This window comes from Aristolochia californica, unplaced genomic scaffold (genome assembly GCF_029961685.1).
Source record: "Aristolochia californica isolate CCGP_79_NKW_82.1479 unplaced genomic scaffold, dmAriCali1.0.hap1 SCAF_4, whole genome shotgun sequence".
In the NCBI taxonomy this organism is placed as follows: domain Eukaryota; kingdom Viridiplantae; phylum Streptophyta; class Magnoliopsida; order Piperales; family Aristolochiaceae; genus Aristolochia; species Aristolochia californica.
The window spans coordinates 32,616,272-32,688,360 of NW_027182103.1; the positions used below are offsets into that span (position 1 = coordinate 32,616,272).

Below are 72,089 nucleotides of genomic sequence, written 5' to 3' on the forward strand. Positions count from 1 at the left end.
GGCTCCGATTGTGAGAGAGATGGGCTATACTACCTGGAGATCCATCGGCGAAATAGTATTCAGGCATTACATACCACAGATTCTCCTCGACTGTATCACTTGTGGCTAGGTCACCCATCTACAATAAACTGACTCAAGTCTTTCCAGACTTTCCATGTAGCTTTTCTTTCCAGTGCAGGTTGTATCAACTAGGTAAGCATTACAGAAGTTTGTTTCGAGTCTTGTCTCTTGAAACCAACCATCTATTTGAGATTGTACACTCAGATATCTGGGGTCTGTCCTGTGACTAGTCAGTTTGGTCATAAGTATTTTATTTTCTTTATCGATGATTTTAGTAAGTGTACTTAGATTGACCTTCTTAAGGAGAAACCCAAGGCTTGATGTATATACACTTTTTTTTCAATGAAATAAAAAATCAATTTGCTACTTCATTTCATAACTTACACACCGATAATGCCCTCAAGTTCATGAGTGATAAATTCCAAGTCTTATGTCAAGAATAGGGAAGTATTCATTAGACATCGTGTGTCTTTACAATTCCCAATGAGGCTTTTCAGGCTCTTCATAAATTTCTTCTCCCTTCTCCTTTCTCTCAATTTTTTCCTTTTTCTTCACCCAATTCTTGATTCTTACATGTCATTAAATTTATATAGGGTTGAGGAAGTCTCCATCATGTCAATTATGATGGACAAAAAAAACACTAAACAGAAACTACAGACAAAGGGTCATATATTATGACCAGTTAATGATGAAACAATCCGTCACACATGTACGACATCATAGTGTGTTCAGTCCTATGGATCTAATACAACACGCCCCATTAAGAGCTTAGCCTATGTAATAAAAATGATATTGCACAAGCTTTAGCCTTTCTTTTGTGTATAAACTAAGAAAGGAAATAAGAGTATAAAATTGGTTTGGAGATATTTGCTTTGCAACTTTACCTACGTGGTAATGAAACGAAATGATGTTGTGCCCTTTCAAACTTATTCGTCAAAATACCGGATTTCAACCTTGGGCAACCTGACCACAGTGACACCACATCAACCTATTCTTTAAAACCCAAAAATCCCTCCTTTCCTCTTTCCTCTTTCCTCTTCGTCTTCTCGAGTTTGCCAGCATCTTTTTCTTTTAGTCTTTTGTCACCCTCTACCCCTTGGTCTTCGATTTCTACAGCTCCAGTTTCTCTAGCTTGTCACCCGTTAAGAATTCATGAATTGAAGAAGCCTACCAGGAGAACAGCTTAAATGATATTTCAACCGATTGGTTTCAAACATCTTTTGATCCTTGAGTTTTTGGACATCATTAACAAGATGATTGCAACCATTTCAATTGGCTTGTACTTTCTTGTTAAACATAACCTTCAAAGAATGATTTTTCGATGATCTATACTTCTCCGTCTAGGAGGTTTTTTATAATACATTACAAGTCGATTTTAGGATCAATTTAGATCCTAAAATCAAGGGATAAAATCAAGAATATAATCACGGGAGGAAACAATCACGCTATACAGTTTCCTCCGATCACACTATACAGCTATACAGTTCAACACTCCCCCTCAAGTTGGTGCATAGATATCAATCAAGCCCAACTTGTCAATTATACCATAAAATATTTTCCCTGATACTGCCTTCGTGAGCATATCAACCATCTGACTCACAGATTGAATAAAGGGGAATTGTATAATCTTTGCATCGAGGTTCTCTTCGATGAAATGATGATCAACTTCAACATGTTTGGTGCGATCATGTTGAACCGGATTTTGTGCAATTGCGATAGCTGCCTTGTTATCACAGTGAAGATTCATAGGCTTGTCGTATTCAATCCCTAAGTCCCTCAGTATATTCCGTATCCATAACAACTCGCATACACCGTGAGCCATACCTCGAAATTTAGCTTCAGCACTTGATCTTGATACTACCTTCTGTTTTTTGCTTTTCCAAGTGACAAGATTTCCTTCCACAAAAGTAAAGTAACCCGACGTGGATCTTCTGGTTGTCTGATCACCTTCCCAATTAGAATTTGTGTATCCTTCAATAGTAGACATATCATGTTTTGAAAATAACAACCCTTTTCCTGGAGCACTCTTTAAATATCTCAAGATCCGATAGATGGCTTCCATATGTTCTTCACTTGGTGAATGCATGAATTGAATCACAACGCTCACTGCATATGCTACATCGGGCCTTGTGTGTGATAGGTAGATTAATCTTCCAACTAATCGCTGATAACGCCCTTTGTCTGCTGGTGTTTGATCTGGGAGATTTTCGGGCTTATGATTCATTTCCATGGGCATCTCTATCGGTTTACAATCAAGCATTCCGGTTTCAGCTAGAAGATCCAAAACATACTTTCGCTGTGAAAGGAAGACTCCATGTTTCGATCTTGCAACTTCAATTCCCAAAAAATATTTAAGTTGTCTGAGATCCTTCATTTCGAATTTAGTCGCTAAATACTCCTGTAAACCTTGCATTTCACATTGGTCATCTCCTGTCACGACCATATCATCAACATATACAATTAAAGTTGTTACTTTTCCTTCTTTATGTTTGATAAACAAAATATGATCTGAGTTACTTTGCTTATAGCCAAACTCCTTCATTGTAGCCGAGAATCTCCCAAACCATCCTCTATGTGACTGTTTAAGCCCATATAACGACTTCTTCAATTTACAAACTTCACCTTTACACAAAGAACCACTTTTAACTCCGGGTGGTATCTCCATGTAGACTTCTTCTTCTAAATCTCCATTGAGGAAGGCATTTTTCACGTCAAACTGTTTCAGAGGCCAGCCTCGATTTGCCGCTATAGATATAAGAATACGAATTGTGTTGATCTTAGCTACTGGTGCAAAAGTATCTTGATAGTCTATCCCATACATTTGCGTATATCCCTTTGCAACTAGCCGAGCTATATATCTGTCAATACTTCCATCCGGTTTGAGTTTCAATGTGAACACCCATCGACATCCAATTGTCTTTACTCCATTAGGTTGGGGAACAAGTTCCCCAAGTGGCATTCTTTTGTAGAGCCTCCATTTCTTCATTCATTGCCTTTTTCCATTTTGGATCAGCTAATGCATCCTGCACATTATTTGGAATAGAAACCCTGGACAATTGATCAACAGTAAATGCATATGATTTAGTCAACCTATGGGAGGACACATAATTGTTGATTGAGTATTTGGTTTTGGCTTCAAGATCAGGTTCATATTGTTTTTTTGGAACTCCCCTATTCAATCTTTGTGGATATCTAAAAGTTATATTTTCTGTAGGAACACATGTTTCAATAGGTTCATCAAACACATGAGTCGTATTTACCTGAGGAGGAATATTCTTGGTTGATTCTTTAGTTGATGGTGCAGACGAAGGTAACTCTAAGGATTCTTCAGGAGCAATTAATGATTCACTTTCGGATTCATAGTTGGGAGCAGTCTTGTTGCACATCATGACAACCTGGTTGGTTAAAAAATTCATTCACCACTTCTAACTCAATAAACTCAACCCCTCCGCTATTCTCTTCACTTGAATTCTCCCCCTGAAGAGAATTCTGAGAGACTCCCCCTGAGTAATAAGGTTTTAATTCATGGAAAGAGGCATCTAGAGTGACATGGAGCTTTCGGATGTGTGGATCATAGCACCGATATCCTTTTTGAAAATCAGAATAGCCAACAAAAACACATCGTTTGGCACACGGATCAAGTTTATTTCGCAAGACTATTGGGATATGAACATATACAGTACACCCAAAAACCCGGGGTTCAAGATTCGGAAGATGGGGAATGAAAATTAGGGAGTGTAATTTTTGTTGAGGAGTTTGAAAGTCGATAACTCAAGAAGGTGTTCGATTGATAAGGTAGCCAGCAGATTTGACAGTTTCGCCCCAATAAAATCGAGGCATGTTCATACCAAAGAGAGAGACACGCACTACTTCCAAAAGTTGTCTATTCTTCCTCTTTGCCAATCCATTTTGTTGGGGAGTATAGGTGCATGAGGTTTGATGACAAATTCCATGAATATTCAGAAAATTACTAAGAGAAGCATCGACAAACTCAGTACCATTGTCAGATTGCAAAACACGAACCTACTTCTGGTACTGCATGTGTACCATTTGGTGAAATTTCTGAAAAGCTAGACACACATCACTCTTTTTTATAAGCAGGGATACCCAAGTCATTCTAGTGTATTCATCAATAAAGGTCACAAAATACCAAGCTCGAGAAATAGAGGGAACCTTTGCAGGACCCCAAACATCAGAATGAATAACCGCAAAAGGGTCAGAACTCTTATTCAAACTCGGTAAATAAGAGATACGGTGGCTCTTAGCCAGCTCACAAGTGTCACAATGAAAATCCAAATTATTCAAACCTGAAAAGAGTTGTGGTCGCAATTTCATAAGATAACCAAAGGAAAGAAGACCGAGTCATCGATGCTATAACCATATAGTTGTTCGAGCACTGTCTTCACTACTAGCTTGATTTGCCTGACTGATTTTTGATCCCCCATTCTCTGTTAACTCCAAATAGTAGAGTTTACCCCGTCTAACACCATAACCAAGAATCTTCCAGGTTAGAATATACTGAAAGACACAATTGGAGGGCCAAAAAGTTATATTACAAGCAAGACTTGAAGTAATTTGGCTAACAGACAATAGATTATATTCAAGAGATGGAACAACAAGGATAGTATCTAATGTAAGATTATTCGACAAGATAATTGATCTTTCCCCAGTAATAAGAGAGGTACTACCATTGGCGGTGGAAATAACAGATTGAGTAGAAGGTAGGACAGATTTTAACTGACTGGAATCCATCGTCATATGATCAGATGCACCTATATTAATAATCCAAGTTCTATTCTTAGAATATGCAGAGAATACATAAGCTTTACCGATAATACCTGGATGGGCAATATTCGCCGTAGGCAACAGTTTGTCCCCGACAATCTTTTCTTGAGGTCTTTTTGAGAAGTTCCACCACTCTGGATAACCAATAATCTCGTAACAACGCTGTTGCGAATGGCCTTTTTCCCCGCAGTGAGTACATACCCGACTGTTAGCTTTGCTAGAAATTAGACGATAGCTCCCCATTGTCTGTCTCTGGGTTTATTCAAATGCTGAATCCGGTCCGGGAAATAATCCGGTTTGGTTCGGTTTGGTCCGAGTTTGGTCCAGCTCGGGTGTGTTTCAGGTCCGGTTCGGGTGCACTTCAACATGTTCGGTCCGGTCCGGTTCGGGTCCGATTCGAGATCCACTGGGTTAACCCATTATCGGTTGGGTTGACCCACAGATGAATAAAGGAACAATCTTCCTAAGTTAAAAAAAAAATTAAACGAGCACCTTCGTCTTCTCCGTCAATGTTGGTGGTTCGGCGGCAAATTCGGGGGGATGATTCGGTGGCGGTTCGTCGGATTTCGGGAGTCCCGCCGGTTTTCGGGTTGTGGTGTTCGGCAGCGGGGCCGGTGGTGTGGTCGTCGGTGACGGTATTTCGGCATTGCCCTCGTCTTCTGCTACTGCCTGAAATTTTTTTGCGACAGCAGAGGAGACAGTCGTGTGTCTCCTTATTCGCTGGCTAACGGTGCGATCATCGGCGACGGAAGTTCCGCCGGAGTGGGTGGTGGACACGAGGACGAGGATACGGCGACGACAGAGCATCTTTGGTAATGCGGTCGTTGGCGGAATGTTCGGGCTGATGATGCGGTTGTCGGAGTCGTCAGTGTCATCGTCGGTGACGTTCGGAAGCCGGTTTTAAACCAGTTCTTTGTGCGCTTCGGCTACGGGGCAGAGCTTCTACTATGTTCTTCAGGTACAACATCTTCGGCGACGAGGCAGCTTCTTCGTTCACGGCAACGGCAGAAAAAAATTCTCCTGCTCTAATACCATGTTAAACATAACCTTCAAAGAATGATTTTTCGATGATCTATACTTCTCCGTCTAGGAGGCTGTTTATAATACATTACAAGTCGATTTTAGGATCAATTTAGATCCTAAAATCAAGAGATAAAATCAAGAATACAATCACGGGATCGGAGGAAAAAATCACGCTATACAGTTTCCTCCGATCACGCTATATAGCTATACAGTTCAATATTTCTGTCTTTTACATTTTGTGTAGAACCAAGCCGAATAACCAATGAGCGTAGCTCCATGTACACATGACCCATTACAGGAGGGCAATCTACTGACCTCGCCTCTGTTCCGATTCCACAAACAATGGGGTAAACATTGAGATAACAAGGGACGTTGTTACAATTTGTGTAGAACCAAGCCAAATAACCAATGAGTGTAGCTCCATGTACACATGACCCACCACAAGAGGGCAATCTACTGACCTCGCCTCTGGTCCGATTCCACAAACAATGGGGTAAACATTGAGACAACAAGGGACGCATTAAACATTGAGATAAGGTGGATCCCAAGAGTCCGCCACAGGAGAGAACTTCCAAGGTTCCAAATCTAAGATACCTCACAGGCATATCACACCTCAAAATTTTCTCCGGCAAACAACAGACCGGGCGAGAAACCACAATCCGGTAGGCTCGCCATAGTCGGGTCGCTCTCTGAGGCCTCGCCGAAGCCTCGTCCCATCTCTGAGACCTCCTGTCTCACATTGTTCAAGAACAAGTGTCGTGGGGACGACGGTGGTTCAAATTAATTCCGTTGCCTAACTTTGGGCGGAATTAATTTCCAACGACCCGACCCGACCTGATCGAACCAGACCGACCCAAACTGAGTCAACTCTGATGACTCAAATTGGACTCGGACCAATACTCGACTCAAACTAGACTCGTGTCTTCATCCATGGCCGATAAAGACTTCTAGTTTACTAAATATTCGTCTTCTTCTGCCCTTGACGAGTGGACCAATAGAATGACTGAAGCTTGGAGCAAAGCTTCAACCCTGACCCAAACCACTGATATTGCTGCACCGATTGGAATCAAGTTGGATGGCACCAACTATGAACTCTGGTCCTAGGTTGTTGAGATGTATATCTCAAGAAAAGACAAACTGGAGTATTTGAATAGCGATTTCCCTCAACCTCCTCAAACGGATTCTACGTTTCGACGATGGCGCATAGACAATGCTATTGTCAAAGGATAGTTAATTAACTCCATGGATTATTCCCTCATCAACAACTTCATTCGATTTCAAACAACTAAGATGGTCTAGGATGCCATTGCTACAACATACTTTGATGGCAGTGACACTTCTTAGGTGTATGATCTCCGAAGACGTGTGACACACCTCAAAGTGGGTCTCTTGAAACATTCTACAATAATCTCCAGGGCCTCTGACGTGAAATAGACTTCCGCCGACCAAATCCAATGGAGTGCCCAACCGATATACAACAGTATAATACCACGATTCCAGTGTTACGATATGTTAAAATGTATATTAAATATAATTTATATTCATAATTGTTGTATAATTTGGGATATGTATATAGGGTTATTTGATTAGGCTTAATGGGGTGCGGGGGTATTATCTTGGGCCCATGGACAATTTTGCAACAGGAAAACCTAAAGGATAAATACTTAATGAAAGGGGGAAAATCCCCAACGGAAATAATTTTGGATTGATCTTCGTGTGTTTCGTTTCGCCGTGAAACCAGAGAGCTACGCTCTCTCTTGTGGATGTTTGGACTGTTCCATTAGTCCCTTGATCTTGTTTTGTCATGGTATCAAAGCTCTGAAGAGTAACCGTCCGACGTATTTTTTGTCCAACGACCTGCTTTGTCCGACCATTTTTTTTTCTCTTCGCTTTCAGCATTGATTTCGGGCACTGTTGGAAATACTTGCCGGGTGGTTCCATTGCCGAACGAGTTACGGAGGTTCCGTTGCCAGGAAGGGAGTTCTCGCCGGAAGGGGAAACGAACGGCAAAGGGTTCTCGCCGAAAGGGAAAACGAAAGGGGTTGTCGAAAAGTATTCTCCGAGCTCGGAAACGTTGTGGTTCCATCGTCGGAAAAGCTCCATCGGTGGTTTCGTTGCCGGAGAAGCTAAACGGGACGGGGGTTCTCGCCGGGACACTCGCCGGAAGGGGGAACGAAGGTAAGATTTTTTTTCTCCCGCGCGTTCGTTTCGGGTGATTATTTAGCATATGGTCATTTTGCAATTTGAGAATCTTTAGGGGCCGCTTTGCAATTTTTGAAAGTTTGGGGGGCCATTCTGGAATTTCTGAAGGTGAGAGGGTGTTTTTCGAATCTCTAACAGTTTGGGGGTCTAATTCGAATTTCTGCAAGTGTAGGGGTCTATTTGCAATTTCCGAAAAGTGGGGGTATATTTGGAATTTCTTATCTTGTGGGGGTGCATTAGGAATTTTGCTAGACTCAATTTTATCATGTCAGCAGATAAGTCCGATTTCGTTCCTATTCGGTTCACGGGCAAGAACTACGGTACTTGGGAATTTCAGTTCTGGTTATTTGTTCAGGGAAGAGGTTTATGGGGTCATATTGATGGGAGTGATCCGGCACTTGGCGATGCTGACGCATTGTCAAAATGGATCATCATGGATGCTAAAGTCATGACTTGGATACTTGGATCTCTTGAGCCTCACCTAGTCCCAAATCTGAGGCCCTACAAAACTGCCACCGATATGTGGAATTACCTCCACAAGATTTATCGTCAAACCAGCACGGCCCGTCGATTTCAAGTTGAATATGAACTTGCAAATTTCACCCAAGGCAGTCGTTCGATTGAAGAATATTTCTCGGGCTTCCAAAATCTATGGGTTGACTACACTGACATTGTTTACGAGTATGTCCCTGCTGCTGCTCTCTCTGTTGTGCAAGCTGTCCATGACACCAATAAACGGGATCAATTCTTGATGAAGCTTCGTCCCGAGTTTGAGATTGTTCGATCACATCTGATGAATTGTCATCTGGTGCCGTCCCTAGATGCCTGTTTGAGTGAACTTCTCCGGGAGGAGCAGCGCCTTACTACTCAGGCTGGCATGGAACCTCGTTCAGGCTGATCTCTAGGCTCCTATAGCTTATGTAGCACAACGAAAGCCTCAGGGTCGGGACACCAGTTCTGTTCAGTGCTTCCATTGCAAGGCTTATGGTCACTTTGTTTGGGACTGCCCCAAGAAGTCGGTTCTATTCTGTAGCTACTGTAAGAAGTCGGGTCATCACATCACCGTTTGCCCTACACGACCTCCACGGATGAAGCCTACAGCTTATCATGCATCCACCGGTACATCTAGTTATGCCACATTGCCGCCTGCCGTTTCGGTCCCTATCATTCCTGTTCCACCAGCACTTGCCAGTTCCACCACTCTCACTCCTGAAATAGTACAACAGATGATCATTTCTGCCTTTTCTACTTTTGGTATCTCAGGTAAACAGAACCTTTCTACTCAACGATGGTATTTTGATTCAGGTGCCTCTAACTACATGACCAATAATGTGGTATCTCTTTCGAATGTCCGAAAGTATGATGGCAATCTGCACATCAACACTACTGATGGCAGCACTCTGCCTATCAGTGTTGTTGGTGATATCTCTCCATCTTTAGCTGATGTCTTTGTGTCTCCTGACCTGTCGACAAACCTTTTGTCTGTTGGTCAATTGGTTGATAAAAACTGTAATGTTCAGTTTTCTCGCTTTGGCTGTGTTGTGCAGGATCAAGCCTCGGGGAAGGTGATCGCGAAGGGGCCGAAAGTGGGCAGGCTATTTCCACTTAAAGTCTTTCTATCCACTGTTATTCCACGTTCTCCTGTACTTTCTTTTGCTTGTAATGTTGTTGGATCTAGCCCTTTTTGCTTGTAATGTTGTTGGATCTAGCCCTAAGTTGTGGCATAGACGTCTAGGCCACCCAAACTCGGTTGTACTTCATACATTATTTAAATCGGGTTTATTAGGCAATCAAGATTGTACTTCTCGTGACACGTCTTTTGACTGTTCATCATGTAAACTTGGCAAAAGTAAAACTCTATCATTTCCGCATCATGCCTCGCATGCCTCCCACTGCTTTGACCTTATTCATAGTGATGTTTGGGGAATTGCTCCCGTTATCTCGCATGCACACATTAAGTACTTTGTCACCTTTATTGATGACTTTAGTCGATTTACCTGGGTCTACTTCCTACAAGCTAAGTCTGACGTTTTTGTCGTTTTTAAGAAGTTTCTTGCACTCATTGAAACCCAGTTCTCCGCTCACCTTAAAGTACTCCGCTCTGACTCTGGAGGCGAGTACATGTCAACAGAATTCCAAGAATTTCTTCAAAACAAATGCATTATCTCTCAACGTTCTTGTCCCTCGACACCCCAACAAAATGGTGTTGTTGAGCGTAAAAATCGTCACCTTCTTGATATGGTCCGCACCCTTCTCATTGAATCATCCGTTCCTCCTAGGTTTTGGTGTGAAGCTCTTTCTACCTCCGTCCATTTAATTAACTGCTTGCCCTCGCCTGTCTTGCATCATGTCTCTCCCTTTGTTAAATTATTCGATTATTCTCCGTCCTACACAAATCTTCGGACGTTCGGTTGTGTTTGTTTTGTGCATTTACCTGATCATGAACGACATAAACTTACAGCTCAATCTGTTATGTGTGCATTTCTTGGGTATGCCGGTTCTCAAAAGGGCTATGTTTGCTATGATCCTCAGGCGCGTCGAGTCCGTGTTTCTCGGAATGTGGTCTTCTTTGAAAACCAATATTTCTTTCCATCTCAAGTTACACTTCAATCTACCTCTTTGTCTAGTTTGTCGAGCTTTGATGAGCCTCAACCCACTGCTTTGTTGCCCTCTTCTCCTTCTGACCTAGTGCTTGCTCCTGATCCTCCCTCTGCTCCTGCTCCCCTCCATCTTCGCAGATCCACACGTAGTTCTCACCCTCCTGACTAGTATGGTTTTCCCTCCCATGTATCTCTGGTAGCTACTTTGTCTTCTATTTCCATTCCTTCTGGATATAAACAGGCTATAGCCCATGCGTGTTGGCAAAAGGCCATCCAAACTGAACTACAAACGCTAGAGGAGAATCACACCTGGGACATTGTGGCTTGCCCTCCCACTATTCGGCCTCTTGGAAGTAAATGGGTCTTCTCTGTCAAACTGCGTTCTGATGGATCGTTGGATCGGTACAAAGCCCGCCTTGTAGCCTTGGGGAACAGGCAGGAATATGGGATTGATTATGAAGAAACTTTTGCCCCAGTTGCCAAGATGACCACAATCCGTACTATCTTAGCCATTGCAGCCTCTCAATCTTAGCCATTGCATCAGATGGATGTGAAGAATGCCTTTCTCCACGGTGATCTGCAGGAAGATGTCTATATGAAGCTTCCCTCGAGTATGTCTACATCCTCTCCTGATCACGTCTACAAGCTACGACGTCCTTTGTATGGGCTTAAACAAGCCCCCCGGGTTTGGTTTGAGAAATTTCGTAGCACCCTTATCCTCCACCGGTTTACCCAGAGTCAGTATGATTCCTCCCTCTTTTATCATAAGTATGTTGCAGGCATGGTCATTCTCTTGGTTTATGTGGATGACATCATCATTACTGGCATTGACTCTGGACTGATTACCACGCTTCATACGGTGTTGCATGCCACTTTTCATATGAAGGATCTTGGACGCCTCACCTACTTCTTAGGGTTGGAGGTCCATCACACACTCAAAGGTATTTTCTTAAACCAACATAAGTATATTCAAGATCTTATCACACTCGCTAGGTTGGAGGACACATCTTCGGTGGCTACCCCTATGGAGGTCAATGTCAAATATCGGAAAGATGAAGGGATTCTCCTTGATGATTCGACTATCTATCGACGACTAGTCGGGAGTCTCATCTACTTGACTACTACTCGCCTGGACATTTCCTATGTTGTTCATAAGGTCAGTCAGTTTATGGCATCTCCTCGACACCTTCATCTTGCGGCCGTTCAACGCATCATCCGCTATCTGCGCGGCTCCCCTGCTCGTGGTTTATTCTTTCCTACTGGCTCCGCGCTACATCTGGTTGCCTATAGTGATGCTGATTGGGCAGGGTGCCCCGATACCCGTCGATCTACTACAGGCTGGTGTATGTTTTTAGGCGATGCACTGATTTCTTGGAAATGTAAGAAACAAGATCGAGTGTCCAAGTCATCTACCGAGGCCGAGTATCGTGCTATGTCTACTGCGTGTTCGGAAGTTATTTGGCTCTGTGGTCTTCTTGCTGAGCTCCAGTTTCCTCAGCCCTCCTCTACACCGCTTCATGTAGATAATACAAGTGCTATACAGATTGCAGCCAATCCGGTTTTTCATGAGCGTACCAAGCATATTGAGGTTGACTATCACTCCATTCGCGACACTTTGGAGCGCCGGGTAATATCTCTACCGTACATTTCTTCAGATCTTCAAGTGGCCGATGTCTTCACCAAAGCATTGTCTCAATCCCGACATAATTTTTTTGTTCGCAAATTATTGCTGGTTGACTCACCATCATCAATTTGAGGGGGGATGTTACGATATGTTAAAATGTATATTAAATGTAATTTATATTCATAATTGTTGTATAATTTGGGATATGTATATAGGGTTATTTGATTAGGCTTAATGGGATGCGGGGGTATTGTCTTGGGCCCATGGGTCATTTTGTAACAGGAAAACCTAAAGGATAAAAACTTAATGAAAGGGGGGAAATCCCCAACGGAAATAATTTTGGATTGATCTTCGTGTGTTTTGTTTCGCCGTGAAACCAGAGAGCTACGCTCTCTCTTGTGGATGTTTGGACTGTTCCGTCAGTCCCTTGATCTTGTTTTGTCATCTAGAAGAGAGAGTATATATATTCTTGGATGGTCTCGATGATCGCCTAGATCATATCTAGAGTGACGTTCTCCATATACAACCTTTTCCAACGGTAGATCAAGCTTTTGCCCACGTCACAAAGAGGCTATTCGCGATGACGACTGGTTGTTCCGATGATTCTCCAGGAGCAGTTTTGTCATCTGAAAGCATCAAATATGATTCGCACCCTCCGACACACTCTCGGTCTACTCTCTGCATGATAGAAAATCTGGTTCTCCCTCCAAATCACAATGGAACCAGATGCTCTTATTGTGGAAATGCAAAACATATCCGTGAGAACTGTTTCAAGCTACACGGGTATCCTGATTGGTGTCATGAATTACAGGCTAGAAAGTACCGGGATTCAAGTGGGAAGGCTGCAATGGCTGCAACAGAGCCACGTCTTTCACTTATTCCAACCAACAGTTCAAATTCTACTCCAGGTAATGTTCTCCTTGGATCTATTAGAGAAGATGACAGCAGTACTTGGATATTGGATTCGAGAGCAACAAACCATATGACATTTGATGCAAAGGATTTTTCTCAAACCTCTCCTCCCCAACGGACTAGCATTGCCAATGCTAATGGAATTATCTCTCCAGTAACAGGGGCTGGAACAATGATGTTATCACCAGCCCTACCATTATCTAATACACTACTCATGCCTTACCAACAAGTTGAATTGTGTTGTTCTGATTTACCCCACATTTTGTCTTATTCAGGATATTCTCACCAAGGAGATCATTGGGGGGTGGTACTAAGAAGAGGGGACTCTATTACATGGAAGATTTCAGCATAGGTCGTGCTTATCACATGCGGCACCCGAGCGACCTCAAAGTGTAACAGATTTTTTTGTGGCATCGTCGATTAAGCCATCCTTCGTTTGGGTATTTGAAACATATGTTTCCCGGTCTATTTTTGAATTTGTCAATTCTGGATTTTAAATGTGAGACTTGCATTCTCGTTAAAAGTCATTAAGTCAATTATCCGTTAAGTATGAATAAGAGCGATGATCCTTTCGTTTTAATTCACTCTGATGTGTGGGGACCTTCCCCAAAAGATGTTAGGTCTGGTGTCCGTTGGTTTGTCATATTTGTTTATGATTGCACACGAATGACTTGGCTTTACTTGTTAAGACACAAGGATGAGGTTTTTCATACCTTTCAATCCTTTCATAAGATGATCCAAACTCAGTTCTCCGCTAACATTCAAATTCTTTGATCTGATAATGGTAGAGAATATGTGAATCATTAGTTCCGTGATTATTTTCAACATCATGGATTGATTCATGAAACTTCATGCCCCCAAACTTCTCAACAGAATAGTGTTGTAGAGAGAAAAAATCGCCACATTCTTGAAACAGCTCGGGCTCTTTTACTTGGGGTCCAAGTGCCTAGCCATCATTGGCCTGATGCTGTTACTACGGCCGTCCACCTCATTAACCGTATGCCTTCAAAAAATTTTGAGTTTCAGACTCCCCTACAAGTCCTATCAAACTATGTTTCATTACCCTCGGTGCTCATGCTCTTCCCTCAAATTTTTGGCTGCGTTGTCTTCGTTAATCTCTACAAAAACCAGCGCTCGTAGCTTGATCCGTATGTCATTCGGTATCTATTTTTGGGATATGCAGTCCATCAAAAAGGATATCGTTGCTACGATCCAACTACTCAGCGCACATATGTTACTATGGATGTCACATTTCTTCAATCTGAATCTTTCTACTCGTCCGCTACATCCAATTCCTCTCTTCAAGGGGAGACACGAGAAGAAGAGCTAAATTGGATGACATTTGACTAGTTCAAGGACACTGATATAGCGACCGCAATGGAACAAGATCGAGAGAAGATATCCTCAAAATTTGATGATGAAGCAATACCCCTCTTCTCCTCAGTATCCAATGACCCATCTCTTGAGAATATCAATGAGGTAAGTAATCCTATCACACCTCAAAATTCTAACGATATGGTTATTCCTGTTGGCTATGAATTACCTTTTAGACGCAATCGGGGCAAACCACCAAACAAATATTCCCCCGAAGTGAAGGGAAACAAATCAAAATACCCTATCACCGATTATGTGTCTACAAAAGAATTGTTTGAACCCCTCAAGAAGTTTGTAAATGAATTCTTCTCACAACATATCCCCACAAGTGTTGATGAAGCTCTGAAAGACCCTCGGTGGGTTCAAGCCATGAAAGAAGAAATGAAGGCATTAGTGAAAAATGAGACATGGAGTCTTGTTCCTTTACCTGAAGGTAAAAGAATTGTGGGGTATAAATAGGTATTCTCCATCAAATACAGATCCGATGGAGCAATTGAACGGTACAAGGCAAGGCTAATAGCAAAAGGATATACACAAACATATGGCGTGGATTATCAAGAGACATTCTCACCGGTGGCCAAATTGAATACCATTAGAGTTTTGTTCTCTTGTAGCTAATCTTGATTGGCCACTGCACCAATTTGACGTTAAAAATATTTTTCTCCATGGAGATCTTGAAGAATAAATCTACATGGATGTTCCTCCAGGATATATAGTAAATTCTGAAGCAAAGACTGTGCAAACTTCAACGAACTCTATATGGCTTGAAGCAATCTCCTAGATAGTGGTTTGGGAGAATGAGTTTGGCACTAAGAAAATATGGTTTTAAACAAAGTAACTCAGATCATACGTTATTCTTAAAGCATCAACGAGGTAAAGTAACTACTTTAATAGTGTATGTAGACGATATGATCATTACAGGAGATGATCTAGAAGAAATAGCAAAACTTCAAGAGCAATTGGCAACAGAATTTAAGATATAATTTTGGGAGGACTCAAATATTTTCTAGAAATCGAAGTTGTTAGGTCCAAACAAGACATATTCTTTTCCCAACGAAAATATATCCTAGATATATTATCAGAAGTTGGATTGGAGTATAAACCTGTAGATATCCCAATAATTCCAAATCACAAGCTTGGAAAATACTCAGACCAAGTGCCAACAGACAAAGGACGACCAGATGTTGGTTGGGAAACTTATTTATCTCTCCCATACACGACCTGATATCGCCTATGCAGTAAGTGTAGTAAGCCAATTCATGCATTGTCCTCATGAAGATCATATAAATGCAATGAATCAAATTCTTCGATACCTAAAGTCCTCCCCTGATAAATGACTTATATTCTCAAGAAACCATCACCTAAGGGTTGAAGGTTATACAAATACTGACTGGGTAAGAAATATTTCATATAGAAGATCCACCTTAGGCTATTTTACGTTTGTTGGAGGAAACCTAGTTACCTGGAGAAGTAAGAAACAGAAGGTAATAGCATTATCAAGTGCTGAAGCTGAGTTTCGTGGGATGGCTAAGGGTCTTTGTGAACTTCTCTGGCTTCGAAGATTATTAATCGAAATTAACTTTGGCCCAAACTGTGAGATGAACTTAGTTTGCAATAATAAGGCGGCTATTAATATTTCACATAACCCGATTCAACATGTTCAGACTAAACATGTAGAAGTAGATTAGCACTTCATCAAGCAAAACCTTGAGGCAAAGATAATTCCATTTCCATTTGTTAAATCTGAAAACCAGTTGGTAGACATACTTACAAAAATAGTATGCAATAAGAACTTCTACAACTCACTCAACAAGTTGGGCATTCAAGATATATACACAACAACTTGAGGGGGTTTGTTGGTGTGAGTTCCTCCAAAGGAGGACTTCTTCCTCTAGAACGGTCTTCCAAATCCATAAAAACAGAGGAAAAAGTCCTCTTTAAGAATAACTGTAATACTATGTATATAAATAGAGATGTATGTGTATAAAATAAGATAAGAAGGTGAAGAAAGATTTTACGAGGTTAACATATCTAACAAGACATCTCAGGCAAAGACTTAACTCAGAAGTTCACACTGCTTCCCAAGGCTCAGATCCTATATTTCTCAGTTCAGATTAAGTTTGCTTCTCAGATCCTATATTCTGAGCTTTGCTTCCCACAATATTCCAGATCACCACAAATTAGAATCAGGCAAATAAAATACACCAAAATCAAAACTTCTGTTAGATAATATAACTTGAGCCTGTGCATATATAATGTGTCTAGTTTCAGAACTCAAATACTCTAATTCATAGAAAATGACACAAGAAAGGTCAACTCTCAGTTTTCTGCTTCAAAGGCAAATCGGTTCATTATTGATAACTCTCTCCATCTCATAATGAACACGGAGAAACCCTTAGACATACAAGGAAGCAAGCATTCAAGATGAGAGGCACGAGTGTGCCAAAGTCTTCTCCTCACTAAGTTCAGCAGCAGTTGCATCTAGTTTCTTCCTCGAGAATTCATCTATTGAGAGCCCTGCTCCATTGAAACAGCCAAGAAAAACATTTGTTGGTTTTAATATTGTTAATGAACCGATGGTTAGATCCAGATAAAGCAAATTATGCACAACATACTTTTTTTTTCTGTGGTTATGCAAATAATGCATATAAAGCACACTGTCCAGAGAAAATAAGTCATTAGATATAATTCAATTGCTGCCTAAAGTTCCAGATAGCCAGAGAACTTCCTCAGGTTCTGATCAGGATTGCATGAAAACTAGAGAGCACTATTCAGCAAATGACCTTCTTTTGAGTTTGGTGGACCCAATCCAGTCCCCACCAATTACATAAGTCAGTAATAAACCTAAATTTGATTTGATTTTTTATTTTTTTTTGTGCAAGCTCTTAACTGCAAAATATATTCAACTTGTAATTAAAACATATTTTATGACCACATCTAAAGTTAAAACCTCAGTACACCAGTTAAGAGGAGCCCATCTGCCACATTGCTTGGAGCTCAGTGACCATCATAAATAGAAAAGAATTTGTTTTCTTTTAACTGCTGGTGAGGAGGCCAGTGGCTGGTGCACGTGCACCAGCCGTAAAGATGCAGCCATACCTAATTCAGCCACTAAGTTAACCATTTCCAAGATTTTTCTCACCACTTCCACCCATATCATTCAGGAAGTCTCAACTTGTACTATTCTTTTTCTCCTTCTAAATGAATAGATATTCTTATTTTTACAGTGCGATAAAAGATTGCTCAACATCTTAAAACCTGACCAATATATTGGCCCAATAGTCAGTTTATTTTAAATTCGTTCAATGAAGTTAAACTACTGTATCAACAGAAACTACTGGGAAAAACTAAATATACATATTGAACATTATTCTTTTCTAGTCCAAGATTGAAAGCAATTAATCAAGATGACAGGATATTAGCTTTCAGGAGCAACTGACTCGCCAGGTTTTCTTGGGGTTATGAAACATTCCCTATGAAGTTTCCAAAATGTGATTCAATATGGTTCAATTGGATGGTTAAACAGGGCCCACAACGCTGATTTTTCTTTCCAATTTCTTAAAGTATATATTCACAATTCAACTGGAAAATCAGAATAGAGTGAATCTTTTTTACAAGATAACATCCATCAGATTTTATTTTAGGATGTAGATATAATTCAACATCCACAGAAAGGATATAATGCCTTAATTAGCCTACCAGATTTTTCTTTTCTTTTCTTTTTTTCAAGGAATGTACAACCACATTAAATTGATAGATGTAAACTAAGAAGCACCAAGAGAACAATACCTTGCACAATTTTCCATTCTCCATTTGCGCAAGTAACTGGGTAAGAGTAGACAAGCCCAGCAGGTATATTGTATGATCCATCAGAGTAAACACCCATGGAAACCCAAGTGCCCTACAGAGAAAACTAGAGAATGTTAATGCAAGAGCAGATTACAAATGTATGATCTTTCAGTAAATACCCAAGGAAACCCAATTGTCCTACAGAGAGAACTAGAGAACTTTAATACAATGGTGCATTTTAAATCGCTCAGGGAAATGCAAGAGCAGATTCACACGAAACCATATAATAACAGTAACCTCTGGAGTTCCAAGCACCCAGTCTCGTATGTGATCACATGCAGCACTAGCAGCAGATAATGCACTTGACAGCTTTCGGGCTTTGATGATTGCTGCACCACGTTGTTGAACAATGGTGATGAATTCACTAGTCAACCTGTTTAATCAAATTTTTTAATTTAAGTCAGACATGATATTTCAGTAAAATCACAAATATGTATGCATAAATCCATGCATATATATAAATATAGATAAATAGATAGAGAAATAAAATAAGCAGACCTAACTTTTGCTCTTACCAGGCATCATCAGCAACAAGCTCCCTAACAGGCTTCTCTCCAGCTGATGTTTTAACAGTAGCATGGTTGACATCAGGGTATTGAGTGGAAGAATGGTTTCCCCATATGATAACATTCTTAACATCACTAACTTGGACATTCAATTTCTCTGAAATCTGACCTAATGCCCTATTGTGATCCAGCCTTGTCAAGCAAGAAATGTTCTTCTCAGGGATGGATGGAGCAAACTCCTTCAGGATCAAGGCATTGGTGTTTGCGGGGTTAGCAACAACCAGTACCTGAAGAAATGACAAAATGAACAACAGGCTTAGTTTTACGCAGCACAGCAACTGAAAATTGCATCCCAAAATTGAAGAACTACATGGCATGCATTTCAGTAGTAATATTTGAATCTAGGTAACCAAATTGACATCACTAAAATGAATGGAAGATAAATCTCGTAGTACCTTGCAGTTTGGAGCTGCATGCTTTTCTAATGCAGAAGCCTGAGACTTGTAGATTGAGACATTTTTTGACATAACGTCTTTCCTCTCCATTCCCTCTTTTCTGGGGAATCCACCAACCATAACAGCTACACCAACACCAGTGCAAGCCTCAACAACATCAGTTGTGGCAACAACACCTGAAATTTGAGTTCCCACAACAGGTCCATTATTTATTTAAAGATTATAAAAGGTACCTTTAGCACATTGAAAGTAGGGTGCACTCTACTGCTCTTTATTAAACAAATAGAACAACTTTTATTGAGTTGTGCAGGGTATCAGGGAGCTCCCCAACCAACACGAACGCAAAACATATTGGCAAGGTCCAACAAAGAGAAAGCTTAGTTGAATAGGTAATTGACGATATTGCCAGCTGAATGATGTAAGAAGAGTTTCATGTAGCCATTAAGCTGGAAATTTTCGACATTTGTGTTACCATATCTAAAGAAATGGAAGTAAGTACCCTTCAAAAGCGGAAATGCAGCATCAACCAATTCCATCTTCACCCCATTTAGAGCCTCAGCAGCTGGCGGAATGTCAAGCATGTGCAGAATTACTGGCTGGTCAGGTCCCAACATTACTCCCCTAGCAATCATTGGAACAAGAGCATAACCAATTTGGCCTGCAAATAGAAAAGTTTTCATGTTGAACAATAGAGAAGAAATTAGAGAGAAAAATACCTCAATATTTCCACTCACTGGTGACCTTATAAATCTCAACAATAAAATTGATGTCATGTAGATTGTGTAAAACTAAACAATAGAGAAGAAAACTCCTCTTCGACATGATCCAACACATTCATATCACTCAAAAGACCTTTAGCTCCAGTACATTAGATCCATACAAAAAGAAAACAGAATCAAACTCTTAAAGACTGTTTTAATCCTCTTGTGAGAACAATGGAACAAACAAATGTGATAAAACCAAAGCTACATACAAAAAGAAAACAGAGTGAAACCCTAAAGACTGTTTTAATTCTCTGGACAGCAAATGAGAGAATAATGGAACAAATGAATGTGACAACCCAAAGTACAAGACAAAAAAATAATAATAATAATTACAATAATACTTTACATAAATCTAATCACATAGTCAAGCTTCATCACTAGAAACAATCTAACAGTTCAGGTCTGTCTGTTCTATACATACTATTAATCAAACAGTTTGCCTTTAGCTCCTTGCCATACAAGCAAAATGGATGATCTGGAATTTGAATTATCACTCTATCATATGCAGCTGTAGCTAACGGAATGACACGAAAACATACATGATGGACTGTACACATGAGACCAGAATGAAGCTGGTGTGAAAGAAGATGACCAGCAATCTGACTCTACTTTTAAAGAAAGAAAAACCTTCTTTTCTGATAAAAAATTTAGCATCAGAAAAATAGTAATAAATAAAAAATAAAAATAGACAAGGGACAAACGCAACAGACAGCACACAATGTGCAGGTAAGCAGATTTGAAAGATGGATACTAAATTAATAATGCCTTGAGGCACTTGAAATCTAACACCTCAGAAGAAAAAGACACTTGATAATTTTATCTGTGGCATCCAACGAAAAAAAAGAAAACTAAAAGTAGAAAAAAACAAAATAACGCCAATAAACCAGGAACTTTATAGTGGCAATTCCTTGCACATTTACTTAAAACAGAAAAAGAGAAAAAACGAAAGCAACACCCATGGAAAATGAACTAAAATTCGCAACCCAATCAAGCATAAAACAGATGTAATGCAGTAGTACGAAAATAACTTAATTAATTAATTAATTAACCGGTATGACTAGAGCAATATTAAATCTTCTAACATTCTGGGTCAGATTGAAATCTCAACCCTGTATCAAGTGTGCAACATCGGACGATGGATCTAAGCTAACTGTATAGATAGAGAGAGCCATCAACTCCTTCTTGTACTTATGAGAAACAGCAGATCTATTTAATATCCCCTCATGCTTTATTCATTGTTGAAGAATTTAACTACTGGGGCAAATTCCTTCAAGAAAAAATGACAGAAAACTTCCAGACCAAATACCATTAAAACCAGTGCAAGTACGTCAGTCTACATAGTTATATTGGATACTACATCGGCGTTCGGATTAAAAGTTTAAGTGATCCAAAGAGAGACAAAAACTGAAAAGTATCTACTGTAAACATATCGAGTAGTAAACTTAGCAGATCAGCCCAACTCCAAAGGTCAATATGATTTAGATCTGGATAACAACAGTTCAGACATTCACAAGTCATCATAAAGTAAAATCATGTTAGCAAACCACTCAATCACATTGAAGGACAGACTGTAAGCTATAGTAATGGATCACGACATAGCTCCACAAAAAGTAACAACATTAACAGCTTCTATTTTCCCAGGTAGTAAAGAGCAAAAACTGTAACTGCATCCGTCAGCAAAAAACCACCAAATCCTTCACCAGTCGTCGCAAATAACAATCAAAACTACCTCATTACAAAAGCTCCACTCAAACGCACCAAAATCAGATCTCGAATATACAAAAGCAGTCATACATAACAAAATTAGCCAACCGAAAATAATAAAGATCTCTTTTTCTCTACTATCCATCTGAGAAACCATTCTGTTAATCGGATCAAAGACAAGTAAGACCAGTAAAAGGAGCATCCTCACAGACCTGCAGCTCCGGTGACGAGGACTCTAACAGGATCTTTTGCCATTGTTTGAAAAAAAGGGACAGCGAAAGACAATCGTCGACTCACAGAGGAAAACCAAGGTGGATGAAACAGACGACAAGCCGATGTAAACGAAGGGCATATAAAGAGCGCCGAGAACTCTTTCCTGGTGAAATTCTAAGTTACGCCGAAGTGCGTATTACCCAATACACATGTTATGCGTTGATACTTCGACATCCACCAGAAAAAAAAAATCAACTGAAAATAGATAAATCCATCATTTTTCGTCGAGTGTGCCTCTCCCATAAATGAACGGCCGCCTCGTCGTGGTTCGTGGTTCGTGTCCCGTGACCTTTAACGACAGTTCAGTGTTGCATGGGACATGCCTCCATAATCCCAAAATATATCGAACATTTGACAAATAAAATGATCTGGCAGAGGAAATATTAATGGACAATTTTCTTAGATTTGGTAAAATTAAATCCGGGTCAATTAGGTCAATTAGTTTGATTGATGACTAACTCAAAATAATGTTAACATGATGTAATTTTACTAAAAAACTTCAAAATTTTGAGAGAGAAGTGACCCCTATCAATAGAAAGGCGAATGACTTGTGATCCTGGTCAATCTTTCATTTACATTATTAAATGGAACATAAATGGTATGAGATATTCCATATGATTAACCAATTGTCCGATTATATATAAGAGTAATTCAATAAAGAAATTGTGAATGTATGTTTGAGATTAACATGACTCAAATGACTTTTTTTTAATGATAGTGTAATATTCTTTTAAAACTGTATTGTACATTAAAATTATATTTTTCTTAGGCTATTGTGTATAAGACAATTTTATTTTTATACTTTTTATGATTTTATAAATTTGAAGTCATTTTTATTATGTATTTAATTACCCGGTTTCTCATTGCATTATTTGATAATTAGCTAAACAAATACTATATGGAATAGTTTATTCTTTATATTGATAAATAATGTATACCGATATACCATTTATAAATTGAACAATATATGCAATAGCTAATCCGTTTACATGTTGTTTACACCCTTAGATAAGATAACTCTCCAAAACTTTGTAAATGATCTATCTATATAAATAGTAACATGAAAAGAAAAGTCTTTTAAGTATTTTTAGTCCATATTTTACCAAGTTTCACAAAAAGATAAAATGTTCCTTTTCCAAACTCAAGGACTCAATTCTTGATTGCCAATGCTCCAACCACCACTCTTACACACATTTACACTTTGACATTGTTCTGGAACCCACATTTGAAGAATTGAGAAACCATTTTCCAATGAGTTAAGTATGTTTTAAGTTATTACTTTAAAATCTTTATTTGTCGACTGTTGAATTTTGTGAGAGTTAATCTTGTAAGTCTTGTTTGCTATTGCTGAAAATCCCTATGTCAATTTAGATAAGTGTACCTAATTATTATTGACCGTTTGTCCCTATATTGGCCAGTGTTGTTGAACAACATCCCTTTGCCAGTAGGGGTGTGTGATTGTGTATAACGATTCTATTCAAGTAAAATTTTACCTTAAAGTATATAAATATAAAATTGATTTAGATAATAAGTATACATTATGGTTGATAATAAAGTATATAAATATAAAATTGATTTAGATAATAAGTATACATTATGGTTGATAAAAAGCAAAAGCGGTCTATATCCAATAACTTCAAGTCTAAAATGTATATATAAAAAAAAAACAACATTAAGATATTGTGGATTATGAAAGAAACATATGTAATTTCATTATTTTTTAAGGGTGAGATCATGTAAGTTTATTTTGATTGTAATTTTTAAAAGAAAATATGTAATTTCGTAATTTTTGGGGTGTGATCAAGAGTGTACTTGTTGGCCCAAGGGGCTTCTCAAGGAGGAGGGGGGTTGTGAATTAAGATATTCAAATTAAGAACTACTTGTGTGTGTGATTAAATAGATATTATAAAAGTAATTTAAAGCAAGCAATAACGTGCACACATCTCAAGGACAAATAGAGTTTTTGATATCGATGTTCCCCTAGTGCTAGTCACTGCCTCAATAACTCGTGGTAGGGAAAATTTCATTATTATACTCTAATAGTTGAAAAATTACGAAAGAGATTCCAACTCACTTTGGCCACATGTAGTTCAATACATGATTTTACTCAAGCCAATTTCCCCAATGGATTGTAGTTAGATTCTAGCTCTAGCTAAGTCTTTCTATCTACATTAACAGGTTCTATATGAAACTTTCACAATTTCATTAAAAAGAAAAAGAAAAATTACACCCTTACTTGGAGATATGTTTCTCCTTAAAATATTCAAGTTGCCTCCTCCTTTGTATCATGTTGTGATGTCCCTTACTGGCAAGGTTCTAACTGATCGATCAATCTGGAAGGATGATCGATCATTCCATGAAAATTTTGCTTGGACAACTATGATCGATCACCCCACTTAGATTGATCGATAATGCGTTATCCATGTCCTGAATGATGGATCAATCGATTATGGTTAATCAATCATGTTTTATATTTATGGTCTGCATAGTTCTGGATGATCGATCATTATTAGTAACTGATCGATTATTCCAATGCCAGATTAAAAGTGTAAAATTTATAAAACATGAGAATTTATCTTTAAGTGCTTTCACATGTTTTTAAGTGATGTGTATGATGATTCTAAACATGTCTATATGGAATTTATAATTTAAAGCTCCGATTTCACAAGTACTTAAGAAATAGGAGTTCAGAATACTCTCTTAAAAAAATTGACTGAGTTTAGATATTGTCCATGATGTTTGAACTCAAGTCTTCTTCCTTGTAAGTGTTTCTTCAAGAGATGTTCTTCAATTATAATTAAGTATTCATTTTGGCTTTGATGTTTTAGATCTTGAGATGCTTTTGAAGGTGAAATATTTGAAATATTTTAGATTTGTAAGGTATTAATTCAATTAAGTTTTGTTATTACCAAAAGTAATGTGGGAGTCAACCTATGGTCCATAGTACTGAGTATTTAGGTGAGTTCAATGTATTTAGTAATTACTAGTTAGAGTAATTTCATGATTTTTAAGATATGATCGTTGTTATAAAATCTAACGGCGGCTAGAGCAGAGCTATGCTCCCCTCTCTCCCGTTACATTTTCTTGTGATGTGATAGATCCTCCGTCACGGACGGATGGAAGGGGGGAGGTGCGGCGACCAAAGTGACCCGGTTGCCCAGCTGACTGGGTCACTCGCTTCGCCCGTTTAATCGAGCTAACTTGGCCAGAATTTCCTCTTTTAAGGAACCGATTCTAATTGAACCAAGTACAACCGACTTGTGCGATCCATTGCTTATAATTTTTAGTTTAATCGATATTAGTGTGTTGCAATTAATCCCCTCCGGATGTCCGCGTTTAAACGGAATCTTCTTCTTACTGGGAAAGGAAGTAGGACGCTCTCTCAATTCTAATATAATTCCTAAAAAAGATCCAACTTCTCCCTCCTCGGAAAACCCTAGCAAAGGACTCTCTTCCTCGATTCCGATCGAAGGTCTCTCCTGTTGTCTGAAATTCTCTCTGTGTCGTCGAGTCTCCCTCGATTCCGATCTTCTCTCTCGCCGTTACCGAGCGGCCAAAGTTGCCGGACGATCGTTCTTATCTTCATCAGTTGCAGGTATCTCCTCTCTCTCTCTTGTACGAACACGTTCCCTTATCCCTGGAGCCCAAATTGCTGCAGTCGATGCTTATTACATGCTCGGAGCAGATACTGGTATACTGTATGAATTTCCGTGGCCATGATTCTGTTATCCCCTTTATATGTTCAATGCTTTACAATTTAAGTTGATGCTTACTTTGATTCAGTTATTGTTTCAGGTAGTTTTGTTTGTTTGGTTGTGCTTTTATTTATGAATAGCAAGAGATGCTCTTTTGATCCTTTGACGCTATTAACAGTCCGGTTGATATGTGTGTTTAGCTTTAGGGAAAGAGAACTTCTAAATAGGAATCATTCGAGTCTACTGTACTGTAGACATGGTCTTCTGAATTTGTGTAAGCTGATTTTGATCTGTTTTCCCATTTAGTTTATTTTTACTTTATAAGCAAAAATATAGGATTATTAGTAGCATTTGTAGGTATCTGAATTTATGTTTCTACTGGTTTTGGTTTAGCTTTACTTCTATGAACAGACACTGGTTCCAACTAAAACTATTTGACTTCTCAAGAGTTGGTGGTGAAACCCTTTTTGATGTTTGATCATTGTGGTTGATAAGAGAACCAGCAAATTCCAAGTGGAAAATGTCCTCATTTTAGGTGTTTGAAAACATTCCTGATATGTCTCTCGGTGAAATGTATACTTGTTATAGTTCATGATTGCATGCGGTTAGTTCCATAAGGAAGATTTTAAAATCTAACATATACCACATGTTACATTTAATTTTGCACTGATATGTCAAACCTTTTGGAGAGAAGGCTATTCATAATATAGCCATTCAAAGTATTTTCTGGTGTAGAAGTCTTCATACCACTATCTGTAGTAGTAGGCTCAGTAGCACTCCTTTATATCTTCATTACACTAGAAACGAGAGACGGGATGATCCAATTTTTCCAATGTCTGGAAAGGTTGTTGAGAATGTTTCTTTTCATTCTCTTTGGATGTAACAGAATGTTTCCAATAGGATGGCCATCCACCTTAATTCTAAAGTCTCTTGACTGTCAATGAAGTCTTCTTTTGTGTTGTTAATGGTACTTATGTCTTCTTGGTAGTGCTGGTCTTATTCACTGCCTTAGATCTTCTTTTAATGCTACCCCAAGCAAGCTCCTATTTCCTTTATTAGGAAAGATAAAAGACCAGAAATCTATTAGAATAATGATGCTATCACTGTATACTGGAACTGGCCATTATGTGCAATAACTGTGCCCATGGATAGCCTTTGCTCGGAGGTTTATTCCAGAAATTTTGAGTTTAGCCCAGAGATGTTCAGTCTTTGTCATTATGAGTCATCACTTCATTGTGACGTGCAATGTTGTACAAGGTTTTCCAAACTTTAATTAGCAATAAGTCATAAAGTTTTTAGGATAAGTACCTATTTTTGCATGAACTTTAGTATTCAATTTCTTCATCCTAATCAATATTTTTTACGTTTCAATCAACTGATTTTGTTTTCTCCACTACAAGCTCCATTCCTTACTATGAAATCCGGCCTATTTTTTATTTGTAAGGTGCTCATTGATTTCTGATTGACTTCAGATTAATTTTTTTATCATCTTATTAGCAGCTAGAAGTTAATTTCGTTAAAGTAACAGCTTAATATTATAGTCAGCCAGTGTTAGTTTTTTCTTTAAAACCTCTCTCTCTCTCTCTCTCTCTCTCTCTCTCTTTGCTTTTTACTTGTTGCTGGTGGTTTTCTGCATTAGATATTTTCCAAAAACAGAACCTTTGATAGGGGAGAGGTATCCCTTTTACATGTACCGCATGTAATTTGTATCAGTCCATCAAATCTATTTAACTTGGACTTGTTTTCTTAACAGGCAAATCTCTCACTTGTTGACTTGTATCTTTGGATCGAGGTATACGACAGGCATCTAGAAATGGCGACAGCTTCGAGTAAGTCATTTAGCATTGGTGTTTACTTTACCTTTTCTGGTTTATACTGCTTCTTTCCATGACATAGGTTCTTAAATTTTTTCATTCGGAAACTTTAGTCAAATTAGTTAATGATTTTCAATGTATATGTTATGACAAACGTGATGATGCTCATATTAATGAGCCTAGTGGTGATATGTAGAAATATCTGGATGGATATGTTTCTGTTTGTGTTCACTATTTGTCTCTTTATTTTTTTATTTTTAATGTTTCTGTAAGTTCTATTTTTTGCTTCTTTTCAATTAATCTAATTTTCTTGGCAATGGTTTTATAAGCAATTGTTTTGTCCGCTCTCTTGTGCTGAAATGATGGACAGTTCCTACTTATCGGTTTACTTTCCTTTTTTTCCAAATTTTTTGTGTGACCGTAATTTACTTTTGACATGAAAACAGGCAGTAGCTGCTAAAAAAACAAATTTGATTTGGAAATTATGCTAGAAATTGCAAAATGAACAGATATAAATTTGACTGTTTTTTCTTCTATTATGTTAGTTGTTCTGTATTCCTTGTTGTGCATATTTCCTTTGGTTCACTAACTATGGGTATTGCAGTGGCATTTAAATCACGAGAGGACCATCGCAAACAACTGGAATTGGAAGAAGCACGTAAAGCTGGTCTTGCACCAGCTGAAGTTGACGAAGATGGAAAAGAGATTAATCCTCATATCCCTCAGTATATGTCATCTGCACCTTGGTATCTCAATGCAGAGAGGCCAGTAAGTCATGTTGCTTCTTATGTCTTAATGCATTTGCTTGCAAACTTGAAGGGTTCATATGCTGATAATGGTGTTGTTTTTTCTCTGAAAGAGTTTGAAACATCAAAGGAAATGGAAATCAGATCCAAATTATACAAAGGCATGGTACGATCGTGGTGCAAAAATTTATCAAGCTGATAAATACAGGGAGGGGGCTTGCGAAAAGTAAGTATTTACTGCAAATATGAGATTATTTTGTAGAAATATGGATTATGGACTCAAGTTTGAGAAAGTTAGCTGTATCTTTTTTGAGATTTAGAATAGCATTTAGATCCAATGACGTAGATTTCATTTCTTAGATTTTATTTATTGCCTTGCCTACGTAGGTTTTATTTATTGCCTTGCCTAGACTTATATAAGACACTTCCATGCACATACTTGTGTCTTTCAAGGCTGGAAAGTTTTATAAGTTGTAGCATCCCTTCAGTTATTGATGAACTCTAATAGATGCACTTTCTGTGATCTTCATTTCGCACCATAATGGTTTATAGATAACTGGGATATTCATGTTATTTGGTGCTTTTGCCTAAATAGCTACATGGGGGAGTTTCAAGTGTAGGTCTTGGGTCAGTCTCATTTGGGGATGTGTGTGTGTGCACATAGTTCAATGCCCACGAAAAATCTGAGATATACAGAAACTTTTACAGAGCATGAGGCTGATGGTTCAGGGCAATAAAAAGAAAGAGAATGCTCTCTTTGAGTATCTGTATCAACTTTCTTGTTCCATTTTTTTTTCTTAGGTAGCTCAATATTCCTATACAAGCCAAATTTTTATCTGTTCCAACATTATCTTCATTGTGGTTTCTGCTAATTTCATTGGAAAAGTCTTCTTGAATGCATCACTTCTTGTTTTGTTCTTTCCTGTTCTTGTATCTTATGGAATACATTTATTATCCTTAGTTTTATATTGTAATCTTCTTTTTGTTAACATGTGTCATTTGCCATGAACAGCTGTGGGGCAATGACACATGATGCTAAGTCATGCATCGAGAGGCCACGTAAGCTAGGAGCCAAGTGGACCAGTAAGCACATTGCACCTGATGAAAAGATAGAGATCTTTGAATTGGATTACGATGGGAAACATGATCGCTGGAATGGTTATGATGCAACTACATATGCTCGTGTAATTGAGCGATATGAAGCAAGAGATGAGGCCAGAAGGAAATACCTGAAAGAACAACAACTGGAAAAATTGGAAGAGAAAAACAATAATCAAAACGGGGAAGGTGAAGTTAGTGATGAAGAGGATGAAGTGGATGATGAGGATTCATTGAAGGTAGATGAAGCTAAGGTTGATGAGAGTAAACAAATGGACTTTGCAAAAGTGGAGAAACGTGTGCGCACCACTGGTGGTGGAAGCACTGGAACTGTCAGGTAAATTTCAAGTATTTCACTTTCATGAATCTTTTCTTCTTCTAAATTCCTTTCATCTTGTGTAAAATTGACTTGCTTTAAAAAGTAATATTTGCTTCTCAAATTAGTTGTCGTACTGTGATTGATTGAAACATGTTGTATTTTCCCCCAGAAACTTGCGTATTCGAGAAGACACAGCAAAATATTTGATGAATCTTGATGTCAATTCTGCGCATTATGATCTAAAGACCCGGTCAATGCGTGAAGATCCTCTTCCAGATATGGATCCAAATGAGAAATTCTATGAAGTAAGTTCCTTGCAGAACTTTCAAATTTTTTCTTTTGATAGATGGACTTTTGTTATTCATTTAATGATTTTGCTCCTGTTTCATTTTCCTTCTTTATTATTTATTTTATCTATTTAAAATCAGTTTTAACTGTTTATTGCCTCCATGTCAGTCAGAACTTTTATCTTCAATATTTTTGTCCATTAGATGTGTTGATTTTTTTTTTTATATTGATTCATTACTACTTTTTCTTCAGGGTGATAACCAGTATAGAGTTAGTGGGCAAGCACTGGAATTTAAACATCTCAATAATCATGCTTGGGAAGCATTTGAGAAGGGGCAAGACATTCACATGCAAGCAGCTCCTTCTCAAGCTGAATTACTGTACAAGAATTATACGGTTATCAAGGAAAAATTGAAGTCCAAAATGAAAGATACAATTATGGAGAAGTATGGAAATGCAGCTTCTGATGAACAACTTCCGAGAGAACTGCTCCTGGGACAAACTGAGAAAGAAGTTGAATATGATCGTGCTGGTAGAATCATTAAGGGTCAGGTACTGTCTACAATCACTGATTGTTTTTTCTTTGCTTTCACTGCCTTTACTGCTTTATATGGAATAATAATAATAATAACAATAATAATAATAAGAATAATAGTAATAAAAAAATAAAAAAATAGTAATAACAATAATAATAATAATAATAGTAATAACAATAATAATAATAATAGTAATAACAATAATAATAATAATAGTAATAACAATAATAATATTATTAATAACAATAATAATAAAAATAATAACAATAATAATAATGATATTATTATTATTATTATTTTATTTTTTGTTGTTGAGATGGTTGGCTATTTTTGCATATGTGGTACAACTCACAAGAATAACATGAATATGAATATGTGGATATGTCTCTACAGATACCTCTCACTAATAATTTTTGTATTGAGAGGAAATAGGGTCAAGATTGTGCATGGTGAATGACACTGCAAAAGGGCATGTAAGATTTAAATGGAAGACTGTGCCCTAATGTAGATAAAGAAGTTGATAAAAGCCTATTGGAAAGCACATTTTACTTTCTAGGATGAAAAGTAGGTAAAACACCCGCACTACCCTATCTGCGCTAAGAATGGGAGGTTTTGTATTCCCATTGCTCACATCTTCCTACAGATTATAATGTTCTTTATAATAAATTTATCAAAATTCTTTATTTACTTTAGCATCACTGAACACAGTCAGTCAGTGAGATGTCTTGTCTACATCTCTTCCAGTGTCCTTGCTTGACTTCTCAGAAGTGTAAATTGTATTCTCTTTTGAAGTTTAAGCAAAATTTCTTAGGTCTTGTGTTTTGATAGCCTGTGGAATTTTTGCTTTTTCCTCCCTGATGTATATGCTCCACTTGGAGAGTTTTATATTATTTATTCTTTTTAGTGGACTTATTTTTCACTGTTTAGGAAAAAAAGGAAGAGAAATTGTTTGGCTCATTCAGGAGTCAGGTGGATCCCAAAACTCCCTCTCTCTTTGGAATGGAGAGGAGGGCGAGGGGGTGTATACCCACCTTCTCACTTTACTTTCCTCTATTCCTCTCAATGCAGTAAGAGACATTGTTTGGCTAGGACATGGAGTGACCACCAAGCTCACCTAATCGTTTTTTCTTTGTGTTGATATGTAGTTTTTGTAGTTTTTTGTTAACATTATTGTCTATAATTTTTTATGTACTCTGCCTCCTTTGGGAGCTTCTCTTTAATAAGGTCTCTTTTTTCTCATTGTTATTAAAGAATATGGAAAACTCACTTCTCTAAAAGCAAAACAGATTATTAGACTTGTATAAATTAAGCTTTGTAGCTGTACAGACGTCCTAAAATATCTTGGGTCATTTGTATACTGAAGCTCTATTATTTAGGTTTAAACTTATGTTACATTTGCAGGAGATGTCTCTTCCAAGGAGCAAGTACGAAGAAGATGTTTATATAAACAATCACACAAGTGTTTGGGGGTCATGGTGGAAGGATCACCAATGGGGATACAAATGCTGCAGGCAAATGATCCATAACAGCTACTGTACTGGCTCTGCTGGTGTTGAGGCTGCTGAGGCTGCCACAAATTTGATGAAATCGAATTTAGCTCGCAAAGAAGCCATTGAAGGTAATGCAATGTTATTTGTCAGTTTATTGGATTATTTGCTCAGGAAAAAAAACTGCTAGATTTTTTATTTGGAACTCATTTTGAGTAATTTCTATGCCACATGCTCTTACATGACTAGTATTCAATGGTGCTGTTTAATATTTTTGTTAAAATATTTCATTTAAATGGGCTAAGTGTAATTCAAACTATTTTAAGAAAGATCCTGTTTTTATTTATTTATGTTCTTTAACACAATTCCATTCAGAAACTCCTGCTCCCTTGGAAGAGAAAAGGCCTGTTACTTGGGGAACGGATGTGCCTGAAGACTTGGTTCTGGACAAGAGTTTACTTGCAGAGGCCCTCAAGAAGGTAAACAATTTCTTCTCTGTAATTCCCTCAAGAAGATGCTCTCAATCCTGGCAAAGCATGGTTGCCAATGCCCAACCAATGAGTGGGCAGCAGTTGTACCTGATACTTAAGTAAAAAGCTCAAACTTATCAGTCCTATGATATTGATCTTTTTAGTGGTGGTTGTTTTCTGGGTTGGATTGACTTGACATGTGAATTCCGTATGAATGTACAGGAGGATGAGAGAAAGAGGGAAGAGAAAGATGAAAGAAAGCGGAAGTACAACGTCAAATGGAATGACAAGGTACGGTTTTTTCATGAAAAGTTGCTAAAGTAGTAGTTTCACTGCCTGATCCGCTTGTCTGAAATTTGATGACTGGTTGGTTTCTCATAATGTTTGTCTGTGTAGGTCACTGCTGAGGATGTGGAGGCCTACAGAATGAAGAGAGTCCATCACGATGACCCAATGAAAGAGTTTCTTCACTGAGGATCTTTTTTCTCACAGAACTAAATGGATCCTTTTACTGTACATAACTTGCCTTTGTACATCCGCAACGAAGCATATTATTGTAATAGAAATCAACTGTGAATGTTGTTGATTTCTCTGTATGCTTGATAAGTAATTTTTTTGTAATTAATAGGCGGTATGCTTGAAGAAAATTCAATCTTCACATATAATAAATGGAAAGAAAATCGATTCAAGAAATGAAATAATAATGATATGTTTGCATGTATCCTCAAATATGTTCAGTTTCTTGTTTCAATCACTAAAAAAACCAGAACTTCACACACCGTTACAGTGTAATAGATGCGTCGTGCGGTCAATCCATGATACAATCCAATCCAAACAATAAAATCAGCACAAAAGATTGTGAAACCAATCGAGTAAGAGACTAAGCGCTGCCAACGAGCATCTCCTGGCACTCACCCAAAGATTTTCCTGTTGGCTCAAAAGTTGTCATAAAGTCTATAAATACTTTTTAAGTAAGGTATGTTAAATGATAAGGAGTTAGTTTAATACAGAGAACATTTTTATTATTCTTCTTCTTCAGTTTCTGTTTCTGAAATACCATGCAACAAATACGTGAAAACAGAGCGCAACAGAGCCTTACAGAGATTTTTTATGTTGTAGACTCAATAGCACACCAAGTCACACAACGAAGGAGGCAACAACAACTCACTCAATAGGATTTATTTCTTATATTACTTTGAGTAGGATTTATTTCTTATATTATTTTAAGTAGGAGTTATTTATAATTACTTTATATGTAGGGATATTATGGGGAATTATTGTAACCCTAACCCTAAAACTCCATGACGTGATCTATTTAAGGGAAATGAATGAATGAAATAGGTAAGCTTTGAGATTTTAAAATAACCTAGTCTAAACAGGTTGAGATCACCTCTTGATCTCGAGTTTAGGGTTTACTCCAAAAATTCAACCTATCCTTCACCCTCTATTGCTATCCATCTTCACCCAAATTTATCCCTCATCATCCATACTAAGAAGAGGAACTCCCTGCCCCTTTTCCGAGCCCAAAGAGAAGGTCTTCCCTCCTCATCAGCGTCAACAACAAGTAGGGTTCAATTCCCTCTTGACGAGCAGCAAAAAAGGAAGATTTCTGGTTCTTTCACGTGAAGGATTAGAACAACTCTTCTTGCTGGAAAATCATCACGGAAACAGAGCAAGGATAGCCATCAACGTGAGCCATGGCTGCCCCCTAAGCTAGGCCTTCAAGTCCTAGAATGAGCTGCATCAAATCAGGGTTGAACCCTGATTTTCGTGACAAGAACAGGTATTCCTCCATTATCTCTCCACCTGAATTAATTCCATTCTAGTTATAACTTTAGCACTATAATGAGTTCATAAAAAAAGAGATTGATCACTGGTGGAAGATTACCCCAAAGAAGGGATCTTTAACCCTCCTTATCGAGTCCCCCAACTCAGTACCAGTGCTGGATTCACAAATCCCACACCGTGTTACTCGTTCCATGACCCGGGACCGTAACATTTTATTTCCATCAATGGTTTAAAAAAAACGTAGAAAAAAGGCCCATGAGTAATCTGATGTGGTGTTTGAGGGTCTCCTTTACCTATTTGTAGTAGTTTCTAGGAAAAGAAGACGACGTTACTGCTGATGATGACAAAGGCACGGGAACTGACTCAGACGGATCAAAGCCAGACCGATAGTTCACCTGAGAAGAAGATGAGCCGAGAGAGCAAAAGAAAGGCATACGAGGAGGAAGAGGAGGAGAAGAGCGAGATGAGCTCCGAACTGGGTGAACCAATAGGTCTCAAGTCGAGAAATATTGGTGCTTTGAAGAAGCCGAGGTTGTCTGTGAAGGATGAGGGAAGTGAAGAAGATGATAACTGAACGAGATGACGCAGGTTATTGCTTGGGTGCTTCTGTAGTTGATCCAAGTCATCAAATCGTGCTTGTGTACGATTAACCTACTTTATAAGCGGTTTCCTCTTACATCAATAGAAGATGGAGGAGCTTCAATAGCGCCCACTTTTTTATTTCAACCTAGTCATGTTATGGACACTATAGCATCACGAGTTACCAACAAGCGTAGGAATTAATGAATGTGTTTTTCAATTTCCATGTAATTGTTTCTTGGTTTGGTTTTGTATTTGGTTTGGGTTGGTTTAGCATTTATTGGTTTGAACCATTGACCCAAGAGGTCTTTAGGGTTTTGGATGTCCTCAACCTTATTTAAGGGGACGACTAGGGTAATGAGATTATGAATTGAGTCTACTTTAGCTAGTGTAATTTAGATAAACAGGTCAAGAGCTCCTTCAAGCTCTCTTCCGTTTTCCCCCTATTCTCCTTTCCGAAATTCAATTCCCATCAATCCCTCATTCCATCTCAACGTCAAGCAAGGTAATGGAAGGAAGAGAAGAGAGGAGGGTGACAAGATCCATGGCTCGTGAGGATCCTAACAACGTGGTATCAGACAGGTCCACCCTCGGTGATTCCTCTTCTCCAGAGGACATACGTCAAGTACTTTCAAAACTTCAACAACGATCCACTCTTCAAGGTACTGAAATTTCTCACATCAATAATACCTTACAAACACTGGAATCATCTCTACAAACCATCTTCCGACAACTTGCTGCACTTCAAGCACCAACGCCAACACCAGCAACCAATTTTCAACCACAACCAGTTCCCCACCAACAATTCACGCCACCACCAAATCCACCCCTGCGCCAACCAATGGGTTCAATGGCCACTCAAGCACAAGGACCATCAACGGTTCCCAGGTACTTTAAACTTAACTTTCCTATATATGATGGCTCTAAAGATCCTTTACTGTGGTTCACGAAATGTGAACAAGTCTTCTATCATCAATCAACGGTGGAAATGGACAAGGTTACTTTGGTTGCCTACCACATGCTCGATGAAGCGCTCATGTGGTTTCATCACTACCGAAATGTCCATTCCATTCAAGATTGGCTACACTTTAAACATGCTTGCCAGTTGAGGTTTGGACCTCCAGCTAGCAGCAACCCAGTGGGGGAATTGATCAACTATAAACAGACCAGCACCTTAGAAGTTTACCAAAAAACGTTCCAAGAAAGGTTGGCCCGAGCTAGTGAATTTGTTCCTCCTCACCTACATGTTCAGATTTTTAATGCTGGATTGACAGAGGCAATTAGATTGAAAGTGGAATTACTTGGTTCGACAGATTTGGACTCAGCAATGAATTATGTCAGAGTTGTGGAACACAAACAGAGAGTTCTAAAAGAGTCTTTACAGCGAAAATTATTTTGGAACAACAGAATACAGGGTACTGCATTTGGGTCACGTTTTGGGTCCTCTACCCCTAACCGAGCAGATCAGGCTACCAATGTGCCTCCACAGACTATGCCACGTAAATTTTTGACTAAACAGGAAATGGACGCTCGAAAGGCAAAGGGCCTATGTTTTAATTGTGACGAACAATTCCTGCCAGGCCATACTTGTAAACGCTTATTCAGTATTGAACTGTTGGAAGAAGATTCAGACGAGCTTATTGAAAATGAAATTGTTGAAGAGGTACAGCAAGAACCAGAGCTATCCTTCCATCCCATGCATGGCCTGCATACTTCTAATACCATGCAGGTAAAAGTCAGGTTACATCATCTCATGCTACTTGCTTTAGTTGATTCGGGCAGCACACATAATTTTATCAGTGAACCAGCCGCGCAACAATTGGGATTAGCCATTCAACAACAAAGGGGACTCTCAGTTTCTGTGGCCAATGGGGCCAAAATTGCTAGTGTGGGGTTATGTGCTAACACCCCTTTCACCATTGAAGGGCATTCATTTAAGGCGGATTTACTAGTCATTCCATTGGCTGGATTTGATTTGGTGCTCGGGGTCAAATGGCTCCAGTTATTAGGACCGATATTATGGGACTTTCAGGCTCGGACTATGACATTTTCAGCACCACAAGGCCAGCTTACATTACAAGGCATTGTGGCACAGGTACCTAACGCACTTCTCACTTTGCAGCTTCAACACACTGGTAATGATCAGTTAGCTCCTTTACTTACAGCATTTGCGGATTTATTTAATGAGCCTACGGGTCTACCATCAGTGCGTCATTGCGATCACCGCATTCGTTTAAAGTTGGGAACTGATCCAGTAGTGGTGCGGCCTTATCGTTACCCGCATATCCAGAAAGATGAAATAGAATGACAGTGCATGCATATGCTCGCTCAGGGTGTGATCCAGCCCAGTCGATCTCCTTTCTCCTCACCAGTGTTACTTGTACGTAAAAAAGATAAATCTTGGAGATTTTGTGTCGACTATAGGCAACTCAACTTGCACACAGTTAAGGACAAGTTCCCCATTCCAGTCGTGGACGAGTTGCTGGATGAGCTACAATTTTTACCAAATTAGATTTGAAATCGGGCTATCATCAAATACGAGTTCACCCAGCGGATGTGGAGAAGACTGCCTTCCACACACATCACAGTCATTTCGAGTTCCTCGTCATGCCCTTCGGTCTCTCCAATGCACCCTCCACCTTTCAGGCCCTCATGAATGAGGTCTTTTCATCACTTCTGCGCAACTATGTGTTAGTTTTTTTTTATGACATTCTAGTCTACAACAAAAATTGGGAAGAACATCTCCTCCACCTCCATCAGGTATTTACCATTCTACGCTCTCATCATTTGGTTTTGAATAAATCAAAATGTTCTATGGGTACATCTGAGGTGGCATATTTGGGCCACATCATATCAGCTGTGGGCGTGAAAGTTGACCAGAGCAAGATACAAGCAGTTAAAGATTGGCCGATTCCCACCTCCATCACAGCATTAAAAGGATTTTTGGGCTTAGCGGGATATTATAGAAAATTTATCCAATCTTATGGCCAGATAGCAGCACCACTCAACAACCTGCTAAAAAAATGCCTTCCACTGGTCTTCTTCAGCAGAACAAGCCTTTAACCTGTTAAAGGAGGCCTTAGCCTCAGCGCCAGTCCTACAATTACCAGATTTTGAGGGAGACTTTGTGGTGGAATGTGATGCCTCCGAGGGAGGTATAGGGGCAATGTTACAACAATTGGGACACCCCATTGCTTATTTCAGCCGTCAGTTGGGACAACACCACCATAAGTTAGCTGCATATGAGAGGGAATTGATTGGCGACCTTATCTTTGGGGACGACCGTTTCTCATTCGTACAGATCATTACAGCCTCAAGTATCTTCTTGAACAGTGCCTCACCACATCCCCATAGCAGCATTGGTTAACTAAACTCATGGGCTTCGATTTTACGGTTCATTATAAGCCAGGTAGTTCGAATTTGGGGGTTGTTGCCTTATCACGTCGGGATATTAACGCCACACAAATTTATGCTATCAGTCACCCACGTGCACTGGTATTAGATTCTATTCGTGAGGAAGTACATCAATATCCGGATCTCATGTTATTATATCAGGATATTCAACAGGGGACAACTGCTCCTCATTGGACGATTCAGGATCGCCTCATTCTCTACAAAAACAGGATCTTTTTGCATAATACATCCCCCCTTCTTCACACCATTCTGTCCTCTATCCATGATAGCACACATGAGGGTCGACAGAAAACATATTTCCGAATCAGTCGGGACTTTTACTGGAAGGGCATGAAGAGCACAATTGCTGATTATGTAGCTGCTTGTCAGATTTGTCAAAGAAACAAGGCCGAATCTTTGAGTCCGGCGGGCCTACTGCAACCTCTGCAACTACCATCTCAAATCTGGTCTGATATTTCCATGGACTTCATTGCTGGACTTCCCATTTCATCAGGTAAATCGGTGATATTCGTCGTTGTTGACCGGTTTTCAAAATATGGGCACTTCATTGCTTTGGCACATCCATATACTGCTGCTCAGGTCGCTCAATTATTTATGGACAACATTGTCCGATTACATGGAATTCCCTCATCCATTATCAGTGACAGGGATGCCATTTTTACCAGTATCTTTTGGAAGGAATTATTCAAATTACAGGGCACCCAATTGGCAGTTTCGTTTGCCGATCATCCACAAATGGACTGCCAAACAGAGGTTGTCAATCGCACGATTGAAATGTATCTTCGTTGTTTTGTGGGGGACACACCTAGAAGATGGGTGAAATGGCTTTCATGGGCAGAATTTTGCTATAACACATCTTACCACACAACACTGGGCACTACTCCTTTCAGGGTAGTTTATGGCAGAGATCCACCTCGTCTGTTACCATATGAACCTGGGGCATCCAAAGTCGTCACTTTGGACCAAGCATTAGCTGAAAGAGACGCTATGCTCACTGAGGTACGTACACATCTACAGGAGGCCCAACACTCTATGAAACGCTTTTATGATCAGAAGCACCGGGAGACATCTTATTTCCGTAGAGACTATGTGTGGTTAAAGCTTCAACACTACCGCCAGCTGTCCCTGACTGCATCAAAGCGCCATAAGCTGTCTCCAAAATATTATGGTCCATTTCAGATATTGGACAAAATTGGGCCCGTGGCATACCTCTTGCAGCTACCACCGGAACCTCTCCAAAACACGATTGATGTACTCTGTTTGAAATTTCCCTCTCCTTGATCACCTTAACGATCGATAACCTGATTTCCTTGTCCATCCTCCATGCCTCCCGGTTGCTCTTTTTGGGGATGTATCTGTGCGACCCTCAATGCACACTTAGTTTGTGATTTCACTGGAAAGAAACCGATTGAGTATCAACAACAAAGATTTTAAGAACTCACCTCAATCCGGGGATACCAAAATCTCCAGTCTGCTTGTTTAGGGCAATTTGGAGAGTCTTCAGCTGTGAGAAAATCTCCCTCCCTTCATTGAAGGAGCTCTCAAAACAGGCTTTTGAGATTACATCTGCAGTGTAGGCTCTCAAATATGGATCGACGTTCATGTCTACTACTCCACTAGTCGAATCCAGTCTCTTCTCCCAATTGTCTGTCAAGGTCTCCAGACTCTCCAACATCATGTTTGTCATTCCTTGTTAAAGATGATAGAATTAGTGTTCTAAAGGAACAAAGTTGTAAAAGATCTGGAAACATGAACAAATGGGTAGCAGCCGATGGAGCTACCTTGACCTTATCCATGAAGAACTCCGGAGCAATAATTTTTCGCTGCTTCACCTAGATATCACCACTTGATGCCATGACGCCATTGCCTAACATGACTTCTCTGTTCTTCCTTAGGTAAAAACTCTTCCCCAGATCGATCGTCTTCATGAGGATCAAATCCTTTGCTAGTTCACTATCCACAATGTGTAGTATAGGGACCACGCCGATTGAGAAGGTAAACACATGACCTGAAAGCAGGATAGTCACATTAGTTGAAGTTGCAGAACTGGGTGTAGTAATTATGTTTTCTGAGATGTTCACCATAATCTTCTTCCACTCTTCTAGGTGAGGATGTTAACTACAGAGGTTGGTCCAACTTCTTTTCAGTTTCGGAAGCAATGGGCCAACGTTTTTCATGGAGAATGTGGTGCCGTTTTGGAAGACCACGTTCCCACGTCCATGGAGGTTTAAGACCCACGTCCTCCCATCGGTAGTTACAGAAGCTGATAAGCTTGATGGGAGCTTGGCTTATAAATAGAGGTTTGGTCCCCAATCTTGTTCACTCGTACAAATCTTCAGTTTACACCATCACAGAGAGTGATCAGAGAGCGGAAGAGACAGACGCAGAGAACTTCGGTGAAGTTTACGGAATTTGATCGAATGGATAGAGTAAGATTTTGGGCCTTCCGTTTAATTCTTATTGAATGAATTTCATACTGTTGTTTAGAAATTCATGATAGGCTAACAGTTGGTATCAGAGCAGACCTCTGATCCTTCGTATTGGTTCCATTGGAGCTTTGAGTTTAAGCTCTCTGTTCCAATTATGTGAGCTCTCTATTTTTTTAAAACAAATTATGTGCTCTCTCCATGGGGGAGCGTGGGCTCTCGCATCGGCGATGACCAGCGTCAGAGCACGACGTCGGCGCCTATTCCGCACGGTTTTTCGGCATCAACAACGTATAGCATAGCACCACTGACTGCTCACTCTAAGCTCTCTGTGACCTTCCCACGGTGACAGTTCGTGGCTCTCTGGCGTCGCTGGTGCCGGCGACCTTTTCGCCAGGTTTGTCGACGTTGACGACATTTTGGAACGCCGATGAATGATTTTTCTGCGCACGGCTGGAGGTTGAAGACGACCTCCCACGCAGAAAAATAAAAATTAAAGTTATATGGTTTATTTGTAAATATGTGTTGAGTGAACTCGCCATTCCAAACCGGCAACTGAGTTGCAAGCCGGGGAGACTCGGTGTCAATAAATAAATTAAAAAAAAGGATTTGGGTTGACTCGTTCCAAATCGCTGAGGAGAATCGCTCGAAGAGGACCGCATCGACTCGGTTCTCAAAACTGATTTTTTTGCGTCGGCGGGATTCAAACCCGTGCACAAACACTGAATTTATTTCTTCTAAATTAATATTTTTAAGATCTTTAAGGCCGAAGTAGAGACACAATGTGGTAAGAAAATTAAGATCATGAGAGCAGATAGAGGTGGAGAATACTATGGTAGATTCACAAAGAATAGACAAGCACCTGGGCCATTTGCAAAGTTTCTTCAAGAACATGGGATTGTTGCCCAATATACCATGCCTGATTCTCCAGACTAAAATGGTGTAGTAGAAAAAAGAAACCGAACATTATTAAACACGGTGCGGAGTATGCTTAGTAGCTCCAATCTTCCTAGATCCTTTTGGGCTGAAGCACTTAAGACGGTAGTGTATATATTAAACCGAGTTCTAACCAAGGTTGTTCCTAAAACACCATTTGAATTATGGAAAGGTTGGAAACCGTGTTCGCGACATATGCATGTTTGGGGATGTCCATCTGAAGTGAGAATTTATAATCCACGAGAGAAGAAGCTGGACCCAAGGACCATTAGTGGGTATTTCATTGGATATACTGAAAGGTCCAAAGGTTACAAATTTTATTGTCCATCTCACAACACTAGGATTGTGGAATCAAGAAATGCAAAGTTTCTTGAAAATGACTTGATTAGTGGGAGCAATCCAACTTGGACCATTGTTTCTGAGAAGGATCATTCAGAATTTCAGCCTTCTACCTCAAGTAACATATTGGTTATAGTTTACAACACCCCTCCTGTTCAAACTACTATTGAACAACCACTCATTGAAGTTCCACAAAATGCTGATGGCATTCTAGTGGATTAGGTAGTTTAAGAGTTTCCAAACACTTTTGAACAACTAGTTGAACCACATCCTTCTGAGGAATATGATGGTTCAACATTAAGAAGATCTACTAGACTAATGAGATCAACAATTCCTGATGATTATATTGTGTATCTGCATGAATCTGACATTGGAATCGTAAATGATCCCAAGTATTTTTCAGAAGACATGAGTTACAAAGAATCAGAATTATGGTACAATGCCATGAAGGAAGAGATTAATTCTATGAAGAGTAATGGAGTCTGGGATCTTGTTGAGTTGCCTAGTGGATTTAAAACCATTGGAGGTAAATGAGTCTTTAAAACAAAGAAAAACTCATTAGGCAACATTGAGCAAGGCAACACTCGTTGCTAAGAGATTCACCCAGAAATAAGGAATCGATTACATGGAAAATTTTTCTCCTGTATCTAAGAAAGATTCCTTGCACATTCTTTTGGCATTAGTAGCCCATTTTAACTTAGAGTTGCAACAAATGGATATGAAAATGATATTTCTCAATGGAGAACTAGAGGAGGAAGTTTACAAGAAACAACCTAAAGGATTCCCCTTTAGTGATAGTGAACAATTGGTTTGCAAGCTAAAAAAAATCAATATATGGATTAAAACACGCATCCCGCCAATGGTATTTGAAATTCCATAATGTAATTTTTTCATTCGGTTTTGTAGAAAATATTATGGATCAATGTATATACCAGAAGGTCAGTGGGTGTAAAATTTGTTTTCTTGTTTTATATGTGGATGACATTTTGTTAGCAACCAATGATAAATATTTTCTTCATGAGGTGAAACAATTTTGATATGAAGGATAGGGATGATGCATCTTATGTCATTGGCATTAAGATTCATAGAGATAAATTTCGAGGTATCTTAGGTCTGTCTCAAGAAACCTGTATTAATAAAGTGTTAGAGAGATTTTGGATGAAGGATTGTTCACCAAGTGTTGCTCCCATTGTGAAGGGTGATAGGTTCAATTTGAACCAATGCCCGAAAAACGACTTTGAAAGGGAACAAATGAAAGACATTCCATATGCTTCTACTGTCAGAAGTCTGATGTATGTTCAAGTCTATACAAGACCTGATATTGCATTTGTTGTTGGAATGTTGGGGCAATATCACAGTAATCCTGGGTTAGTCCACTGGAGAGCTGCAAAGAAAGTAATGAGGTATCTTCAAGGAACCACATACTACATGTTGATGTATAGATGGACAGAGAATCTAGAAGTCATTGGTTACTTAGATTCTGACTTTGTTGGTTGTATTGATTCCCGCAAATCAACATGAGGATACATTTTCTTGATGGCCAGTGGAGCATTATCATGGAGGAGTGCCAAACAGACTTTGACTACCACATAGACTATGGAAGTCGAGTTACTTTCCTATTTTGAGGCTACTTCACATGGTGTATGGCTTAAGAGTTTCATTTATGGGCTTAGAATTATGGATTCTATCTCTAGGCCATTGAGAATGTATTATGACAATTCAGTTGCTATTTTTATGGCCAAGAATAACAATAGTAGAAGTCGAAGTAAACACATTGACATAAAGTATTTGGCCATAAGAGAACGTATTCAAGAAAAGAAAGTGGTCATTGAGCACATAAGCACTGAATTAATGGTAGCTGATCCTTTGACTAATGACATGCCTCCGTTTAAATTCAAGGATCATGTTGTGAATATGGGACTTGGTTCCATTATGTAATTTTCATTGCATGAACAATGTTATTTTAGTGAAATTCTTAATTATTGTGATGTTTTTATCATATTTATGTGCACTTTAATTTTGAGAAAATCATCTGTGTTGGACCAAGAATAAACATAGGGTTTATTCTAAAAGTATAAGAAATAAATACTTTGTAATACAACTCGTTATCAGAGGACCTATCACCATGATTCATGTATTTATGACTTAAATTCAGATTATCGATGGGATTCAGATTACTCTAGAAGTGTGGACCAAGTGGGAGAATGTTGACTACAGAGGTTGGTCCAACTTCCTTTCAGTTTCAGAGGCAATGGGCCAACATATTTCATGGAGAACGTGGTGCCATTTCGGAAGACCACGTTCCCATGTCCATAGAGGTTTAATACCCACGTCCTCCCATTGGCAGTTACAGAAGCCGATAAGCTTGATGGGAACTTGACTTATAAATAGAGGTTTGGTCCTCAATTTCATTCACTCGTACAAACCTTCAGTTTACACCATTATAGAGAGTGATCAAAGAGAGGAAGAGCCAGACATAGAAAACTCCGATGAAGTTTATGAAATTTGATCGAATAGATAGAGGTAAGATTTTTGGGCTTCCGTTTAATTCTTATTGAATGAATTTCATATTGTTGTTTAGAAATTCATGACAGGCTAACAGAGGAACACATGTATTTACTGTAGTCATGGGACAACTGACCACCAGGCTCCAGCCGAGGTTGAACAATCTTGGCTTGGATTTTCTTGGTCTCTGGGATGTTTCCTAGGAAGAACGTAGGTTAAGAACTGTAGATCCCCCCTGCTTCTCAAGCTTTCGCCGGATTCTCTAAGGCTTCAACCAGAATTTATCATAGAGAAACAAGAACAGGGTGCAGAGACCCATCAACAGAAACGAAAGCCACATTTTCGGATCAAATTCCATCTTCTTTCTCCTCTCCACACTCTCTACTCTGCTCACTCCAACAGACCACTTTTATGGAAGGAGCACAACGTTCACTCATGATTAAGGATGCAAATCCTTTTTATAACAATTTAGATTAACATTTGGATATTATTAGATTAAGGATTCGTTTATTTATTTTATTTTTATATATTTGATTAAATAAATAAACTTACTTTATTTTAAAATTATTTAATTATTTAAAACAAGTTAAAATATATTTTGATTTAGTTAAATAAAACATTCCTATAAAATTAAATATATAAAATTAATTTTGTATAATAAAATACCCTTTTTTTATTTACATAATTTTTTAATTTTACATTATATTTAATTAATATTTTAAGAGTGAGAATTTAGATATTAAAAAGTAATAGTTTGATTAAGCATTTGGATATTATAAAAGTAGAAAAAAATTTAAGAATTTTATTTTTATACATTTAACTAAAAAATAAATTTAATTAATTTATTAATTATTTATTAATTTAGACAAGTTAAAATTTATCTTATGAAAGTTAAATCTATTAGAGTATTTTATTACTAAAAAATTTATGTACTTTCCACTCTACTTTTCACTATACACTAACACAAAAAAAATTACTTTCCACTATACTTTCTATTGTGCACACTAACACAAAAAAATAATTAACTTTCACTTTCAATTTCACTTTCATTTCACCAGGTATTTTACTTTCACTTTTATTTTCACTAGGTAATTTACTTTAGAAGTGCACTAACACCCCCTTACAAAAATTGACCTCACCCTATCAGAGATTGCATATATGATCGAATAGGATTAATTAATAATTTTTATTAATTTTCTTTGGTTTAGATCATTTTGAAATTTATGTGAATGATTTTTTATATATTATTTTTTCATCTTAATTATAATAAATAAATAAATTTTAAATTTTAATTTTAAAATATTTTTAAATAATAAAAGAGATTGAAGAAGAATATATATGATATAAATGTATAAAAATTTGATATAAAATATTTTATTAGTTCAAATAAATTTCTTTGATTAAAAAAAAGTTATTGAATTGACTGATGTAAATGTAATTAAAGATATTTTAAATATAACTATTTATAAGAGAACAATAAGTATATTTAAAAACCTTTAATAAATTCATAGTTTCAAAAAACATAAATAAAATATATAACACATTCACTTGATGGTCCTACAACTTTTCTTTTCATCATCAATAAAAATTATCACTCTTTTCATGATCAATAAAAATTATCACTAGATGCTCCTACAACTCTTATTTTCATCTTTAATAAAAAATTAGGTAAAGGAGACGATTATTTGCATAGGAATCGAGTACTTTAGTAGAGAAGATGAAGTATAAAAGGTTAAAAGGAGTCAACCCCTTTTAGTTGAAGAAATCTCTTTTCTTCTATTCTTCGTTTCTCCTATTGATGTGGTTGACTTCTTCTAGTATAAATGGTTTTTTTTTTATCATTTTTATTTTTGTACAAACGATGGACTATGGTTGGTCGAATAAAATATGTTGCTTGAGATTTTTTTATGGCTTTTTGAGCAACAAGTCATATTTAATATAAATTATTTAGTTGAAGAAATCTTCCTTTCTTTAGGCATGCATTAACCCATGTAGTATGTACAAACATAAACTATATAATACTAAAAGCAATATTACATTCAGATACTGCATGAATGAATTAGAGCATTGTAGATTTAGAGCAAGTCTCAATCCTTTAGGGTCTGTTTGGAACCCTTAGTAAAAGAAAAATAAAAGAAAATAAAATGAAATGAGAATTTGATCATTATTACTCCAAAAATAATTAGTAAAAACGAGATAATGATCAAAATTTTCTTTTTACTAACTAGTTTTTAGAATAAAATGGTCAAATTCTCATTTTATTTTCCTTTCTTTTATTTTCCATGGGCCTAACAGACCCTTAGACATCTTGCTTTTCCACTATGGGGTTCAATAGAATTTCTCAAGTGGGGTATCAAGTCAGATGAGGTCTTTCAACTTTGATTATGATACTTTACCACTAAAGGAGGTGGTACCTTTGGTAGGTATAATGACTACGAGGAGAGAGAATTTCCAATACCGCTATGAGGTTCAAGAGAATTTCTCAAGTGGAGTATTGAGTCAGATGAGGTCTTTCAACTTTTATTATGATACTTCACCTTTGAAAGGAGGTGGTGTCAAACGCCTAGCCAATACTCCCGAAAAGGCCGACCTGTTAGGGAGCGGAAAGCCAAACTCTAACAAGAGTGGACGAAACCACTCTGGCACTCACCGTTCTCGTTCCCTACTGCTTCCTTCGGGATTCGAACGCAGTCCAATTCTGATACCATGTCAAACGCCTAGCCAATACTCCCAAAAAGGCCGACCTGTTAGGGAGCGGAAAACCAAACTCTAACAAGAGTGGACGAAACCACTCTGGCACCCACCGTTCCCGTTCTCTACCGCTTCCTTCGGGATTCGAACGCGGCCCAATTCTGATACCATGTCAAACGCCTAGCCAATATAACCCAAAAGACCGATCTGTTAGGTGCGGAAAGCACAACTCTAACAAGAGTGGATGGAACCACTCTGACACCCATCGTTCCCGGGTTCATTACCGCTTCCTCCGGGTTTCGAACGCGGAACGTGGTGCCTAACTCTGATACCATGTCAAACGCCTAGCCAATACTTCCGAAAAGGCCGACCTGTTAGGGAGCGGAAAGTCAAACTCTAACAAGAGTGGACGGAACCACTCCGACAGGTGGTACCTTTTTGTAGGTCTAATGAGAGGCAATCCTTTTCTTATAAGGACTATGAGGAGATATGACAATTTGTCATTTTAAGTGTTTGAAATTTTGGAGCAAGCCTCATCCTTTTGGGGTAATGATAATTTAGTAGACAATCACTTGATCATTTCGTTCATATTTCATACTGAAATAAAGTGGAGAATAAACAAGTTACAGGGATGTGGACTTCTACTTAGTGCTCTACAAAATAATCTTTGGGTGGGGTCCTTCATAAACAATTTTTTTTCTATTTGGTACGCATTACATAAAAAAAATATTCAAATGGTTTTTGTAATTGATTATTTTCTTTTCTTTTGTTTTTTAATCAAGCCAATAGTTAACTTATCTCATCCTTAAGTGATTTTTGCTTACTTAGACCAATGGGCTCACTAGTTGTTTCATTTAAAAATTCACAAAAAATAATGGCTTCTTGATAGAAATGATTAAATGATATAGAAGCTCATGGAACCTATCTTAATAATAAATAAATAACGAAAAACCCATACTATGCACGAGGAGAAACGAAGAACAAATAATAGTAAAAAATTAAATTAAATGAAAAGACTATTGTGTCTTAAAAGAATAATAGCAAAAAAAAAAAAACTAAAAAATGGAAAAAAAATAAAAAATGAATTACATAACTCTTGAATAAGCAATACAATGCATTACCCGTATGTCTTAATAGTATCTATCAATTTTTCTTTTTCACAGTCATTTGAATCTTTTGGCTTGAGTCTTCTAGATGACTTTTTTGCCTTTTTCATAGACGTCTATTTGTTACCTTTTGATAAATTTGAGGCCGCTAGTAAAAACAATTTTTTTTAATAAATGATGCATTAAAATTTTTTGAAACCATTGCATATTAAATAAAATAAAAATAATACTTTCAAAAGAAGATAAAAATGGAAAATCAGAAAAAATAATAAAAAATGAATAAAGGGATCAAAGGACATGAATAAACAACATCAAGAATCAATAAATAGAAGAAACAAAAAAAATGAAATGAAAAATAATAAGTAATAACTAAATAAAATCATAAAATAATTTTTCTATATTAAACAGTAAATAAAACTAAAATAGTAAATTAAAGGTAAAATAATAAGTAATTAAAATTTTAATATAATATGTTTTTATTATAAATTACGTAAATGAACTGATAAATAATATATACATAAATAAAAACCATACAAGTAATAATAAGTAGTTATATTATTAAATAAAATCTAATTACAATATTATTCAAGTGTAAATTTTAGTTGGATTTTTAAACACATATAATATTAGTTAAAATATGTAATAAAAAGGGTAAAAATCAGTAATTAATAAATTTCAAATTATAACCAATAAAGAAATAAAATAAAATATTATGTAACTTTTTAAACTCTAAATCTAAATGTAAAGTTGTAACTTAAATAATTGAATGAACATTAAGTAATAAATATTATTAATTATTGTAATTAATATAATCATATTAAGGTAAACAATCGGTAATTAAAAAGATGTTAAGGGTCTGTTTGAACTCATAGAAAAAAAAGAAAAAAAAGAAAAATTTGACCTTTTTCCAAAAATAGTTAGTACAAATAAGATAATGATCAAATTCTCCTTTTCACTATCTATTTGTGGGAATAATAATTATCAAATTTTCATTTTCTTTTATTTTCTTTTCTTTTTCATTGGATTCCAAATGGACCCTAATTAATTAAAAAATAAAAGCAAATAAATGGTTAAAACAGAAGAGTAAAAAGAAAGAACTTAAATAGATTTACTACATTATTTTAAAAATAAGTAATTATTAAAATTAAATATATAACCAATAAATAAAAAATATAAAAATATTGTTAACTTTTTTAAAATATAAATCTTAATGTAAAATTGTAAATTAAATAATTAAATGAACATTAAAAATAAATATTATTAATTATTTTAATATAATCATATTAAGGTAAACAGTCGGTAATTAAAAAGATGTTAAGGGCCTCTTTGGAACTCCTAGAAAAAAAATAAGAATTTGACCATTTTTCCAAAAACAGTTAGTGAAAATGAGATAATTATGAAATTCTCTTTTTCGCTAACTATTTTTGGGAATAATAATTGTCAAATTCATATTTTCGTTTATTGTTTTTCTTTTTCATGGGATTCCAAACATACCCTAAGTAATTAAAAAAAGAGCAAGGAAATGGTTAAAACAGAAAACTAAAACGAAAGAGTGTAAATAGATTTACTTCATTATTAGAGTATAAATTAAAAATAACAAAATTTTCACTTAGATAAATATTAATTAAAATAAGTAGTAGAAATAAAGAAGGTGAAATAATAACTAAAGAATAAATTTAAGTTAAAACCATAATTTTAATAAGTAATAACAAAATTTTAAAAAACATTATAAGGAAAATTAAAAAAAATGAATAAATGAAAATGAAGAATAAGCAATATTAAGAAAATAAAGTCAAAATTGATTTTTTACATATTTTAAACAGTAAATTGTAAACTTAAAATAGTAAAATAATTTTTTTAATTAACATCCGGTCATCTAACATATAAAAGTATAAGAGTTGTAGGACACAATGTCGAAATGACACCCACTACCCAAATCGGTGTAAAAAATATTTTGAGTAAGGCTACATGGGAAATATCCAAATTTGCACATAACAAACAGTTCTTCCTAGTTTGCATGTTCAACATCTTAGAATAAGCAACTCATCAGATACATTTTAAGGTTCATGTATTATCTCCAAGAAATATAATTAAAGGAAATGGAAATAGCCTTCTAATTCAACTTAGCAGCTCACAGTCTCCTCACAAGGAAATTAACTCCATTCCCAGGCTCTAAAAACATCTTGAAAGTGGGTGCATGGACATATCTGGGAGAGAGGGAGAATGCAAACTTAGAAAGCAGAAGAGACAAGACTACCTTCAGCTCTACCATGGCAAAGTTCAACCCCAAGCATGTCCGAATCCCCAAACCGAAAGGCATGTATACATATGGGTGCTCGCAAGCATTCGAAATCCCATCCTTGAACCTCTCTGGTCGGAACTCGTTCGAATCCAGCCCCCAGATTTCTGGGTCTCGGTGCAACTCAGCAATGGAGATCCCAATGGTGAAGCCTTTGGGAACACAGATGCCTCCAAACACCATATCTTGAAAGGCCTCTCTTGCTACAAACGGTGCAGGAGGATACAGTCGCATACTTTCTTGAATCACCATTGTGAGCTGCAAGGCAAGACAGCAACGTAAGATCATAATTAATATTACTGCAGCTTTTTTTACTTAAAAAAAAATTGAGTCTTTGGCTTCTGTAGAACAAAAAGTGATGTGAAGGAAAAGGCAGCTCACAGTCTTCATCCTCTTGATCATGCTGGCATCTGGATGTTGAGCTCCACAGACATCAACAAAGTCTTGCACGAGCTTGCCACTCTGGATTCAAAGCAAGTAGAAGCAAAGTCCATGTAGCAGCAATGGCGGTTGTCTCATGGCCGGCAAAGTAGATGTTCTTGCAATTGTCGACGATGAACCTGTCGGCCATGTGAGCTACCATGTTGTTAGACTTGGCCTCTTCAAGGATGGATTGTAACAAGTCTCGTTCTGATCTGGTAACAACTTCTTCTCTCCTTTCCTTCACCATTTTTAGTATCAAAGAGTTGATCTCCTTCTCTAACCTCCATGTGTTTCTGTTAGTCTTTGTGGGAAGATACCTTCAACACATACAAGCATCACTTGTTACATTTAAAGATATAAGAAAACTCACTTTCAGTATCTAAGAGAAGTTTCACATACCTCAGGCCAGGGACCCCTCTATGTGTTGACATGGTGGTCTGCAATTTTCTGATCTTCTGGAATATGAATTGTCCTTTGAGATAGAAGCTCCCAAAGCAAGCCTTGGCAATAACATCAGCTGAAAGGTTTCTCATGTCCTCATCAATTCTCATGTCTGTAATCCCCTTTTCCTCCATTTCAATCTTGCTCTCCCATGATTTCAAGAGTGGGATGGTTGACTCCACCATTAGATTCACCATGCCCTAACATTATTTAGACGGATCAAATGTTGTTGTCATATTGACATTTTAGGAGTTTCATTTTGCAATTTTTTCTTCTTCTTTTCATGGCCTTTATCAAGCTCTTTCTTGCCCTATGAAAGTATTTTTGTTTCAAGAAGATCAGTAAGCTCTGCATAGATGGATGGGTTAGCCAAGTAGCCATCAAAACCCAAGTGACTAATTTGGTTTGGACTCGTTTTTGAGTTTTCATGGTTTCTAACTCGATGAAGGCACAAGATCCATTTGAGCATGATTCAAGTGGTTAGGTCAGTTTGGATTTAATAACACTAAGTGAAGCTAAACACAATAATTTTATCAGTTAGTAGGATCATCAAGAAAGAGAAAAGAAAAAATGTAAGAAAAAAACTAAATTTCCTCTGGTGCGTCCATGCCAAACCATTGGAAGAAATGATCCCTTGCCCGAACATGGCCCTTCTATCTTTTTGATGATACGATGGCCTTCCCAAATCAAGGGATTTGCAAAGGTTCATCTCCTTCATGACTCCCGGTTGGCTCACATACATTACGGGCATACTTCCCAATGTGTATATAAATGTTGAACCTTCATGTATACCGACTTCATAAAATTAGATAAACCAAGCATTTAATGAACAAGAGTGGTAGGCTTAATCCTCTACTCGACTAACCTCAGCCTAGAACTATTCTAGTACAGGAGAAAAAAGAGTTTTTGAGTGTGCAACATTCGTTAGGATTGTGTCAATTTTACCTGTTTATTTGATTTTATTTTTATTTCAGTCAATTATAAGTGAAAAAGGATTCTGACATACCTTTATGTCATTTACTAATACATACTAGTGATTATTATCCTATCTCTAGAAATTAAGACAAGGCTTTGCCAAGTCAAAAGATCAACAAAATTGAAAGCAAAAGCAAAAAAATCTCTTTACAATGACATCATATAATAGAAATAAAAGCAAAAAACTAAAAAATATCATTGAAACCAAATGAGAATGGGACGTCTTTTTATGTCTTTCATATATCTCTCCCTGTGGTTGTCTGTCTTCAATCTTCTTCCTGTTAGGAAATTCATGTTTCCTATTCTAATTTGGGCAATATATTTATCATTCAATTATATTTTCTATTTTTAATGGAATCGGCTGAAATTAAGTGATCTAATTTTGTTAAGCCCATTAAGGAATATGGGTCATAGATATGAGCCATGACTATGGGCCAATTGACTAGATACCATAGGGAATTATGGGAACCCTATATAAGGAGACACATTATGGTTATGGTCCCCAAATATACTAAACCACACACACTTTCCCTTCTCCCCATCTTGAAGAGAGACGAAGGTCCCATTGAGGAATAAGGAGATTTAGTTGAGGAAGATCACAAAACCAAGAATTCCTTCATTGATTGCTGCAAAATTTCGCAACAGGCGATCGTTTGGAATGGATCCAGGTATTTATCCAAAATCCTAATATTCTAACATGATATAAATTCTAGATTATGGATTTAAGATTACGGTTTTCTAACAAGTGGTATCAGAGCAGTACTGTTAGATTATTAGGATTTCTAGATTAATTATGTGGAGATCGACATTGAGCCCCGTCTCTGTCCAAAATCGGCACTGGCGCTCTCCATAAAAGTTGACTTTCTCCACGGAATTTGCCTGGGCAGTGCGTCGGCCGGCGTCGCCGTCGAAAGACGGAGGCCGACATTCGACGATGGAGGATCGTGCTGCAACATCCGCTGGGAAATGTTGTAGTGACGTTCGATAGCGTGGCTGGAGGTTGAAGATGACCTCCAGTGCGCACATGAAGGAAGAAGCAAAAAGAAAAAAAAAAGAAAAAAAAAAAAGGATGCACGCTGTAGCGTCTGCATCGATGTCCGACGAGAAAGGGGGAGGCGACTGAGGAATCTTGGGCACGCTGCAGTGCCCGTTGGGCAAAACGATGTCTATTGGGCATCGGTTTTTCGACATCGCCGTCGTTTTCTATCATCGGAAGGGATCCGATCGGCAGGCCAGAGCCCGTTGGGCGACAGCAGCAGCGCCCGTAAAAAAAATGGCACCGGGATAGGGTCATGCCAACTAGGCGCGCTACAGCGCCTGTTGGGTGCGCTACAGTGCCCGTTGGGCCACAACAGTGCCGTTGGGTTCACTGCAGTGCCCGTTCCACCCATTAGACACACTGTAGTGCCCGTTCAGTTCAGCGGGCGTGCTGCCATGCCCGTTGAGTGTGCTGCTGCAGTGCCCACTGCAACAGGGCGCGCTGCAACGTCTGTTGGACAAACTACAACGTCAATATAAAAATAATATTAAGTTACATTTTATTTAAATTATGAGTTGACTCGGACCGGTTGCTAAAGATCGAACTGGTTGAGATGAGTCAGTCGGCTTGGCGTTACTCGAATGTTAAGGGTGAAATTGGGCGATTCGGGTCGACTTAGACGGGCTAAGCTTGCTCGCCTGAGAGAGGACCGAGCTGACTCGGTTCTAAAATATCGAATTTTTTTGCCCGCGCGCAAGCTTTTGCGTTTGGCACATACGACCAATATGGCAGCTCGCACTTGTGTGTTACCTTTGGATAAAATTTTTATATATATATATATATATATATATATATTAAATTATAGAACATTCATTGCAGCGCCAAGGAAAGAAAGACCAATGTCGCAGCGCCAGTGGGGCAGTGCTGCAACGTTGGGCAATTGAATAAAAAAAATCATTTGGTTCAATTGGTCTAGTATTTTCAATCAAATTGTTTGAAGCTACATGTTGCCAAAGTAACCTCTGTAGTCTAGAATAATTTGATTAGAAATACATAGATGTTTGTGCGGAGTTATTTATGTAAATTGTGCTCGGCCCAAAGGAAGACACAGTTTGGCCAAATCAACAACGTGCCTGTGATTATAAATGTGTGACAATTATAAAAATTTTTCATGTGAACAATAGTCGGTCCAAAGAAAGGTTGTTGTTTGACAGAATTGATTGTCAGTATTTGATCATTGCACTGAGAGTACCGCTTACAGTTAATTTCTCTGTCCAAAGACGAGAAATTAAGAAATTAATGTTGTACTAGGTATCTTGAGATGGGTCCCTAATTTTGATTGTTGTACATGTCTTATTTTTCTTTATATGACATGCTAGTTAATATGAGTATGCTTGTTTATTTTGTTCTATATACAATTTCTGTTGCTACTGCTACAAATGTTACTACTCAAATAAGCAGTATTCCAATGCTGAGCGGGACAAAATTTAAGGAATGGAAAGATACCGTGGAAATTATCCTCGGTGGTATGGATTTGGATCTTGCACTTTGGGCAGAGCAACCCACTTCTACTCCGGAAAACCTTAATGAGGTTAAAATTGACAAGTGAGAGCGCTCTAACTAAATGTGCTTGATGATCATGAAACGCTCCATTTTGGAGGCGTTTCGGGGCTCTATGATTGAGAGCAAGAGCGCCAAGAAGTTCCTAGCGAAATTTAAACAATATTTTTTCAAGAACGAAAAATCGGAGGCGAGTAGCCTTTTGGCTAAAATCCTTTCAATGAAGTATAAGGGCAAAAGAAACATAAGGGAGTACATCATAGAGATGTCTCATCTCGCATCAAAACTCAAGTCATTTAAGATGGAGTTGTTTGAGGACTTGCTTGTGCACTTGGTTTTGATATCTCTTCCTGCACACTTTGGGCAATTCAAAGTGAGTTATAACTCTCAGAAGGACAAATGGTCCCTAAATGAGATTATATCTCACTGTGTGCAAGAGGAAGAGAGGCAGCAGTGGGATAAGACTGAAAATACTCACTTGGCCTCGACCTCTCAAAACAAGAAAAAGAAGAGAGGTAAGGATGCTACGGAAGGTTATTCTCAGGATAAGAATAAAAGTTGTCAAATACGACTGTGGTGGTGAATACTACGGAAGGTATGATGGATCAAGAGAACAAAGTCCATGACCCTTCACGATTTTCCTCAAAGAGTGTGGAATTGTTCTGCCATACACCATGCTGGGCAAACCCAACATGAATGGTATTGCAGAGCGATGAAACCGAACTCTTAAGGATATGGTAAGGAGTATGATCAGTCATTCCTCTTTGCCAGATCCACTTTAGGGAGAAGCTTTAAAGGCCATAGTGTACATCCCTAACAGGGTATTGAGCAAAGCAGTTGCCAAAACCCCTTATGAGCTTTGGACAGGCAAGAAGCCTAGCATTAGGCACTTGCACATTTGGGGTTGTCCAGCTGAGGCGTGACCTTATAGGCCACATGAAAGAAAACTGGACTCAAGGACGGTTAGCTGTTATTTTGTTGGTTACGCTGAATGCTCTCGAGGCTATAAGTTTTACGATCCCACATCAAGATCCTTCTTTGAAACGGGAAATTCAAGATTCCTTGAGGATATTGAGTTTGGAGGGGAAGAAAACATAAAAAATGTTGTCTTTGAAGAAGAATCTGTTATTTTCAGTGATCAAGTCTCCATACCTATTGTTGTTCAAGACATAATTCAAGCATTAGAGGACAATGTTTAGGCTCCTATTCCTGACATTGTTCTAGATCAAGACAACAATGAGATTATTCCTCTCCCACCACCTTTAGAACAAACTCAACAACCTCAAGAAGTGCCATTAAGGAGATCCACTAGGGAGAGGAGAAATACGATTCCAGATGATTATATCATATTTCTCTAAGAACATGAGGATGTCATCAGATTGACAGAAGATGACCCGATTAACTTCTGTCAAGCCTTGCACAGTTCTAATTCTCTAAAGTGGATTGATACCATAAAGGATTAGATGAAGTCTATGAATGACAATGACGTTTGGGATCTCATCGAGTTGCCTAAAGGTGCAAAGCCTATTGGTTATAAATGGATATTTCAAATGAAGAGGGATTCAAAGGGCAATGTCGAGAGATATAAGTCTCGTCTAGTCGCTAAAGGCTTTACTCAAAGGGAAGGCATAGACATATATAGAGACTTTCTCTCCGGTATCTTTGAAAGACTCTTTTAGAACAATAATGACACTAGTGGCTCATTTAGATCTAGAGCTACATCAGATGGATGTCAAAACTGCGTTTCTCAATGTAGATATTGATGAGACGATTTATATGGAACAACCAGAAAACTTTGTATTGAGGAAATCCATCTATGGTCTCAAACAAACTTCCTGTCGATGGTATCACAAGTTCCATCAAGTCATCACCTCGTACGGTTTTGAGGTGAATGTTGTTGATGACTGTGTATATCATAAGTTCAGTGGGAGTAAATACATTTTTTTGATATTATATGTTGATGATATTCTACTCGCTAGTAGCGATATAGGCTTACTGCAAGAAACCAAGAAATTTTTGACGAAGAAATTCGAGATGAAAGATCTTGGTGATGCATATTTTGTATTAGGTATACAGATACTTAGAGATCGTTCTCAAGGTATCCTGAGGTTGTCACAAAAGAGCCATATCGATAAACTTTTGAGCAGATTTGGCATGAAAAATAGTAAACCAGGAGACACACCCGTCGCTAAAGGAGACAAGTTTAGTCTCAAACAGTGCCCTAATAATGATCTTGAAAGATAAGAGATGCAGAAAATTCCCTATGCATCAATAGTAGGGAGTCTAATGTACGCTCAAGTTTGTACTCGTCCCGACATAACATTTATAGTAGGAATTCTGGGCAGGTATTTGAGTAATCTGGGTATGCAACATTGGAAGGCAACCAAATGTGTGATGCGTTATTTGAGGAGAATAAAAGACTACATGCTCACTTATCGGAGATCAGACAGTTTAGAGATCTTTGGGTTCTCTTACTCTGATTTTGCCGGATGCCAAGATAGCAGACACTCCACATCAAGCTCCATCTTTATGTTGGGTAAAGGAGCTATCTCATGGAAGTTTGCTAAGTAGACTCTCATAGCTTCTTCAACCATGACTGCGGAGTTCATTGCTTTTTTTGAGGCGTCCAACTACGGAATATGGTTGCGAAACTTTGTCACTGGGATGCGAGTGGTAGATAGCATTGACAGGCCATTAAAGATTTACTGCGACAATAACTCGACGGTAATTTATTCCAACAATAACAGGAGCTCAACGAAGTCAAAGTTTATCGACATCAAGTTTCTAGTTGTTAAGGAGAGAGTTCAAACTAAGCAGATTTCTATAGAACATATAGGGACAAATTCTATGCTAGCAGATCCATTAACCAAGGGTTTAACGCCTAAGGTCTTTCATGAGCACACTGCTCATATGGGCGTTATTTTTTTGGATACATTGGTTTAGTGGGAGTCATTTTTTTACTATAAGTTTGCTTTAGACATTGAGTTATTCGATTTTTTACGTAATAAAATTGATTGCTTATTATTCTATTTATGAACTTGCTTGTGTTTTTCTATGTGCAATGTTCACATTGCATTAAGGACTTTGTAAAGATCTCACTAAAGACTAAAGAATGACCAGTTGGAAATAGTCATGTCTGAGATGACATTGCATGTAATTTCCATGCTACTCATCCATATTTGATCTATGTCATTGAGTGTATTAGTATGGTGATCATCGTGGTTTAGTCACGACTGTAATGTGTTGAAAGTCGCGGTGGTTCCATTATTAATATATAAGATGGTTCCATTATTAATAGTATATAAATGCGCGCCTAAAGAATTTGTGATATAATTGTTTCAGGAATAATATGTAACCCAAGTGGGAGATTGTTAGGAAATTCACGTTTCCTATTCTAATTTGGGCAACATATTTATTATTCAATTATATTTTCTATTTTTAATGGAATGGGGTGAAATTAAGTAATCTAAATTTGTTAAGCCCATTAAGGAATATGGGCCATGAATACGGGCCATGAATACGGGCCAATTGAGTAGATACCATAAAATTATGGGAACCCTATATAAGGAGACACATTATGGTTATGGTCCCCAAATATATTAAATCACACATAGTTTCCCTTCTCCCCATTTGGAAGAGAGAAGAAGGTCCCATTGAGGAATGAGGAGATTTAGTTGAGGAAGAATTCCTTTGTTGATTTCTGGAGAATTCCGCAACAGGCGATCGTTTGGAATGGATCCAGGTATTTATCCAGAATCCTAATATTCTGACACGATATATATTCTAGATTATGGATTTAAGATTACGGTTTTCTAACACTTCCATCTTTCTTCTTCCTTTTTATAGTTATGTCCTGCAAGCCTACACGTATATTCAATAGAAAGAGAAGCTGGAGGGCATAACATTGAACAACAGAAAGAAACAATAGAAAGAAAGAGATGCTGGAAGGCATTAACATTTGAGTGGTTTTAGCACACTATTCGAATAGCTCAGTTCAAACATGAAGAAATAAAAGCATTCGAAACATCACCAGATACACCCAGCCCTATGACAAGTTGATTATTTATAACAGCGTAGTTATTATATACTATCTTATTGTAGGCAACTTCAAAGACCAAGTGGTGGACGAAACAATAAAAAAGAAGACGAAGGTGTACGCAACTTCAAAGACGAAAGAATGAAGAAAACAGTAAAAAAACAAAGATCAGAATACGACATCCATGGCTGGTTCTGCCATTTCCACAGCTGGAAGATGATTCAGAAATGAAAAGAAGACGAGGGTGATGGAGTAACGTACCATAAAGCTCTTTCCACCGCTGAAAGTAAGGGAAGAGCCTCGAAATATACTGGTGATCCACCTCTCCCCCGCAGTCTTCTTTATCGTCCGTGGGAGTGGTTGCGGCCATCTGTTTCATCTCCTGCATGTTTCCCAACAGCAAGGAAGTAGGGGACCTCGGATCCCTTGGCGCCGGAGCTTCTCCCGCATTCTCTCCGGCTTCCACCATAACTGGGTGTAAAGATACAGAAGAATGGTTACAAAAGCCAGAAAGGTTAATGACAATACGAAACTGAAAGCTATCTCCATCTCTCTCTCTCTCTCTCTCTCTGAAAGCGCTCTCTCTATAAAAGCTCTCTGTGGGTTACGTCGCCATGTTGGTCACCATTTAATAACAAAAGTCTCCACGGACCTAAGAGTTTTAAAATGGTTTTTGAGGAAAACACGTCAAGTTTTTAATGAAGTTTTTATCTCCCAAAGTGGATGAACAGAAAGACACCTCCACCAAAGCAAGAGGATACTGGATACTTTTCAAAGGGTAATCAGTAATTGCTCATTAAATTACAAATTAATGAGAGAGATTGAGGGATCATATATGACCATTGGGTAGAAGTATTTCAGGAAGGTATTATAAGATAACTAACAGAAGTATTTTCCAAATTCGTAACTTCGATCTTATCTCTCAAGATCGAAACAAGTAGAATGAATAATAAAAGTTATATTAGGTTTCCATTTGCTTGCTCAAATCTTTCGGGTTGAGTTTCAACTTCAAACCAGTACTCTCCTTCAGACTGCCACTGGTAAAGAAGTTTCTCTTTCTGATCAAATTTCTTTTCGAACTCCTCTCTTTCATCCTTTCTTTCTATTACCTTCTATCTTGTGAGTGTTTTTCTCCTTTTCTCCTGCTCAAAAAGTTTATTTTCTTCCCTTGGAGAAGGAATATGATGAATTTCAGGTCCACGTTTTCAAATTTTTGTCTTTCTTGTTATTTGAGATGTTTAGAATTGCTCTCTCTCTCTCTCTCTCTCTCTCTCATCAAGTGACTTATGTGAACGACGTTGACTTAAATTATCAAGTGCTCGAGTGACTTAAATTGATTTAAACTTATCAACTGCTCAAGAGAATCAGGTCTTATATTTGATTATTTTGTTCTTTCCTTTGACTCTCACCCTGGTTTTTGCTTCAGTTCATCTTTTCCACTATAGACCGTATCTTGGGATTCAGAGAAACTATTCTTATCGATTACAGAAACCCCTAAACCCTCTGACTTCTGGAGGATTGTTTTCAAATGGTGGAGCTGATATCAGTTACTGGGCATCAGCATTTCAATCAGAGATACGAGTACTAAGCATTAACATGGAGATCAATCTACTGGTCTGACCTTTAAATGTTCGAAATTTTAACTGGTTGGACTATGCTTCCAAAGTTTTTTCGATGAAGAAATGATAGACAGGAGGAATAGACAATGGAGTTGATGGTGTTGAAGGGTTATAGAAGCATCAAATTATTCTTGTTCCTATCCCTTTTGCCGCCTCTACCTCCAACGTTTTTATCAAAGGGCGTGGAAGTATCAAAGATCCTTCTCGGCTTGGTTATATTAAATGTGCATTTTCTTATAGGAGGAAATTACAAGTGGAAAATAAGGCTATGAGAATTTGAATAGAATACTAGAAGACTTGCTGAATATGTGCATCTTTTAGTAACTTCGAAAGTCAAACTTCACTTTGGAATCCTATGTTGTCCTAGTAACCTTAATGTTGATCTTCAAAGCCTTTAAAACAACTTCTCGGCTTGGTTATATTAAAGAAGTTGGTTTCTTGGAGTCTTAAGGCCAGTATCATGAAGAACAAGTTTCACAAGTGGAAGCTACTCAAACGAAAATTTGTTTCCTACTTAAAGCACCTAAAGGAGAATAATTGTGTTAGAGATTCTAGATTTAATTTTTTATTTTAAAATATTTCTTACATGTTATTTTATTTAGGAAGTCATTCTTGGTAGTGACTGGGACTATGATAGTTTTACTTTAGGTATGATTCTATGTGTTTGGTTCATAATGGATTTCCTTTTTTTTTTTTTTTTTGTTCTAAGTCTATGTCGGTTTCCTCTTCTAAATAGAAGAAGAATGTAATAATGTAATAAGGTAGGACTCACTATAAATAAAAGCTAGACATGGAAGAAAAAAATATCAAGACCTTCTTCCCCCTCTCATCAGCCTCTTGACAAAGAAGCTTCCTTCAGATTTGTCCTTGAAATAGCCTCTTCACCTTCTCCTGTACCACCCTTGTTGTCAATGCCTTCCAACCCCCTCCTCAATTGACCTTCCCACCAAGCCAAACTTCTCTCTCAACCTTTCATCTAACTCCCTCATATTTCCATCCATCTCAGCTTCTCCTCCACCCCAACCAAATCCTCATAATTCCCACCCCTACAACCATGAAAACACCCGTCTAGCCCATGCACCACCATACTACACTCCCAATTCCAACCAGGCACACCCATGTCAATCCCCTCCCACATTACGACCCTATCTCTAAAGTCAACCCAACCATGACTTATTCCACCAACTCTAGCCCTCCCCAACAAGTAAACTTTCACTCATACCATCACCCAAACCCTAACACACAAGCACCACCAAAAGGTACTGAGAAGCTTGTTCCAAGACACCAGTGCAAAAGACTTCAAATGTATCTACTTCAAGAGGAGGAGGAACCATCACCTCAAACCATTAGAAGACAACTCATTACAACAATTCTCTAGTGTTCATCCTTGTGGATAAGAATTGTCATCCAAGGGGAGCGGAATGATAAAAATGTTTTTTGTATTATACTCAAGTGGGTCATGCAAGGGGGACCTAAGGGAATAAAAATTAGAAAGCTGAAAGAGACTTGGGTGCCAAGATAGGGAATGAGAAGGGTGCGTCAGCCTCGGGTATTTTGGGTAGCCTATCAAAAAAGCTCAAATGGTTGGTCAATTAAGGAGAAAAGAAAAGGTCAAAGTCTTAGTTTCCTATTAGGAGTTCTAGATTTTCTATTTGATGTAATCTCCAGATTCCTCTTTGATGTAACCTCTAGAGATTCAGTCTTAGTTAAAGTAAGAGTTTCTTATTTGATGTATTAGAAAAAAATATAACTAGAAAGAGTTTGTATGGGGCTAAGGAAGCCTAAATCCTAAGCAATTATCATTTTTCCTTCTTTCTCTCTTCTCTTTTCTCTCATGATACTCGTCTTATCAATCTCTACCTTCTTTGTTCTCCTCTTTCCATACAATCTCTCTCTCTCTCTCTCTCTCTCTCTTTAATTTCCTTCATTCATCCCTTCTTTTAGCTTTTCTTCTTCTCTAGATTTACCTTTGCCCTTTTTTGGCACTCCTTTCCACCTTCTTTCAGGGGGGGGGGGGGTTAGTCAACTTGAAGGACGAGATGATCTTCAACCGCATAACGCCCTTCAACACTTGAAGTCATTAGTGGAGCGCAGATGAAGCTTTATCTCGATGCAGGGGATGAAGGGGTCCTTCATCTCCACGGTTTAATTTTGATCATCTGGAAGAAGGCCTTGTTTGATCTTATTTGAATTGAAGGACGGGCGACGCTCACTTTTTCCCCTCTCTCTCCTCGCAACCCCCCTCGCGCATCGTCATTTCTCAATTTTTCCTTCATCTCTCTCGCACTCCCTCTCTCGTCTCCCTGCACCCCCGAGGTCGCTGCTGCCATAAAATTGATCTCATCCTTCATCTTCGGCTACCGTCTCAGTTCCCTCTCGTCTCTGGCCTCATCTCTAGGTCTTCTCTCGGCCTCGCCCTCTCTCTCGCACCCGCTCTCTCGTCTCCGTGACTCCCTCTCTTCTCTCGGACTCTTTCTCTCTCGCTTCTCTCTCTCTATTCCCTCTCGACCTCCCTTTCTTCTCTGTCTTCTCCCTCTCTGCTCCCTTTCAGCCTTCCACTCCCTTCTCTCTCTGGCTAATCTCCTTTCCCCTGAAAATACCTTCCAATTTCGTTCGATTTTCCCATTTCCATTTTGATTTTCTTCGATTTTGGACATTTGGGCATCGATTGCTTAATATCTACTTCGATTAGGCATCGATTTCACCCTTCGGCTTCGGATGTCCCAAAATTTCAGAAGGTATGCCTAAACCCTAATTTTTTCTTTAAATTAGTGTTTTATTTGATTTAAATTTATTTTCAATGCATAATTGGGGGTTATTTGTGCATTATTTTGGGATTTAGGGTTACGGTTTATAGTCTAAATTCTTGATTCGTGTATGGATTATTTTTAGGGTTTGCTACTCGGTATTTAAGGGTCCAGTAATTAGGGTTTAGGGTTTATGGTTAAGGATTTAGGGTATTTTAGGGATTAGGGTTTTTAAGGTTTTGGGAGTTTTGTGTTTTTAAGCTATAAGGTCTTTTCGGTTTAGGGTTTAGGGCTTTTAATGTATTAAGTTGTGGAATTAGTGTTTAGGGTTTAGAGTTTAGTAGGTGATAGGGTTTAAGGTTTGATGGTTTAGGTTTTTTTTTTATGGTTTGTGTTTCAAGTTTAGGGTTTAGGTTAAGGATTTATGGTATTTTAGGGATTATGATTTTTAAGGTTTAGGGGGTTTATGGTTTTTAAGGTTTTGGGGGTTTTGTGTTTTTAAGCTCTAGGGTTTTTTAGGTTTAGGGTTTGGAATTAGGGTGTAGGGTTTAGGGTTTAGGGCTTTTAAGGTATTAAGTTCTGGAATTAGTGTTTAGGGGTTTTTAGTCCAATTCAAACAAGGTTGAGTCACCTACACGGGCGTCCATTAGCCAACGAAACCCGCTCCCCATCATTGACGAGGTACAGTTCATAGTGACTGCGAAGTTATATGGGGCTCTACCAGGGGTCTTTGGTGAATTTGGACTTGATGTGTGTGTGTTTTCATTGTTTAGTGCATATGTATTAGTGAAAATAATTTAATTAATTTTGAAATGTGTGAGAATGTTGGTGAAAATTTTTGAAGTGCTATGGAATGTTTTTGCCATGTGGTGAGGAGATTTGGGTATTATACATATCCACCACATGGTATTTTTTTTATGGTTTGTGTTGGTATTTTTTTTTTCATGGTTTGTGTTTCCGTGACGAGTAAAGGTTATCTGATAAAGTTTTTTCCGTGAGGACTGTCTCGGATTTAGATTATACATGGCTGCATGAAGACAACCAAGTGGTCGAACATATGATATTTCGACATTCGATGATGATAGCAAAATGCTCGATCTCTTGGTCGAGCAGGTCAATCTAGGGAACAAGTTGCCTAATGGGGTGTGGAAGCATGAGGTATACATGGACTATGTAAATAAGTTCAATGAAGACATAGTCATGAAAAAAATTGTTGAGTAGGTGAAGAATCGAACAAGAGCATGAAAGAAAACATACCAAATGGTAACGAGCTGTATCAACACTAGTGGGTTTGGTTGGGATGCAACCACACAACGAGTTACTGCATGTAATTCTGTATGGCTTGATTACATAAAGGTCAGTAAATCTGTATGGCTTGACTACATGATGTACTATAAAATATTTTTTATGTTTTCCGCTTTAGTATAACTCTATTCCAAGACGTCTAAATGATGTTTTATTCTTGTAGGAGCATAAAGATGCTGAGAAGTACAGACGTGAAGGCTGCCCCCTGTACGACAAATTAGCTGTGGTGGTGGGAAACACAATAGCGGTAGGGTCAGGAGCTGCAACCTTTGTAGATTAGGGCAATGAAGTGATCCATGAATCGGAACATGTTTCGATGGATGAGCCAGAGGATGTTGATATAGTTAGGGATACTCCATCACCATTATTAAGCATGGATGAGTCTCTAGGTAATCAATCTGAAAGAAGTAAACGGTCATCTTCAAGTTGTCGTAGAAAGAGAACCGAAATGCCCGATGATGACACTAGTAGAAGAATCTTTGATGCAATAGATCGAATTTCTAAGACATTTGAGAATTTCATGATGAAAGACGATATTGTAAGAGATTGGGTCAAAGCCCTCAGGGAAATCCTGGACTTGCCTACAAAATTGAAGTTTCACGCTCCTTCATGGTTGGATACGCCAAGTAAGAAGGTCATGTTTACGAAGATGGCAGTGGAAGAGCGGGTCAAGTGGCTTAAATTTTGTTTTGAAAACTAATTGTAATGCGTTATAAATACACTATTCTTTTGGAATATTGTTATGTATTAGGTATGATATTTGAATTATGACGTTGCAAGACTTATTAGTATGGTTTGTATTTAAATTTGATATGTTGTTGTGTTTATATATTGCATGGATGAATATGGTGCTTTGAGTATGGATGTGGAATGTGGATGAATGTAGGATGTGATTGAATGTAGGATGTGGAATGTGGATGAATGTAGGATGTGATTGAATGTAGGATGTGGGAATGTGGATGAATGTAGGATGTGGGAATGTGGATGAATGTAGGATGTGATTGAATGTAGGATGTGGGAATGTGGATGAATGTAGGATGTGATTGAATGTAGGATGTGGGAATGTGGATGAATGTAGGATGTGGGAATGTGGATGAATATGGTTGTTTATAGGTGTGATTGCAAATAGGTTATGATTGAAGATTGATGTTTACTTGTGTTTATGAATTTTAGGCGATTGAATTTGTGGATTTCCATGGATACTATGACAGACGATGAAAATGTTGCAACTATGGTTGCATTCACAACTTTGTTGATCGCCATGGAAAGATACTATCTGTACCATTGCAACAGACGTGTACCACGTTTTTGTGGGATGAATGATCTATTGTATTTGCAAAAGGCACTAGACAAATCACCAATTAAATTTCAGAAAGTTTACAGGATGAACCAACTGGTATTTCACAAATTGGCAGATATGCTTACTAGTACAGGGTTTTTATCAGCCACAAAGACCATCTCAGTTGAAGAACAACTTGCATATTTCCTCCTAACTGTTGGTCAAGGACAAGTGTATAGTGTCACAGCAGAGATGTTTGATAGATCAAACTTGACCATAAGTAAGTATTTCAACAAGGTGTTGGATGCAATCCTCAAACTTCACTTTGATTACGTCAAATAGCCTTCGGAATGCACACATTCGAAGATTGTAACCAATTCAATGTTTTATCCCTACTTCAAGGTAACATCACTTCCTATAACTAAATAATTTTAGATTAATATACAAAGTGAGTAAATATTAATTGAAAATGTATAATTAGGATTGTATTGGAGCTATTGATGGAACTCATATCAAAGCCAACATTCCACTTGAAGATCAACCAAGGTTTTGGAATAGAAAAGGTTATCTCTCACAAAATGTGATGGCAGCATGTTCATTTGATATGCAATTCACTTATGTACTTGCTGGATGGGAGGGGTCAGCAGCCGATTCCCGTATACTGAAGGACGCATTGACTCGTCGAGATAAAATCTTTGTACCTGAAGGTAAGTAATATTTTTTTGTACAGTAATTTTTATCTATTTTATCTTCAATTATTTTATGTGGCATATAATTTCTATTATAGGAAAATATTATCTAGTCGATGCTGGTTATGCAAATCTTTCAAGATTTTTGGCTCCATATCGAGGAACCCGATATCATCTACAAGAATTTGGAGATAATATTCCTAGAAATGAAAAAGAATTATTTAACCGAAGACATTCATCTTTACGGAATATTATTGAGCAAACTTTTGGTGCTTTAAAAGCTCGATTTCAAATGTTAAAAGGCACTCCTCCATTTTCTTTTAAGATCCAGGTGAAAATTGTACATGCTTGTTGCATATTGCACAATTATATACATGCAAAAGATTATGATGATGTATTTGAAGATGAAGATGATGATTCGGGTGGCGAGCTTGGTGGAGGAGGTGATGCGGTTCAATTAGGTGCAATGGATGATATAGACAACGACGATTGTGATGATCTTGAGGACATGGGTAGCCAAGTAACAAGCACTCGGAGGCAGAAATCAACAATTTCGAGATGCCATATCGACTTCTATGTGGAACGATAAACGATGGTTTACTCTTATTACTTTTAAACATGCGTCATTTATATGTACTAAACTTGTAACTTGTTGATTTTAATATTAAAGGCACGAACTCGTTATTTGAATAATTTTTTTTAGGTTATTTTCAAAGTTGTATATGTATTTATTTATTATTTTTTTCAATTTTATTACTATAATAAACTTCATATTTAAGTCTCTGGTAAATAAAATATAATTAAAGTATGCATTTGATTAATTAATTAATTTTAATTTTGTCAAAATATATTATTAATTAATACCATGCAAATCTTTCTTATGTTATTAATATAATACTTTTTATTCATTAATCATAATTTTTTTATTTACTCTATTGTATTAGTGATTTAATAGTGGTAATTAAAATATTGTTAACTCAAACACTTGGTTTAATTAACTTATTTTTATAATTACTAAAATCAATGGTTTTAAATTTCTAAGATGAAGATGAAGATGAAGATGAAGTTGTCCACACTAAGACCCATTTCGAAGATGAAGATCATATAGATGCATAAGATGAAGATGAAGATGAAGATGAAGATGAAGATCAAATTTTCATTTTGTTGACTAACCCCCCCTCAATCTTCTCCTGCACTTGGCTGAAAAGATAGGACCTTTTCAAGGAGAGTTTTATCATTTTGAGATGGAATAAAACACTTTGTTAGGTCTGATTAGGAACAAACCTAGAGGGAGGCTTGTTAAATTTTTCTCTTAATTTTAAGTACTTTTGTGTAATTCATATGTGTGTGTTCTTTCAATTAATTCAAAATGCAAAAATAATTTTATAATTTAGGTTTATGCACAGTTATTAAGGTACAAGCAGAACCAATAACATATAAAGGACACAAAAATTTTAAGTGGTTCACAATCCTTTCATGGGTTGCTAGTCCACCCCCAAGATATTTTAGCACCTTGAGGTTTCACTAAGCTTGGGTTGCCCTAGTGGAAGATAAAAAATCACCTCTAAGGCCAATTACAGTGTTGCCCATACAAGAACTTAAGTCACTCAAATTGGCTATAGTAATCAACTTACAATAGCACACCCTCACTTAGATTTACAACAACTCACTACGCTCAATAGTCCAGACACATAAAGTGATTTTTCAATAGCTAATGAGGCTACGAAAGCCTAAACATGTACACGGATTTTTAGCAACTTACTAGGCACACTAACCTGGACCGACAAAGGGATTTTCAATACCGCATGCATACACAAATACGTATGGTTCATTCAACAACAAACACAACTTTCCAACTTATACTCCTCAACCACAAAAACTTCTCCCAAACAATTTAGGGTGAGCACAGTATTGCCTACTCAAGGCTTGACTCAAATTGCAATGATTACTTGCTTAGAATATAATCCAATATAAATTGCCTCTTAATAGGCAGATTTTAATAATTCAAGCACAAAGAATAAATACCCCAATCCTTAGTACCTACTTAACGTTACCAGAAATTTAACATAGTCCTTAATGACTTGATTTTAAAATAAAGACAACTCATAATAGTCTTTAATGATTTGATTTAAAAATATAGGTAGCTCAAGATAATCTTTAATTACTTGATTTGAAAATATAGGTTCAATTTAAATGTCGGATTGACTTTTCAAGTAAGGGAATGGACACAAGCTCAATGTAAGAACTTATTTCAAAATATAGTCTACGAGTGGTAGTATAAACTTTAGTAAATGATTTCAAAGTATACTAGCACTATTTCACTGCATTCGACCAAGTATCTTTTGTATATCTAAAAGTATATGCATGTAAATATTTAAATTTGAAATCTTATCACAAATTTCAATAATTTGCAAACACTCTATGAAATACCCCATTAAAATAGCTTATAAGCATGTACTGATATGATTTGAAAATAGAAGATGCTACAAAACTGAACTCAAGAGGTAATGAATCACATAAGTACTCAAAGTGCAATTGTTGAATCCAAATATTATATCAAAATCACTTGGCACATGTTTAAAAAATTGAGATCTAATTATTCAATGAGGATTTAAAAGAACAAGCACTGAAGTACTTAGCTCATTGAAAAAAACTATAAAATTTGACTAGCTTTCAAAGTTTTGGTGGAGGCAAAAACTTCTCAAATCATATGTGAGGGCATGAGAGACGTGGTTTTCATAGTGGTAAGAAGCTTATTTCATTAGGGGTGAGTTTGGGGTTTAATAGCACAAATTCCAACATTCAAAAAACTATTTGTTGTAAGTGGACAAGGTTAGTTTAGTCATTTAATAGAAAATGTGAAAACTAGGTCCAATATTATGAAAATAATTAATCAATCTTATTTTTGTTGGTAAACATGTTAGTAAGTCATTGACAAGACTTGAAGACCTAAAGCACCTTGGTGTGTTGTCGCAGGCAACCAAAAATAAAACCTATACTCCTAAAAATATATGTAGTAGTACGAGTAAGGATTGATCCCACGAAGAGTGATTAGTCTACTTTTATGCTCCGTGAACAAGGATGAGGGGGTTTGAGTATAACGAAAACACTTTAAAAAATAACAACTTAGAAAAAATTCAAATCAAAAGAATTGAAATCAATCAAAAGAACAAACCTTGGTCTACGTCAACATCCACAATCGGAATTTCAGAACTGATCATCGATGCAAGCACATATCAATTCGCACTTGAATATTCACCGTTGGAACTATCTTCCTATCTCTCCTTTCGTAGTTAATTAGAAAACAAGCGATCCAATCAACCCTAACTACTAAACAACCCAAGACAATCGATAAAGGTTTAATCTAGTAATAGCTTAAGAATTAGAGAGATTGATGGAGCTAAAATACACATGCACAAGTGCTTGCATTTACTTTTGTCCAACATTCTTCTGAAGATCTAATAGTTCCTGACGCAGCAAATCATCAAATCTCGATTACTTCATAGGTTAGAGAGATCAAACAATTACATATTTGACATCTAACCTAGCAGTAGATTACAACGAGTAATAAACTAGTAGGTCTCCTAGTAATTAAACGAGACAATCATAAAAGAAAATTTTAGAAGAACATCGAATACTCAAAACATAAATTGAACGGTGAAAATAAATCAGATCTCACAGTTGTATTGATACCGAGGCTTCAGTTCCTTTGACTAAGTCTGAAAGTTTAGCCACGCAGGACCATGAAGAAATCTGAAGGAAAAAAACTAGAGAAAAGAGATAGGAAAAGCTGGAGGAGAGAAATGAGGTCAGGGGTGCCGAACTCCTTTTCTCCTTTTATTCCCCTTCTTTCTCTTGGTTTAGGGCTTTTCTTTTCGTGCATCCGGTCTTGGTCACAGTGCACGTGCCGCGACTTCAAGCCCAGTTTCGATCTTGATGAAGCCCGTATTTCAAAAAATTCAAAACATAAAAGTTTTATAACATTTTCTTGGAATTACATAGCATCTTGAATCATCTCCATCAAGTTCAAAAATATCCAAAGAGTTATGTCCAAATTACGAATCAATGTCGAAACTGTCTAGAATCATCCAATTAACTTTGTTTTGCACTTAACGCTTCCCTTCGCATCCTAAATCAAAATATAAGAATAATGAGTATATTTAGGCACCAAATAATTATAAAATCCTAAGCATTAAGGGATAAAAATATGACATTTTTCATTCTCATCAATTCCCCCCACACTTAGCTTTTGGTCGTCCTCGGGCAAAACTCAAATTCACTTTCCCAAAAATACCAAGGTTGTAACGCCATCAACAAAAAAAAAACTAAGCTCTTCAAAACTCATAACATATCATGAACAAAAATTCTTAAACAACTTACAATTACTTAGTAAGCATTTTCATTCAAAGACATTCTCACAGAAATAAACACTCAACTCTCATGTGTTTGAAGGGTATGTGTTTGTCTCAAATTCATTTTGATGAAAATGAGATGAAAATGATCTACCATAGGCTTGCATATTTTCTCATTCTCCACCACTCAGATCACATGCATAACACAAATCATAAGGACTTTTCAAAGGTTGTAACGGGGTTTAGGATCAAGGTGGGAAATATTTGGGAATGTAGCTCAAAAGCCATCAAAATTAGTGGAGCAAAAATGAATCAACTCAAGCTCGAATATATTAGACATGTAAAACCAATCACTCCACTCAGCATCTTCTTCAATTTGTATCTATCTTGTATAAATAGACCCCTTTCTTGGAATTTTAGGAAGAATTATGAACACAGACAGTTTGTAACTTTAAAAACCTTTCCCTCCATCACTTCCTTTCTTCTTTTCTTTTTCTCTTCACCTTTTTTTTTTTTTACTAACAATGGAACTCATGAATTTAGGATGAAAACATGTTCCATTTCACCAGTCATAGCCTTACCACAAATCTAGACAGCCCCACACTCACACCCATATGAACCATAATGATGAACAATACTCCACTAGCTTTACGGCTTGGGTAAAGGTTTTTTTTTTCTTTTTTTCTCAGGTTTAAAGCTAGTAACGTGGGTTCACAAAAAAAAAAAAAACAATAAATCTCAAAGGGGTTCAACAAAAGGAAAAAAAATTAATTACAAGTTAGGCTATTTGGCTTATGTAGCTTATAACAAAGAAGGCCTTAATCATGTTCATGCATGCAAGTGTCAATGTGACCTCAAAAGAGAATCAAGGCAAGTTCTAGAGAAACAAATCCATGGAAGATTATCTCTCATGAAAGAAAATAGTGAGACTGATATGGATGTGTCAGTCTAAAGGTTCAAAATCTCATCGGTTTTTGTCTACCAAATTTAGTCACAACCATCCTCAAAGAAAATAAC

General features: G+C 37.6%; 3 protein-coding genes and 1 pseudogene across 3 annotated transcripts; 1 reads left to right on the forward strand and 3 right to left on the reverse strand.

Annotated features, from left to right (window-relative positions):
* Window positions 1-16,780: 16,780 nt before the first annotated feature.
* Window positions 16,781-22,216, reverse strand: LOC137962094 (malate dehydrogenase, cytoplasmic). Its single transcript, XM_068808806.1, has 7 exons — window positions 22,071-22,216; window positions 19,890-20,048; window positions 19,391-19,566; window positions 18,945-19,222; window positions 18,667-18,802; window positions 18,370-18,481; window positions 16,781-17,097 (listed from the first exon to the last, which is right to left on the reverse strand). The coding sequence occupies exons 1-7, from the start codon at window positions 22,111-22,113 to the stop codon at window positions 17,000-17,002; spliced, it is 1,002 nt and encodes a 333-aa protein (XP_068664907.1). The 5' UTR covers window positions 22,114-22,216; the 3' UTR covers window positions 16,781-16,999.
* Window positions 22,217-25,440: 3,224 nt separating this feature from the next.
* LOC137962559 (pre-mRNA-splicing factor SLU7-like) lies at window positions 25,441-33,259 on the forward strand. Its single transcript, XM_068809496.1, has 11 exons — window positions 25,441-25,726; window positions 27,580-27,655; window positions 28,245-28,408; window positions 28,500-28,612; window positions 29,399-29,821; window positions 29,973-30,108; window positions 30,344-30,643; window positions 32,029-32,245; window positions 32,490-32,593; window positions 32,807-32,875; window positions 32,981-33,259. Exons 2-11 carry the CDS (start codon window positions 27,640-27,642, stop codon window positions 33,056-33,058), a joined length of 1,620 nt encoding a protein of 539 aa, XP_068665597.1. The 5' UTR covers window positions 25,441-25,726; window positions 27,580-27,639; the 3' UTR covers window positions 33,059-33,259.
* Window positions 33,260-39,395: 6,136 nt separating this feature from the next.
* LOC137963217 (cytochrome P450 714C2-like) lies at window positions 39,396-47,279 on the reverse strand. Its single transcript, XM_068810387.1, has 5 exons — window positions 47,222-47,279; window positions 40,209-40,373; window positions 39,808-40,054; window positions 39,575-39,720; window positions 39,396-39,514 (listed from the first exon to the last, which is right to left on the reverse strand). The coding sequence occupies exons 1-5, from the start codon at window positions 47,277-47,279 to the stop codon at window positions 39,396-39,398; spliced, it is 735 nt and encodes a 244-aa protein (XP_068666488.1).
* Window positions 47,280-50,499: 3,220 nt separating this feature from the next.
* Window positions 50,500-51,728, reverse strand: LOC137963218 (cytochrome P450 714C2-like; annotated as a pseudogene).
* Window positions 51,729-72,089: the final 20,361 nt, after the last annotated feature.

Bases quoted from the DNA above. Each gene is read 5' to 3' on its own strand.
- LOC137963217 (XM_068810387.1), bottom strand. From the start codon at position 47,279: ATGGTATCAGAATTGGACTGCGTTCGAATCCCGAAGGAAGCAGTAGGG. The intron at 40,374-47,221 runs GTGAGTGCCAGA...TCCTGCTTTCAG, and splicing joins AGCAGTAGGGAACGAGAACG to GTCATGTGTTTACCTTCTCA. The intron at 39,721-39,807 runs GTGAGTTCTTAA...AGGGTCGCACAG, and splicing joins TTTGGTATCCCCGGATTGAG to ATACATCCCCAAAAAGAGCA.
- LOC137962094 (XM_068808806.1), bottom strand. From the start codon at position 22,113: ATGGCAAAAGATCCTGTTAGAGTCCTCGTCACCGGAGCTGCAG. The intron at 18,482-18,666 runs GTTACTGTTATT...TTTTCTCTGTAG, and splicing joins GGGTGCTTGGAACTCCAGAG to GGCACTTGGGTTTCCATGGG. The intron at 17,098-18,369 runs GTATTGTTCTCT...TCAATGGAGCAG, and splicing joins AGAATGGAAAATTGTGCAAG to GGCTCTCAATAGATGAATTC.
- LOC137962559 (XM_068809496.1), top strand. The intron at 30,644-32,028 runs GTACTGTCTACA...TTACATTTGCAG, and splicing joins GTAGAATCATTAAGGGTCAG to GAGATGTCTCTTCCAAGGAG. The intron at 32,876-32,980 runs GTACGGTTTTTT...TTGTCTGTGTAG, and splicing joins ACGTCAAATGGAATGACAAG to GTCACTGCTGAGGATGTGGA.